The sequence below is a fragment of the Nothobranchius furzeri genome, chromosome 6 (assembly GCF_043380555.1).
Source record: "Nothobranchius furzeri strain GRZ-AD chromosome 6, NfurGRZ-RIMD1, whole genome shotgun sequence".
Lineage (NCBI taxonomy): Eukaryota > Metazoa > Chordata > Actinopteri > Cyprinodontiformes > Nothobranchiidae > Nothobranchius > Nothobranchius furzeri.
Window position 1 is genome coordinate 62,817,062 of NC_091746.1, and position 55,307 is coordinate 62,872,368.

A 55,307-nucleotide genomic window follows, 5' to 3' on the forward strand; every position below is an offset into this window, starting at 1 on the left:
AAAGACAGATGGATGGATGAACAGATGAATAGATGGATGGATGGATGGATGGATAAACAAATGGATGGATGGATGGATGATGGATGGATTGATGGATGGATGGATCAAAGGATTTTAGACGAATAGAAAGATGGTGGATGGATGGGGGTAAATGGAAGTTGGAGGAATGAACAGATGGATGAATGGCTAAAGCCTGGTTCATGCTTCTCCATCAGCTCCGTAAGGGACAGACACGCACGGATTGACGGAAGCGTTTTGCTCTCAGACTTCTCCGTCTCCTGGAGTGTTGCAAAGCATTTGCCCGGCAGGACCACAGAGGGCGTAGCGCTGTTCTGTGGTATCCTGTCATGTACCGGTCCAAGATAGTGTGTTTATTGTGTTTTTTGTATATCAGAGACTTTTTAACACAGACAAATTTGTCTCTCATTCTCCTCCACCTCTTCATGCGCTCCCCACCTCTAAACCCACGTTTCCTGTCATTTCCGTCCACAAATAAAACGCTTGCTGCGCATCTTTTCACTCCTCCAGTCACGGGGGATTAAACGTTCATATTTTTTGTTTTTTCGCGAGGTATTCTTCAAGCTGCTCCATGTCTGCCGCTTGTTATCCTCGACTCTCTTTATGTTTTTGAGGGCGCAATGGCGGCGCTGTAAACAACAGCAGCGTCCTGACCAATCACAAGCTTGCGTTGTCCGTCTTGACTGACGGATGTTTAGAAAAGAGAGCTCGACTCCGTCCGTCCTTGCGGAGCTCTCCGGCAGGCCCGCAAGGACGTTGCGTGTCTCCGCACTGACGCAGACGGAGAAGCATGAATCAGGCTTCAGACAATTGAAAATATTGCTGGGTTTTAATATTTCGTCTCTTCATATGACTTTAAACTCACTCATCTTTTACCGTAGAGACGCAGGTTGCTAGTGCCCAACTCCAGCAGCCATTGGGTGAGAGACAGGAGACACCATGCACAGGTATACAGTCCATCACAGGGACACATGTAGAGACAACAAGTCATACACACTCAGGGACAATTTAGAGTCTCAAATCAAACCTGAAATGCATGTTTTTGGTATGTGGGAGGAAACCAGAGTATGCTGCCAGAAACCCACACGTGCCAACTCCATGCAGGAAAAATGCCAATGGGATTTGAACCTGCAACCTTCTTACTGCACGGCACCAGTGCTACCAATTACGCCACCATTTACACTCATATCTGCAATAGCAAATTTGGAAAACAACTTAGCTTAAAACATTTTTCACGCGTCTTAACAACGTTCTAACATAGTGCTACAACCAGGTTGGTTTTAAAAATGAAGGACCACAAAATGAAAGAGGGACCACAAAATGAAAGAGGGACCACAAAATGAAAGAGGCGTGTGCAGGATGGAAAAATTCAAATACTATTTTAATATAAATAAGGATTTTAAAACACAAAGTTCCAATAAAAGTTCAATAAATACAAGCATTTAAAGGCAAGTGGTTACATGTTTAAAATGGGGATTCTCAATTAAAACAGACATCTAAAAGCTCTCAAACAGACCAAACGTTGGTCCCTTGCCTTGACCATATCCCCCAAACAAAGGTCTGCTGATCATACTTGCAGGTTTGACAGCCAAAAGAGAGCCAGCACTCTGGTCCCTTGTCTGTTTTAAAACTTTAAAAGCATTCTTACCTTCACCCTTTAAAAACCCCTAAAACCCTTTAAAACACTAATGGTGCCAACAAAGGAGACATGGCATGGATCTGGTCTCTCAGTCTCTGTCCATTCTTCTTCTTTGAAGGATACAACAGCCTAGATGCCAAAAAGGCATATTGCTGCTATCACCAAGACAAAACCATACACTCCCCCCGCTAGAGCTGGTCATACACCCCCAAAGCACGCAAGAAATCCGGCAGCACCTTCACTCCCCGTCTGTTCCTCACCTCCAACACCGTCCCGAGCCTGAACACCCTCACCTCACAACCAAATAGGGAGCGCAGCTCGCTCGCATACCGCTGGCATGTCAATACGACGTGGGTCACAGTTTCCGGTGCCTTACAATCACACCTCCCATCCAAGTGTTTTCCCACCAAGAACAGCCTGCTCCTGAGACCACAATAGCCCAGCCTTAATTGGGTCAACGCCACAGTGGACCTCCTCTTAAAAGCCATGTCCAGCGTCTCATCGCCCACCAACCTCTGCAGCCCATAAAAGGCCCTACCCTACAAGCCCTCATCCCAGGAGGTCTGCCGTAGCCCCACTATCTCCCAGGCAATCACAGAGTGATATTCCGGCAATCCTATCTCCACTCCCAATCCCACCACCTCACTCCTAAGTGAATCCTTAGCCTCAGAGTCTGCCCCCTCATTACCCCCCCCCCCCCCACACACACACACATAAGCAGAAACCCACAGAAAACATACATCACCCCCATCCACCCTCAGCCTGCACAGCAGTGGTCCTCAATAGGTGGCCCCCTCTTTGTGTTCCCCAATGTATCAAACCAGTCTCTGTCCAGTAGCAGCTGCTATAAACTTGCCTAATTTGCTACAGAACACCACTGGTGTACGAGAAACACGGCTCAATAATATCAGAGGAGAAGAAACAGCCGGCTGCTACCACTTCTACTTTAGGACAAACTACCTGAGTCCCAAAAAGAAAAACACTGTTTGAAGTCACGGACAACAAAAGACATTTAGACCTAGAAAAAGGTGACTGGTGTTTAGAGCGCTCTCGTTTTCTCAGGCATCGGTTCCAACAGAAACATCTCAGGAAAGATACCCGAGTGGGAGTGGAGGGGTGAGTGTTCCGTGACCTAGCTTGTTGCAGATTCACTATGATAGCTTCAAAGTGAGAAAATACCAGAAACCTCCATAGAGACAGAACATAATTAAAGCCAGACCTTTCGATTGGTGCAATCTCAGCACATCAAACGGAGACTCAGGAGAAATGGGTCGCCCTAAACTGTCTGTACCATGGAGCTGCTGCTCAGTGGGAACAGGAAAAGAGAAAGAGCTATCCTCGGCGCATCAGAGCTCTCGCCCCAGCGAACCGGCGGACAGCTGCTCAGTGGGAGGAAAAAGCAGTGAGTGTGTTTGTGTTTTACGGCCCCCAGCTCGACTAGGAGATGATGTTGTTAGGGAGCGTAAAGAAATGTGGTTGTGAACAGGAACAAACCAAGATTCACTCTCTTAAAGTTTATTTAACTAAAAGTCACTGCTTTAAGCAGGTAAAAGGATAAAATGATACAAAACAAGAGACATCCAAAACTGGGGATTTAACAACAATAATAATATTAAACACAAAGCGCTGGGGATTAAAACCGGGTAAGGAATGAGCAGGATTAACACAAAAAGCTCCACCAAAAGGGTGAGCTAGATCTCTCTTTAACGAGGATGCCGAAGAAACACAAAATGAGCTCTAGAAACTATTATGAAGTGATTATCAATACCACTCAGGTAAGCAAAGCGAGACTTTAACGTCTGTACAAGGAGGGAAAGAGGAGAGCAGACTACAGCTTGCTCTCTTCTGAACTTCCCCCCCCCCCTCTGTATCATCTGACTCATCCTTTTAACAGGGAGCCTCACTGATTGAAATCAAATTCACCTGGCTCAGCTAGAGCCAGGAAAGCAGGTAGGGACGTAGGGACGCTGAGGGCACCTAGTGGCCACAAAACAGACGCGTCTGTTATATTGTGTGTGGCCCACAGCAGTGGTGGACAGAGATTTATGAGGACACACAGCAATTTAATAAAATAATGTGTTTCTGAGTCTCCAAAAGCAACACAGCTCATGCACACCTTTGTTTATCTTATGATGGACACCATGGACTTTCCCACGCGTCTTAAACGCCGCCCATGGACTTGGGGATTTCCGCATTCCTGAGAAGTCATTCGGAACTACATGTACACACTACACCACCCGTACGAAACCGAACTGATGCCATCCTCCCCCGACCGTACTGACGCTAATGTGTAAGCGGCATTAGAGATAAGGACCTCCATCTTTCAACAGGACCTTAAAATAGAGTTGTTGCTCATTTGCATAGAAAAGGGTAGGTAGCATAAGCAATAGCTTCAGCCTATACTTTTCAGTCAGCTTGTTTATGTTAAAGAAGCATATTTAACATATTTTATTTTATTTTTATCTCCACCCGCATGAGTAGATGAAAAGCCCCAACTTCCACCACCAAAGGTTTCATATTTGCTCAAATATCAAATCTTTATTTTTGGCATTTGATTAATCTTAAAAGGTTTATTTGTCATCTTCAGAAAGTTTTACAATCGCCGTCAGAATTATTTCTACATTACTAACAAATTACCTGATTTAATTCCAAAACAATCCATGTATCAAAATTTGTTTATTATTTTGTTAACTGGTGTGAAATTTTTAATGATCTGACTACGACTACCAGCCAGGTCATTTAAAGCTACATAAATCATTAGATTTCCTTATTTTTTAATCTATTTAACAAGTAAGTATTACATATTTAACCTAAAAATGATCATTTAAGGGTAAAAACAGTTCATTTACTATCCTATGTGTCTCATTTAATGCTACTAGTTTAATCACCAAAAACCTTTAAAAAAATTATTAACTCTAATAGTTTTCTGGAGACTTTGTGGCTGAGCTCAGGTTGTTGGTTGATTCCTGAGTGATGACATCAAGGTAAAAACACGAGTTTCTTTGGTTGTTCCCAGGGAAACTCCTTTCTTCCAAAGTGACCGTAGCAAGCGGTGGCCTGATAAATTGGCCGTTTCAGGCCCAGCTCTCTGAAAAACAGGAAACAAATGTCCCACTAGCAGGTTTTGCATTAGAAGACACGACAATTTACTATAAAAGGCGACATATCTTGAAAATCTCACTTTTTACATCCTGCCATGTGGGTCTCTACTGCCTCTGTAAACACCCCAGACGCGATAAAAAATGTTCATCAGCTTTCTGTCAGATTGGGTGTCAGGAATCATTTGCTTCTATGAGTTTTTTAAAAATGGTCCTTATTAGCCCTTTTTACAAGAGACACCATGCCGGCAAATCAGCATAATTTACCACAACAGTGCATCTTATACACACGCCATGCCAGCATGGCGATGGGCGAATTTTGCAACATTTGTTCTGCTTTGCTTATGCCTTGCACAAACGGCTATTGCACCTTGGAACAACAAAGGGAGGTGTCATGATGACATGGGGAGTTACTGCCGAGCTTCGACCAGCAACTATATTGAAAATGAAAGTAAAAACAAGCTGTAAGTTTTGTTTTTTAACAAAATCAGCTGAGACGGCAAACTGGAGTGCTGCAACGCTTCGTGGGTGTCTCTCTGTTAGAGCTGGAGCTCAAACCACCAGAGACTGCATGAGGACTGTGGGGGACAGACACCTTTAGGAACGAAAAAACGTAATGAGCTTGGCTTCAGTCGCAAAAAACAAGTTATGTCCAAGCTAAACTTAAGTCCACGGTGGCGCAGGGACTGCCCCTATACCACCTTTATGCCGCCATCGTCTAATCTTTTGTAAAAAGGCCAAGATTGCAGCACATTATCACCACGGTCTGACCACTTACAAACAACCTAAGGCTCCCTGATGCTGCCACGGTGTTGCAGTAAATTCACGACACTGTTTTGTGAAAACGGCTATTGTGAAGAAGCAATAAGGAACATTTACATTAAAAAAAAAACTCCCCCCCCCCCCACACCTGTCGATGCTTAGGGAGGCATCTGCGCTGGACGTGGAGGAGCAGCGGCTCTACTCCAATTCATTCCCTAATTTTCAAGCTCCTCACCTCATAGCAGCCAATTAGTGGAAGAGTGGGCGTGGCCAGAAATAACTTAATAGCATTTAAAGCATCTTTCCGGAGTATTTCTCTTATCCGATGGCACCATCTAGTGGCTGACAAGCATATCACACAAATAGTCTCTGAATCAGTTTTAAGATGACCACTTTACGTTTCTTGTTTATAAATGTGCTTTTGTAGCCGACAAACAGCTAAAACACGTTGTTTTACACGTATTATTCTCACATCATGTTGTGTTTTATATATTTATATTTAAAAAGCTTACTCGTCCGTGAAAAGTTTATCAGCTCTGCATCAGCCGAGGTACTCCTTAAATTTGAAGCACATAAGCGGTAGTCTTAACGTTATTAGTCAGTTCTGGTCGGCACTCAGTTTCCTATTGCACGGAGCTCTACAGGGCAGGGGGGGTGCTTAGCAAAAAATAAATAAATAAATAAAAGTCGGCCTACATTATATCACAGTACATAACGAGACAATCACTTTTACGGATTTCTGAAAAATTATACATAATTTCTGAAAGGGGAAACCTCTGGAAAGATACTTTAAGTCATAGAGCCCTCAAACGGCTCATTCTGGAAGGTACTGAAACTGTCTGATTTAGTGCAAAGAACATCACGAGCATTTTTTGCATCAACTATAGAAGGATTACAACTTGTTTAAAAAGCTAAAATATGTCCCCTTTGACTTCACATACTTGACAACAACTCCAGGCCTGAGGTCAAAGTTCTTCTGCACAATTTGCAGAAGCTCGTCTTCATCTCTGTTGGACGTGCCAAAGTGAAACACTGTGATGGAGAGTGGCTGGCTCACACCGATGGCATAAGAGATCTGAAGGCACAAAGTGTTTTAGAAACAACAGCAGCTGTGTGTGCAGGTGAGGGAAGAATGGAGCAATAAATTAGGAGATTCTTCACCTGGACGAGGGCCCTTCTGCACAGTCCGGCTTTCACCAGAGACTTGGCAACCCATCGCGCCGCATAAGCTCCTGAGCGATCCACTTTGGAGTAGTCCTTCCCAGAGAACGCTCCACCCCCGTGCCCACCCCACCCACCATAGGTGTCCACTATGATTTTACGCCCTGTGAGTCCAGCATCACCCTGTTGTTAGACAGAAACTCACATTAAAGGCACACTTAATAGTTTTAGCTAGCTTTTATCTCCCCCTAGAGGCCATTATTAATTCACTGTCATAAAACCGAAAGTAAAACTCTCTCCTCGCTGTGCGTTTGTCTTTTTAACACATTAACCTAACAGCTGAAATTTCTCCTCAGCCTTCATTAGTTTCTACAGGAGTGAATTATGACTAAATAAAACAAATCTGGATCTGAGTGACGTTTCATTAACCATGTAAAGGTCATTTTAGAGCATACTGGCTCAAGAAAATAATTTTAAAATCCTAGGACTCACATTTTTATTTGGTGTGATTGTCCTTATTTATTTGTTTATTTACTTACCTATCCATCCATCCATCCATCCATCTATCCATCTATCTATCTATTATTTCAGATTAGCCAGTCAACATAAACATGAAAACATTAAGTTCAAAATTAAATGACACAATATTGACAAATTTCCTGAAATAAATAACTAAAAATAAAAGTTTTTAAAACATTAAATAAAAATTAAGGTTTTCCAAACGATAAAATCAGGGAATAAAACATTTTAGTGCAAGAAGCCGACATCCTGGTATGAGGTCACACAGAACCCCCCCTTTGGCTGGACCTTTACAAACCTGAGGGCCTCCCATGAGAAACTTCCCGCTCGGCAGCAGATGATAGATGGTTTTATCATCCAGATACTTGGCAGGAATGACGACTTTCACCACATTCTCCATTAGGTTGCATCTGATCTCCTCCAGGGTGATGTCGGGGCTATGCTGGACAGAGATGACCACCGTGTGGACACGCACAGGCTCCATGGCTCCCATGTTGTCCCTGTATTCCACTGTGACCTACAGGACAGTACAACAGGGTGGACGCTCTCACTCACAACAATGGAACCAAAACACACAAAGCTTTTAAGGCGTTTTTGTTCTCACCTGTGACTTAGAGTCTGGCAGTATCCAGGGACACGTTCCATTACGAGACAGCTCCTTCATCCTGTAGTTGAGCTTGTGTGCCAGCAGGAGGGTTAAAGGCATGCACTCCTCGGTCTCGTCAGTGGCATACCCAAACATCAAGCCCTGGAGAGAATAAAAGGGATCAAATAAATCAAATATTTTCAAATAGAACTTCTGATCTAAACCACTCTTGCACCTATAAATGTACAAAGAAATCGTCATTGGTTTAAAACTTTTGCGCACACAATTTTTTAACATTTCTTGGCTGGGCGGAGCCTCCAATGTGCACACATCCTTACCACACCTCTGGATATTTCTGTTTGGGTGGAGAGCTGTTGGAGAACAGTCAGTGAAACCCACTGCAGAACATTATGACTCACAATCATGAAAATCCCGACCACAAATCTGATCAATTTCACTGCATTTGCACCACTTTTACTACATTTTATTCTGTACAACCCCATCCATGGGGAGGGGAAGGAGCGGGGCCTGAAATGTGGTCCGCATGAAGCATGAATCTGAAATGCTGTCTTTTGTGGTGTAGATGGGACATGTTGCAGCAAGCATCTACACAGAGCTAAAGCTGCTTAGAGTTCTCTGGTGTGAATTTGATGCACCACCAGCCCGCCTTTACTTACTGTTTCAGTAACGTAGCTGTTTTTGATAAAACCCCTCACCTGGTCCCCGGCACCGATGTCCTCCTGATCCCGACCCTCAAACACACAGTCTGAGATCTCTTCACACTGTGGCTCCAGAGCCACCAGCACATTGCAGGTCTTGTAGTCAAAACCTACAAATAACAGGTTAAAAATAGTAAAAGGTTTTGATTATTTCAAGTTTCCTGGGTCAGTTCCACAGAAACTTTAACGGGGACATTTTATACCTCTTTTTAAAAAGTTATAATTAGGGATGCACCGATACGATACTGGTATCGGTATCGGTGCTGATACAGATACTGATACCAGTATCGTATCGGTAAAAGTTAACATATACCAGTAACTGATAACAATGCAGTTGCTTGAAAGTGACCACTGTAACTTGTCATTTCTGTTGACCTAATATTTTAATTTTGTGATCACTTCTATTACTTTTTATCCACCTCACAGTCTTTTCCTATTGAAAACAGAAGAAAATAAAACCTGTATTCCAATTCATTGCATTTTTTGTGTGGTAGAAGTATCTGTATCGGTAATCGGTATCGGCGAGTACTCAGATCCAAGTATCGGTATCGTATCGGTTTAGAAAAAAGTGGTATCATTGCATCCCTAGTTATAATAGTCCTATGGTCAAAACAAAACATATTAAAGTATATAAACTATATAACCCTCCCACTGTCCTAATGGGTGTGACCCCACAAGGAAAGTTAATAATAATAATAATACATTTTATTTCAAGCGCCTTTCAAAGCTCTCAAGGTCACTGTACAAGACAAAATATAACAAGCAAGCCATACAAACAACAAGAAATAAATGCTAAGAGTAATTCCCAAGGGTGGAGTCGGAGCAGTGCAATGGATAATAGACTAAAAAGAGTAGATGGAAGGAGGACAGTTACAGTGAGTAAGCCAGGCGGAACATGTGAGTTTTGAGTTGAGACTTGAAGGTTGAGAAGGAGTTTATATTGAGGAGGTCAGGAGGTAGAGTGTTCCAGAGTTTTGGAGCTGAGTGGCTGAAAGCTCTGGCTCCCATAGTACTGAGACGAGTGCGAGGAACAGACAGGGAAGGTGAAGATGATGATCGGAGAGAGCGAGTGGGAGTGACAATGTGGAGGAGATTAGAAAGATATGGGGGAGTGAGATTATGGATGGCTTTAAAGGCATGAAGAAGTATCCAACAGCGGACACAGAGAAGCTTGAAGAATACCTCTGTATTTAAATTTCATCTATAGGTGGCCATATCGTTTATTTCTTGTCCAGAGAAAATAAATCATAATATCATGTTAAGCTAAATTTATGATGATGTAATTGCATCTACTGAGGATCACATGGGTCATGCACTGTGGAGTTGTTAGTCATCAGGGCAAACATGGCTGGAGTCTAACAGTATTGGCTCATATCAGCAATTATACTGTAATGACTCAGAGTCTCTGGTTGCTCTTTTATAAGTATTATTTTCGGGCTACTGTTGCCGTAACCCACGCCTTACAAACTCTTAACTTTTTCAACAGAATTGCTCGTAACGGAGTATTTACTAGCATAGCGAACCAGAGCGGAAAAAAATGGAACCGGAACAACATTTCTCACCCGTTGAGCTTGCCTTCAAAATAAAACGTTTACCCAATAGTTTACTATTCAAACCCTTACAACACTTTTGAGGCAGTTTGACCACTCCGTCTATCTGCAGATGTTTCCTGATTACACAGGGAAGGGAGGGGTTTGGCTCATCTCTCTGGCTCCGCACAAGAAGGATGGAGAACAGAAATCAGTTGGCGTTGAACGTCCTCAAATTATTAAAAACCAGAACGCCAAATGCAAAGTTTAGAGCAGCACATTTACCCAGAGGCTCTCAGATATGAGCAAACTTGTGAGAATGCATGTAATAGCCGCTTAGAGACGGAGCAACATGTCACTAGCATAGCGGCTAATCGCTAGCATAGCAGTTTGACCAGTTACATTGATATAAATATATAAAGTCATCTTGAATCTAGTTTAAAAAACTACATCGATATTTTAAAAATATCGATATATCGCCCAGCCCTAGCTTCGATTGATGAGAAGTTGTTTCTTTGCTAATTCTCCTTATTCTGATGTCACAACAAGGGACCTTTCCAAATGGCTCATGGAAGCAAATGACTCCTGAAACCAAATATTGACACAAATAGATGGGCAATTTTTATTCACATTTGGAGTGTTTATAGAAGCAGCAGAGACCCAAATGGCAACACAAAAAGATGCAAATATGTCCCCTTTAAAGATCTGATGAGACAGACTGAGCGTTTTTATATGTCACCTTTAGAAGAGTCATCATAGCCAATCTTCTTGATGGTATCTCGAACCACAGCCTGGAGGTCCACTATGGCTTTAGATGTCACCTCTCCAACCAGTAAAATCATTCCAGTCTTTGCCACACACTCTGTAACAAAACAAGAACTGGTAAAAATCGGTCCCTCCGACCACCACCAGTGGGCAAGGTGGGTTAAGTGTCTTGCCCAAGGACACAACAGCAGCATTCTCTGCCGGGATCGATCCTATAACCGTCTGATTACAGGACAACCTGCTGATGTACTGCTACAGTTAGGTTTTATTTCCTGTATTTGTGTTTTTTAAATTAAAGGTCCTATTGTCACAAATGAGTGTGTATTTTATGGAACTGCAAATAAATAAATAAATAAATTAATTAATTAATTAATTAATGCATCAAAACAACTCAGAAACTTACATAGCTGTGGAAAAATGTGTTTTCAGTTATGCCAGACTAGTGGCTGATTTCACATTTCCTTATTTTGGAAAAGTAGCATATGAGAAAAGCAGCAAAATACACAATCTGAAATTTACCAAAATAAAAATTTTTTCTGTGCTCAGGAAAATCCCAAAGAGCAATCTAAATTAATCTGATGAGTGATTAGATACAAGGTGAGGTAATACTGTGCTAATCTCTGATCTAAAGGCCAAATGCTGTTTAATTTATTAAACATGGTATGATTACACAGTTTTCAAATAACTGGCTTTTCTTTTTATTAGGTATTTTCTTTTGTTTGGAGGTTAAAACAGATTATATAAGATAAATAATTACTATAATAAACAGAGAAAGCTTACCACAGGCCACTTTAGAGTCCGGGTCTTGACTCAGGTAAGCATCAAGTACAGCATCACTAATCTGATCACACATTTTGTCTGAGAACACAAAGTCAATATATTAGCACCATCAGTTTATTAATTGAAATGAATATTATGTGAAAAATATTTAGATATTAATGATCTAAAATCTCCAAGGATATTCTTTTTGTTTTCTTATTGTAAATTAATTTATGGTAATACATTTCTGAGTAAAAAATATATTCAAATAAAAAATCCAAGATTTCTCATCATCAAAAAGGCTCACTAACTTGAGTATGTTTAGCTACTCTTCCCACCTCTGGTTTAAAGTGACAGTGTGTATTTTCCCCAGTGATAGGGGGCAGTACATACCTAAATCATGGTAAGCAAGTGTTCGAGTAAGACCTTACCAATGGATGGCCATTAGGGTAAAACATCCCTGGGAGCACAACCACCAGCAAGATAAAACACATCAGACTCTCTTTCATCACTGGCAATGAATGAAGAAGTAAATGTGTAAAACAGCAACTTTTATGAATGGACAAAGTTCTGTAAGATCTTGCTACATATCAGTAAATGCATTTTGTCCTCACGGGCTCCCGTAGAAGGACACATGGTGATTAATATAAGGTCGCACGGACATAGGTCCAATCCCAATCCTCGCACTTCCACACTTGCACCCTTTAACTACATGATCCCGGCCAGGGGTGTGAGTGTGTAGTGTTCCGATTCTCAAGTGCACCCTTGTCCATCCCCCAGAAAACTTGCTAAGCCCAACAGTAGACAGCCCAGGTGTGAGAGCGGGAGGGAGTGCTACCGTGCATCATCCGTGATGGGTGGGGGCATTAGCACTAGGGGAAACCCTGCACAGCAACCAGCATCCCGACCAGTTTTTAGAAAACAATAACCAAAATAAGTCTTTGAATTTTTTTTCTGAAATTTTAGTGTTTCTGTAATTTGAGGTAAATGTTTTGGAGTAAAAGGCACAATAGGGGACTATCCTAATCACAGCTGCAGGCTAAAGCCTAGTTTAAAAATTTCCACCAGTAGGTTTGCACTCACATACACGTACTGACCGAGACTTTTTCATTTTAAACTTCTGCATTGTCACCGGGGGTGTTTCTCAATGTTAAGGCGCCTAGCCTTGCGAGGTGATGTCTTGCGAGGCCAGGCGCTGTACTTACAAGGACACTGTCCTTCCTTGGTCAAAGAAAATGTTAAATGGAACAGACTTGCATCACGTGACCGTGGCTTCCACGACAGTCCCGTAACGTCACGTGACACGGGAGATAACGTTATATTTTATACGCATTAGTTTCAATATAAAAATATAACGAGCCTTTTACTTTTTAAATTGTGTATATATTTGTTAAATTAAATATATAAGTGAGTTACTACTCGCTAGCCACAGAAGCTGCAATTAATAAGCAACTAACCAACCATAGATAAATTATTTGGATCTAAAAAAAAACATTTTAAATTAGTTGACTTACTTTTAAATTTGAAATTTGCCCCTTAAGTAGCTGCTGGCTTCTGATTCACCGTCCTTTAGAAAATACCGCAGCGTGTTGTGGGTAATTTTTCACCAAGGCTAGGCTACAAGACACCTCCCGTGTATCCTCGCTCAGCTAGCTAAACGGCTAACAAACGGCGAACACACACCTCGGTAGAACATGAACATTGGGACACTTCTTGGCGGCTCCTGATGATGTATCTCCTAGGCAACCGGGGCGGGGCCAAAACATCAAGGTGAGGTTCCTTGGCATTGAGAAACACCCCTAGAGTATTTACTATTGTGTTAATATATTTCAGAGACTTTGAACACAGACAAATTTGTCCTTCATACTCTTCGTAATGCAGTCACCACCACCTCCAAACCCACATTTAGACTACTGTAGGAGTGGGTAAATTGAGTGCTTTAAGAGCTTAATATATTATCTCTACTTATGACCAATAAGCTGTGATACTCTATATAAATACAGAATATCAACCTGCTTGGTCTTTGGATGTTTAATCAGAAGATTCTAGGATTATTTGTTTATTCAGGGATTGTAAACACTTTGTTTTGATTCAGGGAAGTGTCAGGTTTATAAAAGTAAGAATTTATTCTCCAAACAATTAAAACATGACAAGTTAACTAATATTTACTGTGAATGGATGGATCTAGGTGGAGGAGATGTGATGTATGGTGTGTAATGTCCAGCAATGGCTAGTTTTTAAGTACTGTTTGGCCATCCAACATCTGGTCAAAAAGAGACATGAGACTGCACGTGTTCCCTTTAAATCAGCCTGCCTTCATCCCACCAGCTGGAGCTCAGAGCCTGCAGCTCCGACAGAGATAACGAAATCATAACAATAACATTGTCTCCTCAAGGTCCCTCACAGAGCACCCCTTTTATCTAAGACTCCTTGCTTCACAGAAGAAAGAAGATTTAAAAATTAAATATGAACTTCTTAAACTTATAAGCCAGGTAATCAGTAAATAAATAATTGTTTATTGCTACTGATAATAATTATAAAATAATGAAATGTTTCATTAATCTGTTCTCAATGATTAATTGCATGTTTACTTGACAAAGTCATAACATTTGCACTCACAAAAGAACAAAGTAAGGTAAAGTTAAACCCATGACACATAAATAGCCTTTACCCCAGATCAGAGCTTCCGGTATCAAAGAAGGCGTGTGTTTCTGAGATTCTTGGTAATATCCTCAAACTTGTCAACCTCTGGTTGGCTACACAATTATGTTATATATAACATGAGAACATTAAAACCAGATTACTCGGGTTTTCCTACAGTTCTAGAGAAGCTTCAGACTGGCCACCTGAAGCAACACCTCTTTAACCCACCAAAGCTTTTGACACTTCGTCAAAACCTTTTTGCACCTGCAAAGCTGAAACAACAAAACAGTTCCTGCAGAACAAGCTGATATTGTTTAGACTCCTTAAGAGTCCCAGACGCGTGGTTCCATCTGTCTGTTGTGACCTGGAGACAACTCTAAGACTGGTTTAGTGGGGCCGCAGTTTCTTCTACGGGCCTCGGTGCCTGGAAGTCCGAGGACTTCGACATTCCGGATCTATCACGAGGGTCTTCGAGTGGGTATGTAGACATGACAGATAGCATATGATGTGTTTTTGATAATAATCAACCTCATAGCTTAACGCAAACCAAATTCTTTTGCATCCAGAACTCAGCTCTCCTAGGTACGGAAGTTCTGACTAACATCGCATTCACACATAGGTTTCATACATCACATTTAGTTCCATCCATCACAGTAAATGCTTAGTTTACTTGTCATGTTTTAATTGTTTGTAAAATAAATTCTTACTTTTATAAACCTGACTGTTTTCTGAATCAAAACGAAGTGTGTACAATCCCCTAATAAATAAAGAATGCTAGAATCTTCTGATTAAAGCACAATAAAGACCAAGCAGGGTTGATATTCTGTATTTAGATAAGAGTATCACAGCTTAATGGTCATAAGTAGAGGTAATATATATATTGAGCTCTTAAAACACTCAATTTACTGAACCTACAGGTGCCTATGTGTGAATATGATGTTATCAGAATGTCCATATCTAGGAAAGCTGAGTTCTGGGTGTAAAAGGGAAAGAATTTGGTTTGCGTTAAGCAATGAGGTTGATTCTTATCAAAAAGTCATCAGACGCAATCACACTGTGTTCTACCTCACCTTTCTTGAAGACCCTCTGATTTACATTTTAGTATTTCTTCTTCTTTATATTTTTACTTCTTTAAAGATATATTCATATATATACACTGCATTATTTCATTACAGCTGATTCCTTTATGTCATATCTATTATGGCCTCCTTTAATTTAACTTTTACCAGTTATGGGCTATAGATTATTTTGCCCTTCTCTTTTGATAACATTTTTGCTCAAAGCCATGGTTGCTGGAGTTCTACGGTTCACCTGGGGCCGGGGCTGGTCCCTGCTCATCTGCTTCCTTCCTAAGGATATGCTAAGTGGAATTATCATCGCCTGTTTGGAATCATCTCTTCAAGTTTGGGATTACCATTGACTATTCTCTAGTGTGGGGGTTTGTTTGTCCCCACTCCTGATGCCTCTGCTTGGGAACTAACCTTTCCTTCCTCAACTGAGTCCCTAGGGCCTCAGGGATTATTCAGCGACCCGTCGTTTCTGCCGGGACCCCGTGCCCTTGAAAAGGGGGTTATGTAATGTCCAGAAATGGTCAGTTTTCAAGTGCAGTTTGACTCTTCAATATCTAGTCGACATGGAGACAGGAGTCTGCATGTGCTGCCTTTAATCTGCCGGATCCTGCATCCGAATCAGCTGGAATTCAGAGCCTCTCTGCAGCTCTGAACACATGATAACGTATTGCCAACATCATGTTCCTTGCTCAAGGCCTCAAGCTTCCCTTATCGTTCTACAGGACTCCTCATGCCTCTGAATAAAGTGAACACTCTCAGCTCGTATGAGTTGCTTAATCAAAGAATGAACTCTTAAATGGCTCTCGTGCCGTGTTTAAATGTGCTATACAAATAAACTTGGTATGGTATGGTTTAATTTGGTTCTTCTACCTCCTAATTATAATCTGGACTCAGCCAACTCTACTTACGACCCTCAAATAATAAACTGGTCACCATATTTTAATAGGTAGAAAAATCTGTGACCTTAAATCCATAATTTTCAGGTAAAAGTAGAATAAAACTGTTTAATTTGGTTCTTCTCTCTCCTAAATTAGTCTGGACTTATTTGACTCTACTTAAGACCCTCCTGTAGCAAATAACAAGCTGGTCACCATTTTTAGGTAGAAAATTATGTCACCCTGGTGTAAATCCACAATATTCATATATTAGTTTAACCCTCCCACTGTCCTAATGGGTGTGACCCCGTGAGGAAAGTTGACCATTGAGCAGGGTTGATGGTTTATCCCTTGGTTCCATGTAGCAGGGGTGAGGAGTGAGCACCACCTCACCCCTGCTACGTGGAACCAAGGGATAAACCATCAACCCTGCTCAATGGTCAACTTTCCTCACGGGGTCACACCCATTAGGACAGTGGGAGGGTTAATTGAACTGTTCAGTTAGGTTCTTCTGTCTTCTAAATATAGTCTGGACTCATTTGACTGTATTTAAGACTCTCCTATAGCAAATAACATGCTGGTCACCAATTTTTATAGGTAGAAAATTATGTGACCTTGGTCACTAGCGCCCCCCCATAGTCACAGATTACGCTAGGTCACAGATTTAGCTGTAGCACGGGCATTGTTCCGTGCAGGATTATGTTGTTTTTTTTCTGAGTGAGACAGAAGAGTGCTACAGTACCGGAGTGTCCCTCTCCTACAGACTCGGATGTGAACAGGAAAGTCTTCCCTCTGCGGGTTCCGCTGCTCGGGTTCATCTTCTCCAGCCCCTCGGTCTCTGCACAAGTCCAAACAGGTTCGGCCAATAAAGCAACCAGGCGTTATGAATTTAGCGATAAATGAGGCAATGATTAACCCGGAGGTTGAAGCTCAGACAGCTTTTGTTTGCTGCTAGTGGAGCTGCGGGTCCTCAGCCAGACTCTGGAGTCAGCTGGAGAAAGTTCTCGTTTCACGGAAGTGCATCACAGGGAATCAAACATTATTCTGGAGTCTGCAAACAGCTGAAGGGTTTTTAAAAGAATGTTTCAAGAGAATGTTACACCTCGTGGCCGCTAGTTGGCGCTGTTTTAACCCTATTCGCCTAATGAGAACATTCATTTTCTCCTTCATATTTGCTAAACATCTGTTAACCTTCAACAAACTCAGTTTAAATGTTACTTTAAAACATGTCAATAAAATAGTTCGTTTTCATTCCTTTAAACAGAACCTGAGGTAAATTTGCCAACTTAAAAATGATGGCAAACAGTACTGATGACGGTCAACAGGGTAAAATGCAACGAAAATCTATTTAATAATGTATGCATCGTTCTAATTAGCTTTTTCATGTTTTGGGACAATTATTTTGTTTTCCAGCGACAGTTTAAACTCATATTTAATGTTTTATGACATTTCTGTCTGCTTATTTTTAAAATATGGAATATTTAAACAGGCAAATAGTAATTTTACATAGATGCAGCCTCCCACATTTACAATTTATTTATAAGCTGCATTAATATTAACATTTGTGTTTATATTCTCCTTTAACTCTTCGTGGATGGGAATTTGTCTCCCTCTGGTGGTGAAAGCATGAATTAAGATAGAAAGACAGTACAAACAGCGCCTAATATAAATACCTGAAGTACTAAATTAATAACGACATAAAAATATCTGTTTTACAATTCAAACTGTTTCATTTCTTCGTAGTTATTAAAACTTTAGCAACAAAAGCTCTTTTTTTTCTTGGTGAATTCAGGATTGTTTGATCTGTTCGAAATAAAAAGAAAAAAAAAATTTCTCTCATAATATTGTTGAAAATTACAAACATCACAGATGTAAATGTTTCACAGACTCAATAAACTGTCTTACAGCTGAAATTAACAATGAAAAAACAAAAACAGTCTAAGAAAAATGTAAACATACCTTTAACATGAACTGTCTACAATCAGGGACACATTTTGGCACCCTGCTGCACATTTAAAGGAAACATAAGAAGCAAGTAAATACAACTTAAAATGTTTGTTATATTCAAACAGGCATTCATTTTTGAATGATTTAAAATACCACATTCATTATGAATGTTTTAAGCACCTCTCAACATATAAATACACTTAATAAGTGATTGTCTCTCAAACCTGCAGACCTCTGTATCACTTTTTGCTTCAAGTCTTAGTTTCTTTCAGTTTCTCTTATTTCAAACAATTGAAATAATAACAAAACATTCATAAAACAAACAAAACAAAAAAAAAATACATGATTAAGATCTTCTTCAACAAAATGGTCTTTGGCCTGTATTAGACTGGCGCCTTCACAGGGTTCTACAACCCCCCAAGGTGCTCCACAACACAATCAGTCATTCACCCATTCACACGCTGGTGGGGATGAGCTACGATGTAGCCACCGCCACCGGTCCCTCTGACCACCACCAGCAGGCAAGGCGGGTTAAGTGTCTTGCCCAAGGACACAACATCAGCATTCTCTGGTTGTAGCTGGGCTCGAATCTACAACCTTCCAATTACTGGAAAACCTGCTTTACCAGTCGGGGGGGGGGGGGGGGGGGTTGTGTTCAAAAGGAGATGTATGCTGGTGAATGTTCTCATCCAGGTAATGGTAATCCAGAATTGACAAAGCTCCTCGGATGAGAAACAAAATGTCTTCAAGAAACCAAACAAGTCCATGTGCCTTCATCTGAATCCCTTTGGAGAAGCCGTGGCTTTTTTAGTCCTTCCCCAACATTTATGAACAGTTTCTTATACAAAACCGTAATTCGTTATAACCATAAACACATAAATATACACTCATACCCCGCACAGATTATGTACACCTACGTCTTTACAGATACTCTTTCATATTAAAACTTTATGTAGAATAAAAACCATCCCATTCATTTCTATACTAATCATTTACGTACTCTATATCTTTTCTTGTGCAGTGATGGCTGCTTTGAGCTGAATTCCCCTTGCAGATTCTACCTCTCCTCTCTACATTGTATCATTTCTTACACGTTTGCAGTCTTGAATCGACCCGAATCCAAACATTTGCTAAGTTTTGATTTACAAAAAAGTTGATTAGTGTGTTCACATTCCCCACCACTGTGGATTATTTATCTTTATTGCTCTTTATCTGCTCTTTTTGATATTGAGACCTTTTATATGTGATCTAAATAGAGCTGTAACAGTGTTCAGTAACGAGTGTGCAGAGTTCAGTTGTTCAGGATGTCTCTTATTTTTCCCCAGATCCCTTTGATGTTAGCCATCTTTTCTCACAAGTGTCTGAGCTGGGGTATCAGGGGCTTGTGGTTTAAAATCGCACTTGTTTTTAAACACCATCAATTTCCTATTTGGTTTTGGGTAAATGTAAGGAGTTGCTTCTATCAAACCGAAATTTGGTAGTTTGGTTTCAGGCCGCCTTCACACTAGATCCGGTTACTCTCCACAGCATCTTAGATCACAATAAATGTGAAGGCGGTCCGGGTGCTACTCTGCTCTCTAGGTTTTTACCTGCTACTTTCTTATCCCCAAGATCCTCTTCTGTGCATGATCAACTCTAACCTCATGTCCACATGTAGCTGACCTGCATAAAGCCATTGTGCTGCTGGTTCAGAGCGGACACAAAAAGGCAGAGGAGTTCAGTTTCACCCCATACCCAAATCCGGGGTAAAGAGGTTTGGTGAATGTGGTGTTGAAGGTGTGGAGGTGGGTGAGTTTATCCAAGTACACCCTGTAAAAGGACAGCGTCCCAGCAGGGCAGTCCACATACACAGCTACTCTGTTACAGACAGAGGAGGAGGTGGGAGAGGGGAGGGGGATGAGGGTGCCGTTGTTGTTGTGCCAAGCATTGTATCCCCCATCGGTGCAGGCCAGACACCAGGACTGGTCATTCCCTCCAAACTTGGAGCCATCGGTGTCTCCGTTCCTCTTAATTCCTCTGTAACTCAAGGCCACGTAAACCTTCCCAACCCATTCCACCTCCCAGTAACAGCGACCGGTCAGGGCGTTTTCGCACAGCACCTGAGGCCAGTAGTCAAATCTGTCTGGATGATCAGGATATAGGTGCTCCTTTCTCAGATCCGTCACCTTCCGGTTGTTTTCAGACAGCTTAAGAAACTTGTGAGCAGTGTTTGGGTCCAGCGTGAGATCACAAAAATCTGAAGAGACAGCAACATTAAAGCCTTTTTGTCATGTATCCCATCGTCTATGTATGATGCACAAGGTTTTAATGTCTAAAGAAAACACAAGCACGCTTACATTTGCTGAAACTTGGCTTCAACCATTGAGGTGCACCAGGATCAGCTCTGAAAAAGAGGATTGACAAAACAGTGAGAATACATATGTCCCTGCTGTTTTACTGGTACAAACAATCAAGCACCTAATTCAGACACATTTAACCATAAGAGGAGTTAGATCAGATGAGACGTAGAGGTCGTGGTTAGCCGACAGCCGATATGTGTTGTCAGTTTTAATGGCTGCTAGAAGTTTTCCATTTTTGTTTCACGCAAAATGTCAAAATCAGTTGATGCACAAAATTTCTGAATCTGAATCAGTTTTTCAACTCTGAATTTAACCAAATTTTAACTGGACATATTATGGCTATAACTCAATCAGCGTTTTATCACCTTCATCTTATATCAAGAGTCAGAGGTCTCATGTCCAGACCAGACTTAGAGAAAATCATTCATGCTTTTATTTCTAGTCGGTTGGACTACTGCAATGGTCTCCTAACTGGTCTTTCCAAGAAAGCTGTGAAGTAGCTGCAGCTTGTTCAGAATGCTGCTGCTAGAGTCTTAACAAGAACTAACAGAACGGGGCACATCACTCCTGTTCTTAGATCCCTACACTGGTTACCAGTAAACTACAGCATAGATTTCAAAGGGCTTCTACTAGTATATAAATCACTCAATGGCATGGGACCAGAATACATGTCCGAGTGTCGGGTCAGAACCAAACGTGGTGGAGATGCTTTTGGTTACTATGCTGCTCACATATGGACTCAGCTTCCCCATGACCTCAGATGCGCCCCAACCCTAGAGTTGTTTAAAACAAAACTAAAACCCTAATGTACTCATCAGCCTTTAAATGAATTGTTTCTTATGATGTGTCGTCTCCACTGTAATATCCACTGTAACTTTGTCTTCTCCTTTAGCTCTGAACTATAATTCTTTCTGTGTGTATTTTTATTTGTGTTTTTATGTTGTTTTCATATCATGTCCTGATAATTGTGAAGCACATTGAATTGCCTCTGTGTTTGAAATGTGCTCTATAAGCAAAGCTGCCTTGCCTTGAATCTTAATTTTGTGCACGCATCTAACTAAAGTTAATCAAACAAATCAGTTAACTCACCAAGTATTAAATCTTCAAAACTGGTAAATAAAATTTAATTTTAGATGAAAAAATATCTATTTTTAGAGCATTTATTATCATAAATGTACATTTTTTTATTATTATTGTCATTTTACTTGGAATAGACAGGGAAGATCCATCAACAACATAATAATCAAGTAAAATATGAACAAGTGTCCATCCAGGGTTCTAATTGAAGTCCAAGAGAGACAAATGAATTCTACATCGAGCATCAATGTTCTCCTAGGGAGAGTACGGAGAAAGTCCAGTTTTAAGCCAAGCAAGATAAGATTCTCCTCCTCGAGCCGTCACCTTATCGTGCTGGAGGAGTTTGAGTACCCTAATGATCCTAGGAGCTATGTTGTCTGGGGCAATTTGTGGCCCTGGTAGGGTCTCCCATGACAAATTGGTCTTAGGTGAAGGGTGAGACAAAGAACGGTTCAGAGGATCTTTCATGGATATACAATCAAAGCGTCGGAGTACCCGGCCCGGAGGGTTACTGTGGTCCCACCCTCGAGCCAGGCCTGGGGTTGGGGCCCGTGAGCGAGTGCCTGGTGGTCCGGCTTTCGCCCATGGGGCCTGGCCGGGCCCAACCCGAACTGGATACGTGGGCTCATCCAACTGTGGACCCACCACCCGCAGGAGGAACATGAAGGGTCCGGTGCTGTGTGGATCGGGTGGCAGACCGAGGCGGGAGCCTTGGCTGTCCGATCCCCGGACAAGGAAACTGGTTTTTGGGACATGGAACGTCACCTCGCTGGCGGGGAAGGACCAGGAGCTTGTGGCAGAGGTTGAGCGGTACCGGCTAGATATAGTCGGACTCACCTCGACACATAGCATTGGCTCTAGAACCCAAGTCCTTGAGAGGGGGTGGACACTCTCCTTTGCTGGAGTTGCTCCGGGTGAGAGGCGGAGGGCTGGGGTTGGCTTTTTGTTAGCCCCAAGACTCTCTGCCTGTGTGTTGGGGTTTACCCCGAGGGACAAGAGGGTAGCCTCCTTGCGCCTTCGGGTTGGGGAACGGGTCCTGACTGTTGTTTGTGCTTATGAGCCAAATATCAGTTCAGAGTACCCACCCTTTTTGGAGTCCCTGGGACGAGTGCTAGATAGTGCTCCATCAGGGGGCTCCATTGTCCTGCTGGGGGACTTCAATGCTCACGTGGGCAATGACAGCTTGACCTGGAGGGGTGTGATTGGGAGGAACGGCCCGCCTGATCTGAACTTGAGTGGTGTTTTGTTATTGGACTTCTGTGCAAGCCGCAGTTTGGCCATAACGAACACCATGTTCGAACATAAGGATGCCCACCGGTACACTTGGTACCAGGGCAGCCTAGGTCGCAGGTCGATGATAGACTTTGTAGTCGCATCATCTGACCTGCGGCTGCATGTTTTGGACACCCGAGTGAAGAGAGAAGTGGAGCTGTCAACTGATCACCACTAAGTGGTGCCGCGTAGACCTGGCAGACCCAAACGCATAGTGAGGGTCTGCTGGGAATGCCTGGCAGAAGAACCTGTCAAGACGGTCTTCAACTCCCACCTCTGGCAGAGCTTTGACCGCGTCCCGAGAGCAGTGGGGGACATTGACTCCGAGTGGGCCTTGTTCCACTCTGCGATTGTTGAGGCGGCTGTTGCTAGCTGTGGTCGCAAGGTGGCCGGTGCCAGTCGTGGTGGCAACCCCCGTACCTGCTGGTGGACACCAGAGGTTCGGGGAGCCATCAGGCTGAAGGAGGCCTACAGGGCGTGGCTGGTCTGTGGGTCTCCGGACGCAGCAGACAGGTACCGGATAGCCAAGCGGGGTGCAGCAGTGAAAGTTGCCGAGGCAAAATCTCGGGTGTGGGAGGAGTTTGGTGAGGCCATGGAGAAAGACTATTGATCGGCTCCAAAGAGGTTCTGGAAAACTGTCCCGCGCCTCAGGAGAGGAAGGCAGCAACTCGCAGACACTGTTTACAGTGGGGATGGGGAGCTGCTGATGTCAACTGGGGCTATAGTCGGACGGTGGAAGGAATACTTTGAGGAGCTCCTCAATCCCACCTACGCACATTCCGAGGAGGGAACACTTTGCAGATGATGTGGTCCTCCTAGCTTCATCCAGCTCTGACCTTCAGCTCTTGCTGGGTAGGTTCGCGGCCGAGTGTGAAGCGGCTGGGATGAGGATCAGCACCTCCAAATCTGAGACCATGGTTCTCGACCGGGAAAGGGTGGCTTTCCAACTCCGGGTCGGGGGAGAGGTCCTACCTCAAGTGGAGGAGTTTAAGTATCTCGGGGTCTTGTTCACGAGTGAGGGTAGGAGGGATCGGGAGATCGACAGGCGGATTGGTTCAGCGTCTGCAGTGATGCGGAAGCTGAGCCAATCTGTCGTGGTGAAGAGGGAGCTGAGCCAGAAAGCCAGGCTCTCGATTTACCGGTCGATCTACGTCCCAATCCTCACCTATGGTCATGAGCTTTGGGTAATGACCGAAAAAACGAGATCACGGATACAAGCGGCCAAAATGAGTTTCCTCCGTAGGGTGGCCGGGCTCAGCCTTAGAGATAGGGTGAGGAGCTCGGACATTCGGGAGGGACTCGGAGTAGAACCGCTGCTCCTCCGGATCGAAAGGAGTCAGTTGAGGTGGTTTGGGCATCTGGTCAGGATGCCTCCTGGACGCCTCCCTGGGGAGGCGTCTCGGGCATGTCCTGCCGGCGGGAGGCCCCCGGGTTGACCCAGGACATGTTGGAGAGGTTACATCTCCAATCTGGTCCGGGAACGCCTTGGGTTCCTGCTGGAGGAGCTGGTGGAGGTGGCCGGGGAGAGGACGTCTAGAGCTCCCAAGTTGGGATGCTGCCCCCGCGACCCGGATAAGCGGAGGAAGACGACAATGCTTTCCAGGAAGGATGCGGCATCATTAAAAGACACATTTGGTATGGAGCAGAACACACGAGCTAGGGGGTGCCAATGCCATTATAAAAAATAAAACTATTTTAAACAGACAGTGCACATGTGGGATCAAAAGTAAGAGTGAAATCAAGTAACGTCTGCTCTGGTGGGGGTAATGAATAAAATCCAGTTGTTCCATATTTGGTAGAATTTGGTATTTTGCAACCTTAACTGATAAGTCAGTTTTTCCTTCTTAAAGAGCAAGTCTCTCCCTAACAGAGTCTTATTCAAATCCCACTTCCTGTTTGAAAAATGCAACAAATGCTGTTGCCTAGCAGACCAAGCGGACGGAGCCGCTATCAAATGCACACAGGCTCACAACGACATTGTGACATCATAAGGTACCAGCTAACGTTCTAGGGTACCTCTTAGCCAACAGCGATGGCAGATTTAAATTCAAATGCACTGCAGAATTTTTACCTGACAACGGCACAACGCTGACAGTTTTAGGCAGAAAATTAAAATTTTAACTAAAATGCACTAAAGTGCAAAACTTTTGACTACATGTGTCTGCAGCACGATTAGACATGCATTTATACAGTTTATCAGAAAAATAAAGTTTGGGGGTGACATGCTCTTTAAAGTAAATATTATTTTCTGCAGAAGCACTGGGCTGCCTGTAGATGTGCCCGACTTAAAATCTGCTTTATATCTGCCTATCCCTAGTGCTGACCTGAGAACATTGAGTCTCCAGTGAGGATTCTCCAAACCATCAGACAGCTGCTTCCTTCCTGACTCTCCTAGATGGTTGTAGCTCAGGTCCAGCTCTCTCAGATGGGAGGGGTTGGAGCTCAGCGCTGAAGCCAGAGAAGCACCGCCTGCTTCTGTGATCAGACAGCCTGAAAGACTACAGACACATAAAACAGAGTTACAGGATACTTTTACTTGGATTGGCAATGCATAAATGTTTAATTGTCATAAACTGAGACTTTCAAATGATGTCTATTTTCAGCATGAATTAATAACGTGATTTGGTGCAGGGTTTGGACTGGCTGAGTCTCCTGCAGATCTTACGAAAGGTTGTGTTGTGGGTATCCTGGTTGGGGATTAGGCTAGGTCTTGCATCTTTGGAAGGTCCCCCTACTCCAACACACCTGTTGAGGATGCAGCCTAAATATGTTGCTTCAATGCACATGTATCCCATGTTGGGGATAGGGAGACAACTCTGCAACTTAATCCCCATGCTCCACCTACAAGACTCTGACGTTCTTTTATGGATGCTCCAAACCCTTGTCCTGCTTTAAGGTTTCCATTTAGTGTTGGGGGGCACTGAGAGATGGCCATTAGGCTTGCTTCTGCATTTCTATTTCACCAGGCCTGCCCAAAAGGACCATTTTCCGGGCCACTTTGAGAAATAACGAAGTACCTGAAATGGGTACTCTGAAAGCTCCGGTAGAATAGCTGGGCCAGACTTGATGTTAACTCATGGTGATTGGTTGTAACTCAGTAGGAAATGACATCAGCAGACATCTCCAAAACAACCGGTGTTTGTAAATTTGGGAGAGTTGATGGTGAAGCAGAATGGACGGAAAAGAAAATTTGCAGTGTTGACACAGCTTTGAAGTGACAGTGTGTGTTTCCCTGGAGATAGGGGAAGGTAGATACCTAAATCGTTGCAAGCAAGCATTATTTTTGTGTTCAAGTAAGACCTTAGCAACAGATGGCCATTAGGGTCAAAAATCCCTGGGAGTGCATCCTCCAGCGAAATAACAAGAGATTCCCTTTCATCACTTGCAACGATTGAAGAGGTAAATGTGTAAAGAACGTTTATCAATGCTGAAAGTTTTATAACCATTTGTTACAAATCAGTAAATGCATTCTGTCCTCACGGGCTTCCATAGAAGGAAATATGGCATCTAATATGGAGTTGCCCAGAGACTTAAGGTGTTTCTCAATGCCAAGGCGCCTAGCCTTGCGAGGCGATGTCTTGCGAGGCCAGGCGCCTTGCTTACGAGGACACTGTCCTTCCATGGTCAAAGAAAATGATTAAATGGAACAGACTTGCATCACATGACCGTGGCTTCCATGGCGGTCACGTAACGTCACGTGACATGGGAGCTAATGTTATATTTTATACATATCAGTTTCAATATAAATATGTAACGAGCCTTTTACTTTTAAAATACATATACATACGTATTTGTTAAATTAAATATTTAAGTGAGTTACTACCCGTTAGCCACATAAGCTGCAACTAATAAGCAACTAACCAACCATAGAAAACTTCTGTGGATCTAAAAAAAAAACCATTTTAAATTAGTTGACTTACTTTTAAACTTGAAAAAATTTCCCCTGAAGTAGCTGCCGGCTTCTGATCCACCGTCCTTTAGAAAATACTGCGGTGTATTCTGGGTAATTTTTCACCAAGGCTAGGCTACAAGACACCTCCCGTGTATCCTCGCTCAGCTAGCTATACGGCTAACAAACGGAGAACACACGCCTCGGTAGAACATGAACACTGGAACACGTCTTGGCGACTCCCGATGACGTGTCTCCTAGGATACCGGGGTGGGGCCAAAACATCAAGACAAGGTTCCTGTTATTGAGAAACACCCTTAGACCCACTCCCATATATTTTAGACCCGATTTTTATTGTTTAATGTTATGAAACTGCCAATATTTTTCAACAACTTTGTATCTTAATTCATTTACAACATTTCAATGGATATTTCCCAATGGATATTTCCAGAGAATAATGGTAAAAACTACACATTGTCACTTTAAATATTGCATTTCTAAACTCCCAGCACCGATAAATGTGGAGGAAATCCACCTACAATGCATAAATTTACAGCACTTTGTGGTCTCACAGAGCACTGTAAAAAATCATGTTTCTTCTGGTCATTGAATGCCACTTTTAAATCACGCAGCGGCCGCTCTCCTCATGCCCTGAGTGGATTTAATTAAGGCATACTTTGACAAAAAAACAAATGAGATTCTGAGAAACAACCAGGACCATTTTGGATTAAACAAATAATTGGGACACAGCAAATTCTCCTCACCTAAGAGATTCCAGTTTACAGTGAGGATTTTTCAGTCCAGCAGAGAGTTGCTTCACTCCTGGATCCCCCAGGTCGTTGTTACTCAAGTCCAGCTCTCTTAGACTAGAGGACTGTGAGCAGAGGACCGATGACAGAGCTTCACAGCTTTTAGCAGACAGGTTACAGCCACTCAGTCTGGGAAGAAATAAATCTGTCATGATTCCACATCCTGGTCTGCTTGCCTGATCTCTCAATACTGACCTAAACAATCAGCTACGCTCACCTGGAATTGCTTGACTGTGTTAGCCATAATATAATAGCCTGGCCAGCCAACCCCATGCTTCCTTATTATTTCTCTGTGTAGAATTAAACAGAGGACGAGTCTGGCAGGCCAGGCTAGTAATATAAGCTCCCTGCAGTCATAATTCAAGTGCTGGATCATTACTCCATACACAGCAGGCCAGACGCAGCAAGACTCAGTCAAGTGGTCTAGTCAATTCAAAGTCTAGACTTTCAAACTGAGCTGTGAACCAAGTCAAGTCGTGTTAAACCGTCATTTTTATCAATCGTGGTTTCTACGGCTTTAAATGTTGAATACGGAACATGGACACTCTGGCGACATCTGGTGTTTAGTGGTGGTAGCTGCAACAACAGAAAACATTTTCCACTGCTGACACATTAACTCATTAACTGCCATTGACGACAAAAGCCGTCATTTTAAATCCAACCATTCGTTTTTTTACTGTGTGGGCGTCGGAACGAGCCCCCACACCATGAGAGCAAACATCCCAGCTCTAAAGCCGATCTTCACCCGTGTACGTCACACGTCACGAGATCAGGAAGCAGAACATCCACGTGTTAGGAGATCGTTTTGGGCCGCTGCTGTAAAAAAAGGTGAGGCGCGAACCAGAAAAGCTTCTGCCGATCACAATTCAACAACGGATTATGAAAGAACAGATAACGTTCAAAAGGCGCAGATTCTTCCTGATTTAAGAGGTGAGTCTCCGCTTTGTTTTGGTTGTTTTGGCGTCGACATCATCCTAGCGCAGAACGTTCTGTCACTCTTAAAATACAATAAAAACGGTGCAAAAACGCTGGCAGCAAAGGGCTTTTCTGATCAGGAATTGGCTGGCAGTGAATGAGTTAAGTGACCAGCCAGCACCATGTCCAGAGACAGATAGTACAGGGTAAGCACTAATTTCTACTAATGCGTTTATTTTACAACAGTATTTACTGTTAGAACATCTTCTGGGCTCAGAATCAGCTGCTTGACTTGCCAAGTCTACCATTTTACACAGTCCCAGCCTCGCCTTGCCAAGCGGACTTTTTAGGGCAACGGTGCCCTCTAGTGGCTGGTAGATGTAAACATAAACCACGTGTCGCGCCTGACAAAATAAAAAATTGATTATTTTTTAAATTAAGCTTTTAAAGGAAAAACTGTACATTCATTCTGCACACCTCTAGCCCCATGGAGGTATTATTGTTTGAACTGTAGCTTTTGATTAAAATGTTCCATATTCCACCTTTAAAGCGGTACTTCACTGAAAACTATTTAAAATGATTATTTCTGATTAGAATCAGTCATTCTGAGATTGTACTCCAGGCTGAACATGAACATACTCTCCAACCCTTATTAAAGCCTGATCTACCTCACACTTAACAGCATTCTGTGTGTTGGCTTAGTCCTTGTGTTCAAATCATTAGATCGCGAGAATATCACGCTTACATAAACAGCAACAGACTACGTCTAAGCATCTAGAACTAGTAAAACCAATGGTATTCAATTACTTACAGAGCTTTCTTAGAGGCTTTGATGACTGGTAGCAGCCTCATAAGAGCATCCTCTGAAGCCGAGTACTTCTTCAGGTCAAACACAGCCAGATCTTTTTCTGATGACAGTAAGATGAAGACTAACACGGACCATTGGGCAGGAGATAAGTTATTCGTAGAAAGACTTCCTGATCTGAGGAACTTTCTGATCTCCTCCTCCAGAGAACAATCCTTCAGTTCATTCAGACAATGGAGCAGATTGATGCTTTTCTCTACAGGCTGGTTCTCACTGATTTTCTTCTTAATGTACTGGGCTATTTCCTGGTTGCTCTGCAGCCTAATTCCTGCCTGTGCTGGCAGGCCATGCAGGAGAGTTTGACTGGACTCCAGTGAAAGACCCAGGAGGAAGCGGAGGAACAGGTCCAGGTGTCCATTAGGACTCTGCAGGGCCCTTTCAACCGCTGTTTGGTAGAAATGTTCCCTTGCTGGATCTTCTTTTCCTGTTTCGTAATTCTTAAGGGTCATTTGTTGCTGCTTGAACAGATTGATACCATAATCATTGTAGGTCAGATGAACATAAAGAGCAGCCAAGAACTCCTGAACACTGAGGTGGATGAAGCAGAATACCCTTTCCTGGTACAATCCTCCTCTCTCTTCTCTGAAGATCTGAGTAAACACTCCTGAGTACACGGAGGCTGCTTTGATATCGATGCCGCACTCTGTCAGGTCTGATTCATAGAAGATCAGGTTTCCTCTCTGCAGCTGCTCAAAAGCCAGTTTTCCCAGAGATTCAATCATCTTCCTGGTCTCTGGACTCCAATGTGGATCTGCCTCAGCTCTTCCATCATACTTGACCTTCTTCACTTTGGTCTGAACCACAAGGAAGTGGATGTACATCTCAGAGAGGGTTCTGGGTAGTTCTCCTCTCTCTCTGGTTTTCATCACGTCCTCCAGAACTGTAGCAGTGATCCAGCAGAAGACTGGGATGTGACACATGATGTGGAGGCTTCGGGATGTCTTGATGTGGGAGACGATCCTGCTGGCCTGCTCCTCATCTCTGAATCTCTTCCTGAAGTACTCCTCCTTCTGCTCATCGAGGAACCCTCTGACCTCTGTCACCAAGCTAACACACTCAGAAGGGATCTGGTTGGCTGCTGCAGGTCTTGTGGTTATCCAGAGGCAGGCAGAGGGGAGCAGGTTCCCCCTGATGAGGTTTGTCAGCAGAACATCCACCGAGGTGGACTCCGTGGCATCAGTCAGGATGTCATTGTTGTGGAAGTCCAGAAGAAGTCGACACTCATCCAGACCATCAAAGATGAACACAACCTGGAACTCTTCAAACCTGTGGATTTCTTTGGTTTCAGTAAAGAAGTGATGAATAAGCTCCACCAAGCTGAGCTTCCTCTCTCTCATCACATTCAGTTCTCTGAACGTTATTGGAAACATGAACTGGATGTTCTGGTTGGCTTTGCCTTCAGCCCATTTCAGAGTGAACTTCTGTGTTAGGACGGTTTTCCCGATGCCAGCCACACCCTTTGTCATCACTGTTCTGATTGGTTCATCCCTTCCAGGTGGGAGTTTAAAGATGTCCTCATTTTTTATGGTGAATTCTGGTCTGTCCAGCTTCCTGGACGCTTTTTCAATCTGTCTGACCTCATGCTCACCGTTGACCTCTCCAGTCCCTCCCTCTGTCATGTAGAGCTCTGTGTAGATCTGATTCAGAAGGGTTGGGCTTCCAGCTTTCGCGATCCCCTCAAAAACACACTGGAACTTCTTCTTTAGATTACATTTGAGATTTTGCTGACACATGGAAGGAGATTCTAAGAAAGGAAAATAAATAGTTAAGGCTTGTAATTTACACTTGAGATACAGGAAAAGGGTGGCTTGCCAATTCCGGGTCGGGGGAGAGGTCCTACCTCAAGTGGAGGAGTTTAAGTATCTCGGGGTCTTATTCACGAGTGAGGGTAGGAGGGATCGGGAGATCGACAGGCGGATTGGTTCAGCATCTGCAGTGATGCGGATGCTGAGCCGATCTGTCGTGGGGAAGAGGGAGCTGAGCCAGAAAGCCAGGCTCTCGATTTACCGGTCGATCTACGTCCCAATCCTCACCTATGGTCATGAGCTTTGGGTAATGACCGAAAGAACGAGATCGCGGATACAAGCGGCCGAAATGAGTTTCCTCCATAGGGTGGCCGGTCTCTGCCTTAGAGATAGGGTGAGGAGCTCGGACATTCGGGAGAGGCGCATTTTCAAATTTAAACACATTTCTTTTAACAACGGTAGTTTCTGCTTCAGCCCTCTCCCCCCTCCCCCTGCGCAGCGGCCTCAAACTCACTGATGCGCCTGCAGCCTCTCAGAGTTCCTGCTGCTCTAAACATTAAAATAATTATTTCATTTTCTGTTCCTCACTTCTGATTACCTTCAGTGGTGTCTGTTTGTTGCAACCACCAGGTACAAAAACTAACTTGTTTTTATTTAACAATTTTTCTGTCCTGCCTGTTTATTATCTTCCTGCATCTCCTCTCAATCCTAAAGATAAACTGCTACCGGGGTTCATATATATTCACCTTATGAGTTACCTTCGAACTGCAGTTCTAAAAGATCTACCGACCGCAAAAACAGCGGAGTGCGCACCGGCCGCACCAGTGAGGTAAAATCACCGGAGAAAGAAACAAGTGAAGCGCCCCGCTCCACAGCAGCGAAACGCATCAGGCACAAATAAAAGACAGAAAACATAAAAGGAAATGAGGCGACATGAACGATCGCGTGTTAAATTAGTTTTTGAGGTGGCGACACCTGATTTGATAATGTTACTGTGGCCGTGCTCAGGATGCAGATGTCTGGAGCGCGTCAACGATCAGAGCTTTGAGCTGGTTTAGGTTAGGATGGGGGTGAGGGGAAGGTTAAATTGCAAGAGGGTAAAGGTCACAATTTGGTCAAATGGTCCGTTTTACGGCGGGCGTCAGATACCGATGCTCTGGCACAGCGCGTCGCCTCCCGACGCGCAGGGGCTCGTCACCTGCTCTCTTTTCCGAGGACGCCATCTTGTCGGTCATTATCACGTGACAGCGACTAGTCTATGACAGGCATAAAAAGTCACTACAGAGCAGTGAAGTCAACTAGTCGACTAGTTGATACAACCCCTAGTGCTGGTGAGCACATGGAACATGGAATCTGAGTGGGCCATGTCGCGGGTCTCCTAATGAGGCATTCAAATCTGGATCAGCCTGGTCCGGTCCAGTTCTGGTTGGATCTGCCCACCCCCATGCAGTCAGGTTTTGTTCACACAACTTCTCAGGAACGCAGATGTCTCTGAACACAAGGGTGCAGCAATGGACAAGCGGGGACGTCCATAGTATCCCTTTTAAATTAGTAAACAAAGGCGGCCATGAACAGTGTTGCTATGGGAGACTCTGACATGAAGCACACCGTTTCCTGTCTCATTGAGACTGCTATGGGCTCCTCTCTGTCTGGAGAGCAGCAGTCAGAGATGTTTACCCCACTGCATCCAGACTGATACTGAATCGTGCTTGTGGGAAACCGCCGCTGGCTGATTCTGCCTGCCAATCAGAGACTCCCTCTAGTAGGCAAGCGTTTACATCAGCCGCCCAAACAGTCCATAGTGGGTGTGTTGGATTGGCTGAGCATGAAGTTGACCGCTGTAGAGCAGGTCCAAAAAAACGGTTGGCTGAGCACAGAGATTACCCGGATGTGAACACAATTACCCCACCAGAGTTAGGCTGGCCCGAGCCAGATGTGGATGCTTCATAATTGGTTTGGTGTGGCTCTAAGATGTTTCCACTAGTTTGGGTTGCCGCTCATTTTTCAGTACTGCTTAGTACTGGCCCGTAAACGCAACATCAGAGAACTGTCGGACCGGGTACATGACTGTAATGGTGGTAGGATACCCCCGAAAAGTGCTCCGCCCTCTGTTGTCCTGGCAGGGAACTGCAACACTCCCCAAGTGATGGAGATGTCAGTGAAAACGTCTTCATCAACGCACGTCTGTGACTCCACTCCACACATGGTCCATACAGAAAAGCAGCACAGGTGGGATTCAAACCAGCGACCTTCTCACCAGAAGGAAAAAGCACTACCAACTGTTCCACAACAGGATAGAAGCCATCTAACCAAAGTAGGAGTTCTTTAGTTTTAGTTGTACCCAGAAGACTTTTATGTCTTTTAGTGGCGACAGACGCCAAATCTTAGGTGTGGGGGGGAACTCAGCGAGGTCATGAAGATGAATTTTCAAATTTAGTTTCTGGCAAAGAGTTTGGGATTTCAGAGAAGGAAGAAAGGCCCATCCCAGGATGTTCTTGGTTTGTGTGGGGATATGCTAATGGAGGACATTGTCAAATAGTTTCTTTTAACCCTCCCACTGTCTTTATGGGTGACCCCATGAGGAAAGTTGGCCATTGAGCAGGGTTGATGGTTTATCCCTTGAGGTCCATGTGACAGGGGTGAGGTGGTGCTCACCCTTGTCACATGGACCCAAGGGATAAACCATCAATCCTGCTCAATGGCCAACTTTCCTCACGGGGTCGCCCCCATTAGGACAGTGGAAGGGTTAACACATGGAGTCAAATTCCTGACCTCTCTCCAAAGTCACATAACCAGTCTATTATGTACATTTGTCTCATGAGACTTTAAGGCCCTGTCCACATGTAGCTGGGGATCTGCCAAAACGTAGATATTTTTCTACATTTTGGCCTGTCATCCACACGAAAATGGATCTTTTTAAAAATTCCGGCCAAAGTGAAGATCTGCGTTTTCTCCGTTTTGGGTGTCTGCGTGTGGACAGACAAAACCGGAGTTTTAAGGTCCGCAACGTCACTTTCCGTGACAAAAAAATGCTGACATCACGTGTGCGACCTGTGATTACACTAGCCGACAGCATGGATGCCCTCAGAGCTGCGCTCGCTTTATCAATTGTCCAAGCGCTTTTTGCTTGTTTGTTTCTGCAAGAGGAATTACTGCTCCTTGCGGAAGACCACAGACGAAGGACGAGGTTAAGAACGGGGGAAGTACTGCCGCCTACAGGTCTGGCATGTCCTTAACAACGTATTTATCCGGGTACGTGTGGACAGTTTTTTTTTAAACGAGGTGGTGTGGATGCAAGTTTTTGGAGGGGCGGATATTCGTTTAAAAAAAACCTGGCTACATGTGGACTAGGCCTAAAAAACAAATCCAGTGGGTTTTTTAATCATGCTCTCACTGCTCTGCAGGCGGTCAGCCAGCTCCCATTGCTTCATCCTCATGAGAAAGTCAACTGCAATCTTCAAAAGAGCTTCTCTGCTGCTTCTCCACTCTTCATCCTCATCCTTTAAGAATTCCTGTTCCTCCATGCATTCTGGGAACTTTGGACTCAGAACCCTCTGGATGTTTTTCAGCTCGCGCTTCACAAAAATGACAATGTTCTTTTCCATCTCCTGTAACCAAACGTGACAAAAAGGAGAAAATCAGGCCGAAATCACAGAGCCAAAAACATTAAATCCACGTTGGATTGATAAACAATTCAATGTTAGAATAGATGAAGTGAAACATCTTCCAGAAACAAGAGACGTTTTTACTCTAACAGATGTCTGCATGTACAGACCATGAAAATGGACTCCAGCTGAGCTTGATGCTGCTGGGCTGACTGATCCCTGAGAACCTCTGCGCTCTGCTGATCGGGTCTGGAAACAGATAAGAAGACCTAGTTCACACTGTGAGACAAATCAGAGAGGAAGTCAAAGTTAGTGGCAAAGAGTCCTGGAGCCACAGAAGAGATGACTCATATGGAGGACTATCAGCAGGTATTGGCCAAAGAACCTCAAGGACCTGATGGAAGGATGCAAAACCCCATTGGGATAGACTGATGACTGTCCTTGTGGACTTCTGAGTCACATCCAGGATTTTGAAATGGACACGATAATAAAGAGCCAATGCATTTGTCCATGGAGGTTTCTGCGTGGAAGTACTTTGACATGGTGGTTGGGTACAACAAGAAACTACCAGTTAGCAGCTAAAGGCCAGAAAACGACTACAATTCTTTCTGCTCAGGAATACTTGAATGGATTTTAACAGCTCACCTCTGATCCAGATTTGAATGCCATCCCTTCTCCTTAAACTGAAGAGGTTCAGCCTTTGACTGACTGCTCTTTAAGGACAAACCGCTGGGTTCAGGTTCAAAGTCAGAATGAAAACCGAAGGAATCCCACCTATGGTAGACAGACAGGAACAGTTGTTACTTTCACGTTCTTTATGTGACATATTTAATATTAACCCAGATGACGCACAATTTTTGAAAGTTCTGCCTGGAAATGAATTTTAGGTCTTTCAGTGGTTTTCACTTTGCTTTGATATCATGTCTGTTCAAATCCAGCCAAACCTGGGTCCATATGGACCATGACCCAAAGCACTGCAAAAGAAACCCAGGATTTCATTAAAACCACCTCATCCTAAACCCACCGAGCATGGATGGCACTTCCTAAAAGACTATACGACTGACAGAAAGTCCCTCAAAAACAAGAAATGAAAGTTGCTGCAGTAAAAAGGTCTTAAAAAGGAAGACAAGAGTCCAGGAAGACATTGACTGTAAAAGGGTTTTTCACTAAGAACTGAACATTTAAGTTGTTCTACTACTTTCAAGCCCTGGGAGGAGGGGATTGTGTTGTAAAAATGATTTTAGTTACACTCATTTTTAAAGGGACTTTTCGGACTTTTGAATTTTTATGCTCGTGATTGCCCCCTCTGGCCAAAAGTGTAACGGCAGCTTCAATAGGAGGCTCGTGCACGAGGCGCACATGCTGTACGTGCACACTCCTTAACGAAAATAACAGCTGAGACGGTCCCTTATTTGTGCGTGTGGGGTGTGTGTGTGTGTGTGTGTGTGTGTGTGTGTGTGTGTGTGTGTGTGTGTGTGTGTGTGTGTGTGTGTGTGTGTGTGTGTGTGTGTGTGTGTGTGTGTGTGTGTGTGTGTGTGTGTGTGTGTGGCCCGGAGGACAGAGGACAGGAGAATGCGCAGCTAATTAATTAAATAATTTGGTTCTGTACCTTTCTCTTCAGCACAGCTGGCAAAGGTTTAAGATGGGTCAGTCCTCCTGCATGCTCAGATCATTCCTTTCCCTTGCTTGAAAAATTGTTCCAAAATGAAAGTTGAACCCACATCTTTTTTATCTGTGAATTAAATGCCGTTCGGCAAGTCTCAAATAAAAATTTGGGCATCTTACTGTAAAAAAAATATACCATTAATGTAAAAAATATATTATTAATGTAAAAAATAAACTCTAAAATTTTTACACCCAGAATCAAACCCAGGTCTTCTGCATGCAAATCAGATATTTTACAAGGTGAGCTACACACTAGTAACATTCAATGTATCTGTAACATTTATATCCTTGATGACACCTGAAACAAAGTCAATCCAAAGAACGGTTCGGAGTGAAAATGGCTATTTTGTTGCTAATTTGCAGGAAATATCTAGAAGAAAGTTCTACAGAAAGTAGCTAAGGGTCCTCAGAAATGTAGCTAGGTTCATCACTTAGCGTTAGGAACAGCGACATAGTGGCACTGCCTCTCTCTCTGCTGCTAAAGCTACGGATAGCAAATGCTACGGGCGATGCCTGAGCGTGAACGCACATGAAGCAGCCTGCTCGACCCGAGCATCTCTCTTTTTCTGTGATTTTACAGAAAAACAGGCAATCACAGTAAAAATGCCAGGGCTCATTCTACAGGACCAGGGCATTGCAGGAGAATGTATGAAGAAGAAATGTATTATTTCTATACATGTTTTGACTGTCAAACTTCCTTATAGTCCCTTTGAAAAAAATTTTGTTTTACCCACAGAAATAAAATGTTTGGTCTGCACTTTAACTGCATCTAACTTGTTTCTTTTATAATATGTTGTGGTAAAGTCCAGAACTTAAAAACGGAATCAGCTTGATTGATAAAAAATATTTTGTAGATTTTGAATTTCAGACTCAGGTTGCAGAGTTTGGTTGTGACCAGCAGGAGGTGCTGTTTGACCTTTGAACGTTCTGAAATGTAAATCATCAAATTAAGCGTTTTTCTTTGCTTAATTTATTAGATATGCTAAATAAATGAGGAAACAACTAATTTTAGAAACTCAGGCGCACCAGAAGCAGTTAGATCAATTTTATTAAAACCAATTAAAAAGCCAAACAGCACTTTGGTTTTTCACCTGATTAAGTGTTTAATGGTGTTAAATTTAGTCTGACTGAGCCAGATTACCTCTCCTCAGACGTGAAGAGTCCTCCTTTAAACAGAAGAGGTTCTGACTTTGAGTGGTTGCTCATGCAGGACCAACATCTGGGTTCAGGCTGGAGGTTAGAGTCCGGTTCTGGCTGAGAAAGAAGGATCCTGGAAACAAGAAGATGACTTCAGAGCATAATCATTTATATCATGCAGGGTAGGGTGGTGATTACTTGGTGGCTGAATATCAACAATTATTGTGTTTTTCCTGCAGCCTTTAGAGAAGTCTGACTGTGGCAGCCACTAGAAAAGTTATTCTCACAGAGTCAGGATTAAACAATTATTATAATAAAAATAAGATTACTATAATTACTACAATTTAATATACATTTTTAAACTTAATATAATAAAACACATATGAGTTGATATTAAGTTAGCATTTTATTATTATTATTTTTTTGTTTTATTTATTTATTTATTTTATTATTATTATTTTATTATTATTACTGCTTTTGAATAATCTGAGTTACAACAGCATTTAATTTCCCTCTGGGGTCAAAATAGTATTTAATTAAATTGAATTGAAATCCTGAACAGACAATTTATTTAATTTCTGACATAAATTAAACTTAACTAAAGACTGCAGGAATAAAGACATAACTTTGAACTGTGCAAATTCCCCAATCTTACATTGGCTTTAATTGTTAATAAGTAACCAAAATACAATATTCAAATAATGGTTTTTGAATTATATACATAAACAGGATAATTCTATAGTAAATGTTCACTTCTTTAATACATTGTTTCTAAAATAACAATTTTTTAAGCATTTTAACAAGATATTAGAACATTTGTGTAGTTTTATAATCAAGCCACAGCTCATCAGAAAGCAACATTATTATAACCTTTATTTAACCAGGAAAAAGTCTCGTTGAGATTAAAATCTCCTTTGCAAGAGCATCCTGGCCAGGACAAACGGGGTTACATATTCACCCATGCACACAAGATAAAGAATTAAAACCAGTAAACAAAATATTATTAATAATAATAACACATTTTACAATCAATCAAAACAGCTACAGATTAATCTGACAGCATCTTTATCATTTTAAAGCCTTTTTAAAAATTCTAAGGATTTTTCAGTTTTAAATCGTTTTGTTCACTTACATGTTCTTTAAACGAAGCTGTTTAAGTAAATTCAGGTAGACTCACAGCAACTCTTCTTGAGTTCAACATTCTGTAAAACAGCAGAAGTATATCACTAACAACACTCATTAGATCAAAAGCGTCTTCAGAAAAGCACAAAATCAATCTTTTCTGTAAGATTTGAAAACACGTTAATAACATGTTAATAGCGTGTTAATAATGGTACTCTGGTGACCTCTAGTGGTAAAATATGTAAACTTCATAAATTTGGTTCGGACTATTTGGCCTACAAAGTTTAACTGTTCTTTCTTATAAATAAGTTTGTAAGTCATTTTGCTCTAAAAACGCTTTAAAATTTCCTTCACTTACCTAAAAACAACAATTTCTGAGTTACTGTGCATTTTAGGTCCACTGAGGGTTTTTTTGTTGTTCATTTCTGTGTTCAATTCTTGTCAGTGTTTGAATCTGCAGCTTTTTTGCCATTTCATAAAAAATCACATTGAATTAATTTGACTTTTTCTGTATATACTTCTTTCATAGTTCAGACATAATTAGGAGTGGAGTTTCTCCCTGAGTACTTGAAGGTGTGATTTTCTGACAAACACAGTGTGCTAGATTGTTGTTTTAACCAATGTGTACCATTAAAACTTGTTTATTTGCTGTTCTGTTTTTACTTTCTGAACAACCACGTGTGACATGTGGGTGTTCAAGAGGCTAACAATAAAACAGACTTACTGGCAGGTCAGGAGGCAGAGTTTCATCATCCTGGAGCCCTGCAGGGGAATTACACATGATTCATGATGGCTCCTTTCACAAATAGGTCAGAATCAGGAAGTTGGTCAGGATGTTATTCTATCTATATGTTGTTGTTGTTTCTGGTGACAGAAGACATGTTTCATATTAAGAGCTGAGTGAAAGTTATTCTTCCCAGGAATGAGGAAAAACATTGGTTTTCATTCCAAAATAAGAGTAAAAAGCTGTTTCCAAAGCTGCTATCTGACAAACTTCAACTAGAGCAGGAAGTAGGCTATGTAGGGGGCCGCACACTTAGACAATCCTCTGACGCAGAAGAACCACCTACAAAAGTGCATTATGTTAAATTATAATCAATGAATTCTGATAAGCAGTAGTTTTGAATGTCGAGCACGCCTTCCTAAACCATTTGAAATAGGGCGCTTTTCTGACGCTGATCTTTTTTACTATTATAACTAACTAACTAACTAAATAAATAAATAAACATCTGTTCTTGACTGACTGCCATCCAAAGACATGTCAATAAAAACAGTTATGTTAGTAGCAGCAACAAAGTACAAAAACATCTGTTCACTTTTGGTTTTCTAAGTTTATAACGAAATACGTATTTTTCTGGAGAAAACAATAACTGAAATGCCATGATTATAACGAGCTGAAATAAGCACCTATTTTTAAAAACAAGTGAAAGTGTAAAAGAAATCAGGCTTACCTTGTTGAAGAAGCAGCCATCATCTTGAGGCTTTGGCCATCGCCAATCGTGTGACCACTGACGTAAACACGAAGTCAAACCGGTTTTCTGAGGTAAGCTCCGCCCATTGCCTAGTGGGAGAGAGATTAGTGAAAAACAGAGAAATCGTTTAGCAACAGCAGAAGTCGGTCATCAAGATGTGATCAATAAAAAAAATAGTTATTTTGACTACATTTTGATTCTAATTTATAAGGCATCTTGTTTTTCAGTATTTGAGACCCCACGAACTCTGTTTTATTTTTGAAAGAACTGCTACTGAAAAAAAAAAAAAAATTCGGGTCGTTGCACCCCGGAACTGAAGGGGGCGCTATTCCTATGCTCACTTGCAAACGCTGTAGAAGAAAAAAGTCGTCGATTGAAACTATGGGAAATGGAAAACACACAGAGTCAACAAAAGGTATTTTACGTTATCAAACTGATTGTCTACATGGAAATGTACCTTGATTCACACGAACCAAGTCACTAGCATTGAGTTATAGGCTGGCGAGGCTAAAGTTTGCGCATAGCATTGGAAGTTACTAGCTAACTGTTTCATCACGTGAATTAGATAAAAACGACAGGTAGATAAACACGCTTATAACAGAGGAATAAGGGGATGTTGGCAAATTTATCGGGACATGTGGCTTCTTATGACACTTTTAGAATCCTAAGATTCCCAAGATCGACATCTGCAGCTCAAATGTGTTTCATGAGGAACATCCCTAATTTCCAGGCTTCTTTGACGAGCTACATGTAAAACCGTTTGACCGTCAAATAACTATATAGTTGAAGCTCTGACGGGATGTCAAGCTTCTCTAAACTCTGAACCAGCTGTTTGTATGCTCCGTGATGGATATATGTGTATTTCTTTTAAAACTTAAGTCTCATAGTCATCACACACCGGTGAGCTGCAGCTTTGGCTGCGCTCGGGAACTATTTGGGTGGTGTCATGTTTTATTTATTTTGTTAGTTTGTTTTTTACATTTGTTTTATATGGACATCTTTTCTTCTGAAAGAAAGTTTTGACTTTACTGTTTGTTTTCATTTTACAGTTACACATGTCCATTTGTAATGCCCAGAGAGGAGAGAGTTTAAAACCCTGCAGCAAGGATGACAAATACAGATGTCCCCTTTGCTCTTACGCTGCCGAGGAGTCGTACAAGGTGGAGATGCATATTGCAAATACGGCTATGGTTCTTCATAATGGTTTGTAAAACTAAACTTCATTTTCTTGACATTTCTTTTTAAATTTTAACCCTTTTGTTGAATCTAAATTTTATTAACACATGAGAGTTTGGGGAAAGTTTGCTAGCTTTCTCAAAATAAGGCAAGGCACATTGTATCGCACATTTTAAACACCAACACAATTCGGTGTGCTTTCCAGCAGCATGAATAGCACGAACATTAAAGGGACTTTACGGAGTTTTGAATTTTTATGCTCGCGATTGCCCTCTCAGGCCAAAAGCGTAACGGCAGCTTCAATAGTAGGCTCGTGCACGAGGTGCGCATGCTGTACGTGCACACTCCTTAACGAAAATAACAGCTGAGACAGTCCCTTGTGTGTGTGTGTGTGTGTGTGTGTGTGTGTGTGTGTGTGTGTGTGTGTGTGTGTGTGTGTGTGGCCCGGAGGGCAGATGACAGGAGAACATGCAGCTAATTAATTAAATAATTTGGTTCTGTACCTTTCTCTTCAGCACAGCCGACAAAGGTTTAAGATGGGTCAGTCCTCCTGCATGCTCAGATCATTCCCTTCCCTTGCTTGAAAAATTGTTCCAAAATGAAAGTTGAACCCACATCTTTTTTTATCTGTGAATTCAATGCCGTTCGGCGAGTCTCAAATAAAAATTTGGGCATCTTACTGTAAAAAATTTACCATTAATGTAAAAAAAGAAACTAAATAAACTATATTCACATCCAGAATCGAACCCAGGTCTTCTGCATGAGAGTCAGACATCTTACAAGATAAGCTACACACCAGTCACATTCATAGTATCTGTAACATTTATATCCTTGATGACAAGCTGAAAAAACGTTCAAAGAACGGTTCGGAGGGCTGCGCCTGAGCGTGAACGCGCATGAAGCAGCCTGCTCGACCCGAGCAGCTCTCCTTTTCTGTGATTTTACAGAAAAACAGGCAATCACAGTAAAAATGCCAGGGCTCATTCTACAGGACCAGGGCATTGCAGGAGAATGTATGAAGAAGAAATTTATTATTTCTATACATGTTTTGGCTGTCAAACTTCTATAATGCCCCTTTAAAATAATCTGACAGCATAATTTAAGTACACAGATAAAATTCAGTCTAAATAAATACACAAATGAATTTCAGATTTAAGAATCAGATAAAAGGCAAAGTTAAAGGGTGAGCAGCTACAGTGCAGAAGGAGCAGTATGAGCAACATTCATTCAAAGGCTAATGAATGCATGAATTTTTTTAATTAAAAAATTACAGGAGTTGGAACACTTTTGGGGCTGTAAGGAAGCTGTTTTCTCTATTTTCTCCCCCTTTTTGCTTTTCTCCTGCTATACAGTAACCTTTAGCATGTGTGTTCGATGCTATAAAACTCATTGATGGTTTGTCACATTTTGAGAGTAAATTAATTGTTTCTGGCATAAATAGATCAATAAATTTTTTAATGTGTAGTTGTTGATCCTATTTCTTTGTTTTGGTTGTTTCAGAATTCTGTATCTTCAAATGTTGTCTATCGTGTGCCAGGAAACCTCACTTTCATTGCCCATATTGTTCATTAACCTTCGCAAGAAGAGACCGGTTTGTAAGTCATTTGGTGAGTCACACAATGACTATCAACTTGCCGTCCAGCTGTGTATCAGCAGAGCTGCCTGTCCAGCCACCAACAACCATGAACCAGACAGCCTCCACAGCATGGCTAATTATCCAGGCAGCAGAAATCAACAACCAGGCAGCAATAGCTGCACAGCAATTTTTCCAGACAGCGACCCTAACACCGTTACCTGTGCAGGCAGCTGCAACCAACAGCCAGGCAGCCAAAGTTGCACAGTTACCCATCCAGACAGAAGCAGAAACACTGCTGCTTGTGCAGGCAGCCACAGCAGCACAGCTACCTCACCAGCCAGCAGCAACCAACAGCCTGGCTGCCACAGAGGCTCATTCACCTGTCCAGATGAAAAAGGCAAGCTCAAGGTCCAAAGATATAATTACATGTGAAATCTGCAATCTGCGCTTAAAGAAAAAGAATGCTCGACTTCATTTGAAAAGAAAACACCAGGAGAACGCAGATCCAGTCGCCAGCTACCATCATTTAAAGAGCCAGTGTGTGGATGCCAAAAGAGGTGTGTTTGCTGTTGAGAAATCCTTTAATGGTCCACCGGAGCCTGTGCATGTTATAAAATATACCTCGTCACTGGGTCACAGGTTAGAATGCGAGCTTGACAGGTGTAATGCGAATGCTCAGTTTGCCAATCGGATTGGGATCCAGCGTTTTGAGTGTGAACATATCCAGTCGCTACCATTTTGCCCCTGTGCCACCGAGTTAGAAGGATGTCTTTCTGAGTCTAGCCTCGATGTTCTGGTTGAGAACTTCCTGTTCAGTCAGCAGCGAAAAGAGGATCTTTTAAAGAAACTGCAGGAAGCAACCAAAAATGATGCACCTTTGTCTGTCCTCCTTACTGTCGGTGGAACAGAAACTACATTTCACGTGTCAGTCTTTGAACCAAAAACAACATTTGTTAGTGGCAGGGTGATAGTTACCCATGACAGCAAGACAAGCACCTGGCATTGCCCCTGCATAGATGGGAAGTTTTCCTGTACACACAAGGCTACAGCAAAGTGGCATCTATTTGAGAAAATGCCCAAAATGTTTGAAACCGCAAAAATTCCAAAGGAAGACTTTACGTGTGATGAAGCTGAGGACATTGGATCAATCACTGATGAAGCAGCTGAAAGGATGATCAAATATTTGATTTCACACAAGAAAATCCCTGCTCAGCTTCCTGAAACACTGGTCACCAGCAGCAGAGATGCCAAGGCCCTCAGCGGGTTCCCCAAACATCTGATTCCATCAGAGGACGCATGCACGGAGTGTGGACAGCACGCGCTTGGTGAACCCCAGCTAATATCTGCAACAGCAAAAATCCTGACTTTATCTGGTTTAGTTACAGGTTTGTCATTTTTTACAGTTTAATAACATTTCTACTGATTAATTGTAGCTTTAGCTCTTTAAGGTAAGGTTTGTTTAATCCTTTTAGGTATATCAACGTACAGGAAGACTTGCCTGAACTGTGACATGGTGTATCGCTACCAAGACTGGCAAGATGGTGTCCACAATTTTGATGACCACTTGCTACTGTCCATACATTTGTGCCTTTTGTTGAGGAATGCGCTGCAGGTTAGTTCTTGTTTTTAATGCAGAGTGTTAAATGTCACGTTTGTGTTTAGTGAGTTATAAGAAATGGTGACTGACAAGTTTCAGATGTATGTGATTTTGAGATTTGCTAGTGTGAAAAAGGAGTAAACTATCCCATAATTGTTTTCTCACATTTCTGTAGACGCACACCTCTGTCGGCCGTATCATTGAAATAATCGAACTTACGGAGAGGGAAAGTTTTCCTAACAAGGATCGGATCCTGCAGGCATATTTATCATTTGAGGGTCTAACTGACCATGACTACCTGTATGCGTGTGATTCATGTGGGTATCACCCAGCTGTAGTAGTCATGGGCGTCCATAATGAAGGTGTTTTCAGCCTACCAGGTAAATATTCATCATCTAAACCTGTACTGATGCCTAATCTGTTATCAGAAACGAACATTCCACATAATATGAAATACTGTATTTTTCCTATATTTCTAAAGTCAGTGAAATACCAAATCCACCGCAGAACTACAATGGAGAAGTGAATGCACACTCCTTTTGGGAAGCCGTGACCATGGAAGTAATTAGCCATGGACTTTATCCACGTAAGTCCGTGTAAACAGCCTGAAAACAAAAATGAAATGCCCTAAGTGTCCCACGCTGTGGAGATAATGCCTGTAAGAAAAAAACGACGTGTCTCTGTTGTTTCAGCCGGCTGCAGGAATCCTTTTGTTGTGGAACCTACTTACCACAACTGGTCCCCCTGGATTGGACCGCATACAAGACACTCCGACATTCTGTTAAACACAGAGAGCGAGAAAGTCTGCATGCCTGATTTGAGCGATGGCGTGGACCAGTATCTGACAAAAGAACAGCTTGCAGATGAAGTTCTCAATTTAAAGGTATTTCACATACAGACTTGTGTCAATCTTTGATCAAGTTAAAAGAAAGTTTCCACGTTAATCTATGCTTTTGTGTTATTTGCAAGCTATCTGAGATCAAGAAACTGTGCAAGAAATGTGGCATTGACGGCAGAGGTTCAAAGTTGGACCTCGTGCGTCGTCTGCGGGATGAGATGGATTCTTCAGCAATCTACAACCAAGTATTTAAAAAACTCAGGGGTGCCTCTGGTGAGTGGCTGACAGCAAGTTATACTGGACAAAACTAGTAAACATGAAAGTTTAGCTAAAGTCTGAGCAGTATTGATTCAGGCAGGGAACGTAGGAAGAAAAAGTTTTCAGATCCCAACTTCTGCGATATCCAAGATTAATGGTAAATGGTCTGTATTTGATGTAATTTCTTCTGGAACCCCCAAGGTGCTTTACAACACAATCAGTCATTCACACACACATTCACTCCCTGGTGCGGATGAGCTACGATGTAACCACAGGCCCACAGCTACCCTGGGGCGCACTGACAGAAACGGAAAAAATCCTTCTCTCAGCCTTGCAGACGGCTCAACGGAGAAGCCTGTGAAGCTGTCCAGAAATGCAGTAATGTGTGAAATTCAACATAAGAATAAATTACTTGTTCATTGTGAGAAGATTTTGTGAAAACCTCCCTTGATCCATTCAGGATGGCTGAGAGAAGTAGAACCTCCCAAGGAAAAAAGAAAAATTATCTCTGATCCCGCAGAGCAAAGTTGGGATTTTACTAAACAAAATCTGGATTTGGCAACAGTACAGTCAAGATTTCACAAAAAAAGTTGAGATTGTGCGAAACAAAGTCAGGCTCTTACACAGTAAAGTCGGGTTCTCGCAAAGCAAAGTCAAAATTTCAATAAATATAGTCTTGCTTTCACAATGCAACGGCAGAATTTTGCTAAACAAAGTAGTGATTCTATGAAACAAACTGGATTTTACAAAACACAATGGGGATTTTGCAATTAAAGTTGGGATTTCACGACTAATGTTGGGGTTTCACAACTATTGTTGGGGTTTCACAACTAATGTTGGGGTTTCGCGACTAAAGTTGGGATTTTGCGACTAAAGTTGGGATTTTGCGACTAAAGTTGGGGTTTCGCGACTAAAGTTGGGGTTTCGCGACTAAAGTTGGAATTTTGTGACTAAAATTGGAGTTTTGCGACTAAAGTTGGAGTTTCTTGACTAAAGTTGGGGTTTCGCGACTAAAGTTGGGGTTTCGCGACTAATGTTGGGGTTTCGTGACTAAAGTTGGGGTTTCGCGACTAAAGTTGGGGTTTCGCGACTAATGTTGGGGTTTCGCGACTAAAGTTGGGGTTTCTTGACCAAAGTTGGGGTTTCTTGACCAAAGTTGGGGTTTCTTGACTAAAGTTGGGGCTTCGCGACTAAAGTTGGGGTTTTGCGACTAATGTTGGGGTTTCGCGACTAAAGTTGGGGTTTCTTGACCAAAGTTGGGGTTTCTTGACCAAAGTTGGGGTTTCGCGACTAAAGTTGGGGTTTCGCGACTAAAGTTGGGATTTCGCCACTAAAGTTGGGGTTTCGCCACTAAAGTTGGGTTTTTGTGACTAAAGTTGGGGTTTCGCGACTAAAGTTGGGATTTTGCAACTAAAGTTGGGATTTCGCGACTAACGTTAGGATTTCGCGACTAAAGTCGAGATTTACCAGATAAAGTTGGGACTTTTTTTTTTCTTATGTTTCCACCTCCAGAGCTCAGTAGAGCTGAGACATATTTTCATTACAAAACAAACCACTAAATGTTTTCAGTTTGTCATGGATTTTATCAATATGTTTATCAATAGCCCATTTCCTATAGTGAAGAGAGAAAGAGACAATGAGCAGACAAGTCAAACAGTTATAACTGTGGCAAAATGCACGAGGCAAAATGCCCCGTATATCTGGTCACAGAGTTTATTTATAGAGAGATGGAAGTGTGAGAGAGAGAGATTGTGTGTGGGAAGTCAATAATGTGTGTGGGTGGGTGTGGGTGTGTCTGAATGAGTAAGCATGATCAAAGAGGCATAGAGCAATACATTTCAAACATTCAGTTGATTGAGTCAGTGATCAAGAATTAAACAAATTTTTCCATAACACAGTTAAATGTAATCCACAACTGGGAGCGGTCAGAAGTAAATATCTGAATACACTGTCGTTCCAGGTGGGTGGGCTGTCATCACTTGTCCCTGTGGAGTGGTATATTCACTAAAGTTCAACCTGAGAGCTGAGAGACCAAGTGACTTTGCAGATCTGCTTCTATCCTGGAAGATTTTTCCAAACATCACTGTGTATGACAACGCCAGCGGACTAGTAAGCCACATAAACGAGCGCTGCCCTCAGGATACACCGTTTGCCATCCATGAAGGCACGCTGCTTGATCACACAGCAGAAAACATCAGACAAGCTGCTGAGCACAATCTTAAAGTGAACTTACCCTGGTTAAAGCGCAGAAAACAACCAGAAGACGTTGGAGGGCATCCTGTAACGGGCTCCGCTGAGCACTACTGCTTGAGTGACAATTTCCACCAAAGCAACAACAAACAAAACAGTGACATATTAAGGCACATTGAAATAGTTCCTGAACTTGCAGAAACATTGAATAGCCAGTGTGCAGAGCAGCTCTTTGCAGACATGAGAAAAAACAACTATTTCCTAAACAGGCTCACCTTGTCTGCCCATATGTTTCTGCAAAGAAATATCATGCACAACTACAATGTCAGGAAGAACACAAGAGCAAAGGAATACATGTAGAAATGTTCATGGCCTACCATGCAGCTCATTATTTTTGTTTACTCACGTTTTCTCGTTAAAGATTTGTGATGGCAGCTCAGAAACTTCTTAACCATCGTGAATTTACATTAAAATCTGAAGGTGGATTGGCGAATGTAAATATTTCAAATCCGATTTCTACGAGAGGAAAAAAAAGAGGCAGGAAGAGGGGGTGATGCTAATGTTTTTATACCAGTTTGTAAAATATTTATTGTGACTTTACATGTTCAGCTGAAAGCAGATAATGTGTTTTTTCATGCTGTTTGGTTAAAGCAGATCATCTAACAAACACAAACTCTGGCCTCCTCCAGATCCTCCACCAGGGGGCAGAAGACGTATTTGGGGCAAAGTTTACTTTTTTGCTGTTTTGCTTGTTGTATCTTGGTTGGTTGTTAGTTTTTTAAATTACGTTTTAGTTCAATGGTCTGCTATTATATTAGGTTTGACTTGTATAATGTATATTATCCATACACTTTTTTATTTCTCAGGATCTGTGTTGCCTCAAGTGATTTTGCAGCTCATTATAGTAGCTTCAGTCAGTGAATGATGAATCTTTTTCTTCAGTGTAGAATTTCACATTGCTGGTAAAGCACAGTTTTGAATTATTTTCCTCATTTCCAATAAACAAAAGATGAAACATCACAACTTTTTTAAAATGTTTGATTTATACTGGATAAATATCATTGAGAAATAAAATATTGTTTTTAAAATTCAATTCAGTTATTTTATACAGCATCTAGGGCTGGGCGATATGGCCTAAAATTAATATCACGATATATTGAGGATTTCACCTCGATAACGATAAATGGACGATAACTACAGGTATGTACAGAAACAAAAGCTGTCCACTAGATGGAGCTGTCTCACGTATTATTTTAAATCACATTTTTACGTGACTCAAGGTGGTACAGCTTCTTAAAGGGATAAGAATGTTGCCAACCTACACGTTTTTTTTTAATTATCAAATTTATTGACATGGGGAAAACTCAATAAGTCAAATTTCGAGAACGATACATTTTTGATTTATTACGCAGCCCTAATAGCACTAAATCACAACAACAGTGGTCTCAAGGTACAAAGTACACATTCCAATTTAACCTACTTATCAGTGCATTGAGTTGAGTTCATTGTTCAACTTAGTCAAGTGTTCTAGAAAACTCGGCAAATTGCATTGTCAGTGACTTTACAGCAGTCTTTCAAAAGAGATCTGTTACAAACAATAAATAAAATCCATCCATTTATTGTCCTCCACTTACCCGGGGTAGGGTTGCAGGGGCAGCCGTATCCCAAGCCACTTGGGCCAGCTCCTCCAGAGGAATTCCAAGGTGTTCCCAGATCACACAAGAAACGTGGTCCCTCCAGCGTGTCCTGGGTCTCCTCCCAGTTGGACGTGTTGGGAAAACCGTTGTGTAGGCATCCTAACCAGTTGCCCGAGATTCCTAAACTGGTGCTTCTGTATGTGTATTGTGTCTTTGGAAAAGTTGTTCCAAAATATTTCACAAAATGTCTTACAGGTGACATGACTCTTAAGTTATAATAGTTATGGTTGACACAAAACATGTTTATACATTTTTTGCCCAAAATCGCATAAAGCGATTTCAGTAGTTCAATTCTTGACAGTTTCAGTACCTTCCAGAATGAGCCGTTTCAGGGCTCTGTCACTTTAAAGAAACAAGGTGGAGCTGGCCAGGATTGGCTGTTGAGGAGCCTATATTGACCCTCTGTACGTGACGTCACGCCACTCATGTGACCGCCCCCTTCGCCATGATGGATGGCAAAAAGACCGTTTACACCCGTTGAAACTCCAGTGAAGCTAGTCAAAACAAGCCAGTTTGTAACCTTTTATGGCTTTTGTTTAGTTGATTTGACAGTAAAATGTTTTTAGCTTGCTGTGTGGTTGGCTGCACTAACAGACAAGGACGTAAGCTCAACTCGTTTTTTCTTTTTAATAACTTTGATGGAGACTGAGGACGGAGAAGAACTGCAGCGATCAATCAATCAAGCGCACTAGCAGCCCTCAGATTAGCAATGAACATGTTTTTACCAGGTAAGATTAACGTTCATTTATTTCATGAGGAAGACAGGGACAGGGATAAATGTGATGTGTTTATACAAGTTATTGATAATCCTGATGGATGGGTATTTCACCACGGAGGCTGCGCTCCGTCCACTGTAGTGTAAAGTGAGACAATTATTAACAATAGTAAAGCTCCGATGTATGATTACGTGTGTTAAAATTACGTTATTTATTTATATGAGTGTCGGCATTCAGAGATCTTCTCATTCCGGTGTGAGAGCAGCAGCTGAACCCGGTAACACCACCAGCAACAGAAGCTGGTAGAGATCTGGACTTTTTAACAATCAGTTTTGGTGTAAAGTGAAACGCTGTTTATAACATAAAGTTATAAATCCAGCGGGGTGAATTCAGGCAAAGTCAGCAACATGTTTACATCGGTGAACAGCTGCAGAGAGAACGTAAGCTAACGTTGGTAAGCTAGTTAACATACCGCTCTCTATGAGCCCCGGCTAGATGCGCGACTTCTTCTGATAACTGAACTGGGCATGAACTAGTTGAAGTAATGCTGGAGGAGTTTTGTTTTTGTTTTGATCACAAAAACAATTTCAGGCTCTACATTTCCCTTTGTTTAGTACTCGTGTCGCTCACTACACTGTAAACCCGAATAAGTTCCCAGAACTCAAAAATTTTGAGACAATCAATTGCCTCAATTTTTTTGAGTTTTGATACTGAAAATTTTAAGTTTTCATAAATAAAATTTCTTAATAAATTTTACTCATACATTTGAAGTTTATTAAATTAAAATTGCTCATCCAATCAACTCAAAAGTTCAACTGTACACTGTAACCTCGAATAAGTTCACTCAACTCAAAATTCACGAGGAAACTGATTACCTAATAATTTTTAAGTTAACTTATCTAAAAACTATAAGTTAACCATAATTTAAAAAATATGACCTGAATAAAATCAAAGCATTTAACTACATCCAACCTATAACTTAGCACGTAAGCAACTTACAAAGCTTTATTTCACTAAACTTGCATATTTCATTTTGATTGAACTTTATTACATGTTTTTACTAACTTAATAATATAACTTATACGAACTCTAAATGGACCTATTAAACCCTAACCCAAATAAGCTGAATTTACTTAAAAGTGACAATGTGGCAGGCTGGTCAAGGCAGTAATTAACACCAGATCATAAATCACACACCCCTAGATGCTAACAGCCAATAAAAGTGGAACACTCAAAGTCAAGTCAAGAGTATCTGGTGTGAACAACCACAGTATTAAAAACAATGGGACAGCACAGCCGTACAGCATTACTTTGACCAACCTCCTCACTTATGGTGCCAACATGATACAAAAAGTAACATCACATCTGCAACACTGAACGAAATAATAACTGAGAACAACAATCATCCACAATAAACATGCATAAACACCCCAAAATAGAGCAAAATAACTGAAAATATGACTACCCACAATGCACCATGCCCACCAGTTGTTTATTGTTCCTGAAATCCAACACAATTGCTAGTTTGTGGTTGTTTTTCTTGTAAATCCACAAATATTTAAAATAATATACAAGTCTGTTTATCAGACACACTTTAGGGTTGACGTAAAGATGAATGGAATAATATAGAAACATAACATAATAAATCGATCTTTCTTTGGTTAATATTACTCATTAAAATTAAGTTAAGTTTACTTAAAAAAAGAAATAGTTCAGATTAATTAAAACGTTTGAGTTCTATGTACTTAAAACAAGAAAAATGTTGAACAAGCTCAACACATTTGGGTTCTAAAAACAGTTTTTTAAATTATGAGTTTTATCTACTCAATATATTTGATCATTTAGAACTTTAGGGTTTACAGTGTATTTACATGCTTTTGCCGTCCAGCATGGAGGACCCACGTGATTAGGTGACGTCGGTGCAAAGGGTCAACATCTGGGAAGGGCTTGGAATAGAGCCGGTGCTGCTCCAGCAGCGACTCTCTCTCTTGCAAGTGAGAGGTGAGTTTATGCTAATTTTCCCATTTGCGATGTCACAAACAGGGACTTTTGGCAACAGCTTGTTTTAGGCACATCATTAAAAACACATGGATAGAAAACGAATGGATGTTTTTTTTTATGTTTGGAGTTTTTACAGAGGCGGCTGAGGCCCACATGGCAGCACACAAGGATGCAAACATTGGTAATAAGCTATTTAACAACAAGCCTCATCAGCTGTTACGACTATATTTTTACTTTTGCTATACTTGTTTTTCCTCCGTGTGATATTTTAGGCTCAATATTGTCAATTTAAAAGTCAATAAGACTTCTGTTGCCCATATAGTGGTGCTCCAATTCCAACTTTTTGGGACTAACTTAGTGATCACCTTGTAGAAGAATTGTAATGACTTTTCTTGTATGATTATGTTTTCATAATTGATTTATGTTGCAATACCCTAATTCTACGCCCCGTGTGCAGAGTACTAAAGACCAGAAATGTAAGCCATTTGTTTTAAGTCTTTTTGTTTGCCTTCGTGTGCACAATTGTGTAATCATCTGCCAATGAGCAGCACCTTCCCAGTGTGTGTGACTCAAATCCTCTTTACTAGGAAGATGCCACACGTCCAGGTGTGTGTTCAGGATCTAATGGATTAGATGTGATGGGAATTAGTGACGTGAAACATTTCTGCTTCCATCTCGTCACACGTGACAGTTGTTCCTCTTTCTCTGCTCTACCTCTCTTTTTCAAACTTCCCTGTGCAACTCTGATGATTTAAAGTGACACAAATCTCACACGTTGTTTTGCAACACATGTGAGGAAGAAAAACCAGATAAGAGGAACAAAAGCCCAGTTCAGAATGTTGTTCACATTTAATTCTGCCTATCACCTAAAAAAGACATCTTCAACATGACTTCCTGCTTCACGTCCACCCTCACAGGAAGTTAGTCATGTTAAAGATATTTTGTTTTTTTTGTAGTCTGAGAATCATCAATTATAGTGGCTGTAGAGATCCATTGAACCCGTTGTTTATTAAAAATAAACTACTGAAATGTCATGATTTTAAAGACTGGAAAATCTTACAAACCATGTGTGGCAATACGGGAGTGGTCTCTGGCCTGTGGACGCCAAGGATGGCAATTGTATCTGCTCGAGTGCAATTTCATTAACAACGCCACCTTGGGAATTTCACCCAAGGAATTAAAGCATGTAGATTCATTCCACTTAATTCAGACAGAGACGTGGTTTCAGAAGTTACAATTCATGTATTTTAGTTTATTGAAAATAACTGCTTAAAAGTTATACATGCTACACATGTATAAAGCCAATTTAGGTACTCTGCCAACAAACATTCAGGGGATATTTGAAAAGAGAACTAGTAATTACATGCTGAAAGAAACTGATGTGTTTACAAAACCAAGATTTAGAACTAAAATTGAATGGAATATATCTGTAAATGGTGTTAAATTATGGAATAACCTTAAAAGGGAAATTTAAAAAACTCTGTCATTTAATATATTCAAAAAATTTACCAAATTGAGTGAACTAAATAATTATGAAAATGTAAATTAAATCAGCACCTCCAAATCTGAGACCATGGTTCTCGACCGGAAAAGGGTGGCTTGCCACCTCCGGGTCGGGAGAGAGGTCCTACCTCAAGTGGAGGAGTTTAAGTATCTCTGGGTCTTGTTCACGAGTGAGGGTAGGAGGGATCGGGAGATCGACAGGCAGGTTGGTTCAGCGTCTGCAGTGATGCGGACGCTGAGCCGATCTGTAGTGGTGAAGAGGGAGCTGAGCCTGAAAGCCAGGCTCTCGATTTACCGGTCGATCTACGTCCCAATCCTCACCTATGGTCATGAGCTTTGGGTAACGACCGAAAGAACGAGATCGCGAATACAAGTGGCAGAAATGAGTTTCCTCCGTAGGGTGGCCGGGCTCAGCCTTAGAGATAGGGTGAGGAGCTCGGACATTCGGGAGGGACTCGGAGTAGAACCGCTGCGCCTCCAGATCGAAAGGAGTCAGTTGAGGTGGTTTGGGCATCTGGTCAGGATGCCTCCTGGACGCCTCCCTGGGGAGGTGTTTCGGGCATGTCCTGCCGGCAGGAGGCCCTCGGGTCGACCCAGGACATGTTGGAGAGGTTACATCTCCAATCTGGTCCGGGAACGCCTTGGGGTCCTGCCGGAGGAGTTGGTGGAGGTGGCTGGGGAGAGGACGGTCTGGAGCTCCCTAGTTGGGATGCTGCCCCCGCGACCCGGACCCGGATAAGCGGAGGAAGACGACGACGTTAATTAAATCAATGATCATGATCGCACTGGAATTTAGAACAGGAAAAGGTTTAAAGTGAATCTGGATGTGTGTCTGACAAATGGAAATTATATATAAATTGATTATTTCTACGGAAAAGGGGGCAGAAATTATAAGATGCTTTTCTTCATTCCCCTCCTTTTCGTTCAAATTTGATTTTTTGTTATGTATGTCTTATTGTTTATATGTTTTATTTTGGTTTTGAATGAAATAAACGAAGATACAATTTTTTTTAAAGAAAACGGGTTCTAGTTCTTGCACAAATGAATTAAATATGGACCAAAGGTGAGTAAAACTGTCACCCACCAACATTACAATGGGCCACGAGTATGTGATGGAGCTACAGCAAATCAAAGTTTAGCTCAGTGTTTGAGTTCAGACCATTTTTCATCTGCTAATGTCGATTAGTTGTAGTGACCATCTTGAGCTGGGTGGATTCCAAAAGTTGAAGAAAAACGAAAATTAGTTTCAAACTATTAAGTAGTGAGAGCTCACAAACTCTCAGTTTACAGAACAATCATTGTTCCTATCTACTTGGCTACAGTCGAGGGCTTTCGGTGGTGACTGAGCACGGTTGCAAATTGTAGGAAGGCTGGGCGCAGCCTTAGGCATAGGGTTAGGAGGTTGGACATTAAGGAGGGACTCATCTTTGGGCCACTGCTCTTTTACATCCAGAGGACACAGCTGAGGTGGTTTAAGGCATAGACATGAAAACATAGCATCACCGCCATATTGGAAGGGTCTCCTCACTCTCCAAACCCAAATGGAATCAACGCAGGGTGAGCAACAATGCCCGTTTTTTGTACAACCTGGGGTTGCAACAGTTGGCACACTGTTGAAACAGATCACGTGGGACGTTTCTAGCCTACCTGTTGGGATTTTATATTTAATTTAAATTTTTTTGATGTAATTACATTTAAACTAACATGCCATATCATATTCTGATTCTGTAAAAAAGTCATAAATGTGTTTTTT

General features: G+C 41.9%; 3 protein-coding genes across 3 annotated transcripts; 1 reads left to right on the forward strand and 2 right to left on the reverse strand.

Moving 5' to 3' along the window:
* Nucleotides 1–4,173: 4,173 nt before the first annotated feature.
* mat2al (methionine adenosyltransferase II, alpha-like) lies at nt 4,174–17,165 on the reverse strand. The gene is made up of 10 exons (XM_015943075.3): nt 17,060–17,165; nt 16,886–16,981; nt 11,577–11,654; nt 10,771–10,893; nt 8,500–8,612; nt 7,802–7,945; nt 7,496–7,714; nt 6,679–6,861; nt 6,459–6,592; nt 4,174–4,745 (listed from the first exon to the last, which is right to left on the reverse strand). The coding sequence occupies exons 2-10, from the start codon at nt 16,959–16,961 to the stop codon at nt 4,637–4,639; spliced, it is 1,179 nt and encodes a 392-aa protein (XP_015798561.1). The 5' UTR covers nt 16,962–16,981; nt 17,060–17,165; the 3' UTR covers nt 4,174–4,636.
* On the reverse strand, nt 16,886–40,073 carry LOC107374804 (NLR family CARD domain-containing protein 3). Its single transcript, XM_070552423.1, has 12 exons — nt 39,982–40,073; nt 39,255–39,394; nt 38,541–38,610; nt 37,413–37,541; nt 35,252–35,380; nt 34,777–34,855; nt 34,396–34,609; nt 29,203–31,000; nt 27,432–27,605; nt 25,103–25,276; nt 20,427–20,473; nt 16,886–20,326 (listed from the first exon to the last, which is right to left on the reverse strand). Coding segments are annotated over exons 3-12 (3,294 nt in total). The 5' UTR covers nt 38,543–38,610; nt 39,255–39,394; nt 39,982–40,073; the 3' UTR covers nt 16,886–19,778.
* Nucleotides 40,074–40,335: 262 nt separating this feature from the next.
* LOC107374807 (uncharacterized) lies at nt 40,336–48,933 on the forward strand. Its single transcript, XM_015943076.3, has 9 exons — nt 40,336–40,417; nt 41,052–41,205; nt 42,679–44,139; nt 44,227–44,366; nt 44,527–44,731; nt 44,833–44,937; nt 45,044–45,234; nt 45,321–45,462; nt 47,408–48,933. The coding sequence occupies exons 1-9, from the start codon at nt 40,391–40,393 to the stop codon at nt 47,995–47,997; spliced, it is 3,015 nt and encodes a 1,004-aa protein (XP_015798562.3). The 5' UTR covers nt 40,336–40,390; the 3' UTR covers nt 47,998–48,933.
* The last annotated feature ends 6,374 nt before the right edge of the window (nt 48,934–55,307 follow it).

Bases quoted from the DNA above. Each gene is read 5' to 3' on its own strand.
- mat2al (XM_015943075.3), bottom strand. From the start codon at position 16,961: ATGAACCCGAGCAGCGGAACCCGCAGAGGGAAGACTTTCCTGTTCACA. The intron at 7,946-8,499 runs GTGAGGGGTTTT...TATTCTCTCCAG, and splicing joins ACATCGGTGCCGGGGACCAG to GGCTTGATGTTTGGGTATGC. The intron at 4,746-6,458 runs GTATGTGAAGTC...CCTGTTTTTCAG, and splicing joins AGGCCTGGAGTTGTTGTCAA to AGAGCTGGGCCTGAAACGGC.
- LOC107374804 (XM_070552423.1), bottom strand. The intron at 20,474-25,102 runs GTCAGCACTAGG...CCTCTTTTTCAG, and splicing joins TGGAGACTCAATGTTCTCAG to AGCTGATCCTGGTGCACCTC. The intron at 20,327-20,426 runs GTAAGCGTGCTT...CTGTCTCTTCAG, and splicing joins GAAGCCAAGTTTCAGCAAAT to ATTTTTGTGATCTCACGCTG.
- LOC107374807 (XM_015943076.3), top strand. From the start codon at position 40,391: ATGGAAAACACACAGAGTCAACAAAAG. The intron at 45,235-45,320 runs GTATTTCACATA...GTTATTTGCAAG, and splicing joins ATGAAGTTCTCAATTTAAAG to CTATCTGAGATCAAGAAACT. The intron at 45,463-47,407 runs GTGAGTGGCTGA...CTGTCGTTCCAG, and splicing joins AAAACTCAGGGGTGCCTCTG to GTGGGTGGGCTGTCATCACT.